This window comes from Mytilus galloprovincialis, chromosome 3, assembly GCF_965363235.1.
Source record: "Mytilus galloprovincialis chromosome 3, xbMytGall1.hap1.1, whole genome shotgun sequence".
NCBI classification, from domain to species: Eukaryota; Metazoa; Mollusca; class Bivalvia; order Mytilida; family Mytilidae; genus Mytilus; species Mytilus galloprovincialis.
Genome location: NC_134840.1, coordinates 31,968,602 through 32,032,228, shown reverse-complemented (window position 1 = coordinate 32,032,228; position 63,627 = coordinate 31,968,602). Strand labels below are relative to the sequence as shown.

At 32.8% G+C, this 63,627-nt stretch overlaps 4 protein-coding genes across 8 annotated transcripts in view; 1 reads left to right on the top strand and 3 right to left on the bottom strand.

Moving 5' to 3' along the window:
• Positions 1-4,247: 4,247 nt before the first annotated feature.
• On the bottom strand, positions 4,248-10,783 carry LOC143067720 (octanoyl-[acyl-carrier-protein]:protein N-octanoyltransferase LIPT2, mitochondrial-like). 4 transcript variants are annotated; one of them, XM_076241190.1, is made up of 4 exons: positions 10,675-10,754; positions 7,948-8,006; positions 5,099-5,570; positions 4,248-4,642 (listed from the first exon to the last, which is right to left on the bottom strand). In XM_076241190.1, exons 3-4 carry the CDS (start codon positions 5,559-5,561, stop codon positions 4,386-4,388), a joined length of 720 nt encoding a protein of 239 aa, XP_076097305.1. In that variant the 5' UTR covers positions 5,562-5,570; positions 7,948-8,006; positions 10,675-10,754; the 3' UTR covers positions 4,248-4,385. The 4 variants fall into 4 exon arrangements, with proteins under 4 accessions (XP_076097305.1, XP_076097306.1, XP_076097304.1 ...); XM_076241191.1 differs by having other exon boundaries at positions 7,903-8,006; positions 10,675-10,753; XM_076241189.1 differs by lacking the exon at positions 7,948-8,006 and having other exon boundaries at positions 10,675-10,783.
• A 6-nt stretch (positions 10,784-10,789) lies between these two features.
• LOC143067719 (protein ECT2-like) lies at positions 10,790-38,282 on the top strand. The gene is made up of 21 exons (XM_076241188.1): positions 10,790-10,896; positions 12,321-12,397; positions 13,772-13,951; positions 14,984-15,073; positions 15,398-15,505; positions 16,015-16,116; positions 17,191-17,290; positions 18,427-18,548; positions 19,541-19,829; positions 20,135-20,250; positions 20,851-21,039; positions 21,658-21,768; positions 22,222-22,318; positions 23,993-24,074; positions 28,204-28,282; positions 28,854-28,973; positions 29,720-29,858; positions 31,236-31,399; positions 32,215-32,306; positions 34,477-34,636; positions 35,088-38,282. The coding sequence occupies exons 1-21, from the start codon at positions 10,854-10,856 to the stop codon at positions 35,199-35,201; spliced, it is 2,574 nt and encodes an 857-aa protein (XP_076097303.1). The 5' UTR covers positions 10,790-10,853; the 3' UTR covers positions 35,202-38,282.
• Positions 38,283-49,955: 11,673 nt separating this feature from the next.
• Positions 49,956-56,281, bottom strand: LOC143067718 (kyphoscoliosis peptidase-like). The gene is made up of 5 exons (XM_076241186.1): positions 56,210-56,281; positions 55,646-55,875; positions 54,061-54,176; positions 53,261-53,377; positions 49,956-50,997 (listed from the first exon to the last, which is right to left on the bottom strand). The coding sequence occupies exons 2-5, from the start codon at positions 55,865-55,867 to the stop codon at positions 50,034-50,036; spliced, it is 1,419 nt and encodes a 472-aa protein (XP_076097301.1). The 5' UTR covers positions 55,868-55,875; positions 56,210-56,281; the 3' UTR covers positions 49,956-50,033.
• Positions 56,282-61,885: 5,604 nt separating this feature from the next.
• Positions 61,886-63,627, bottom strand: part of LOC143066379 (uncharacterized) — a 2,460-nt gene continuing 718 nt past the window's right edge. For both annotated transcript variants that reach the window (XM_076239326.1, XM_076239325.1), the window contains exons 3-4: positions 62,576-62,762; positions 61,886-61,973 (exon numbers count right to left, since the gene is read on the bottom strand). In XM_076239326.1, coding sequence (XP_076095441.1) covers positions 61,924-61,973; positions 62,576-62,762 — 237 coding nt within the window. In that variant the 3' untranslated portion in view covers positions 61,886-61,923. The remainder of the gene's footprint in view (positions 61,974-62,575; positions 62,763-63,627) is intronic.

Sequence of the window (63,627 nt, the reverse complement as noted above, 5' to 3'; positions counted from 1 at the left end):
GGCAGGTGTCATCTGACCTTGACCCCATTTTCATGGTTCAGTGGTTATAGTTAAGTTTTTGAGTTTTGGTCTTTTTCTAATACTATATGCAATAGGTCAACTATATTTGGTGTATGAAAATATTTTATGATCTATATATCAGTCGCGCAGGTTTTAGTTGACCTTGACCTCATTTCACGGTTCATTGATCAGTGTTTTTGTCGAGCCTGCAACTTTTGTTGCAGAAAGCTCGACATAGGGATAGTGATCCGGCTGCGGCAGCGTTAGCTCACTTCTTAAAAGCTTTATATTTTAGAAGGTGGAAGACCTGGATGCTTCATACTTTGTATATAGATGCTTCATGTTACGAAGTTTCCGTCAGTCACATGTCCAATGTCCTTGACCTCATTTTCATGGTTCAGTGACCACTTGGAAAAAAAGTTCAATTTTTTTGTAATGTTGAATTCTCTCTTATTATAAGTAATAGGATAACTATATTTGATATGTGCGTACCTTGCAAGGTCCTTATGTCTGTCAGACAATTTTCACTTGACCTCGACCTCATTTCATGGATCAGTGAACAAGGTTAAGTTTTGGTGGTCAAGTCCATATCTCAGATACTATAAGCAATAGGGCTAGTATATTTGGTGTATGGAAGGACTGTAAGGTGTACATGTCCAACTGGCAGGTGTCATCTGACCTTGACCCCATTTTCATGGTTCAGTGGTTATAGTTAAGTTTTTGAGTTTTGGTCTTTTTCTAATACTATATGCAATAGGTCAACTATATTTGGTGTATGAAAATATTTTATGATCTATATATCAGTCGCGCAGGTTTTAGTTGACCTTGACCTCATTTCACGGTTCATTGATCAGTGTTTTTGTCGAGCCTGCAACTTTTGTTGCAGAAAGCTCGACATAGGGATAGTGATCCGGCTGCGGCAGCGTTAGCTCACTTCTTAAAAGCTTCATATTTTAGAAGGTGGAAGACCTGGATGCTTCATACTTTGTATATAGATGCTTCATGTTACGAAGTTTCCGTCAGTCACATGTCCAATGTCCTTGACCTCATTTTCATGGTTCAGTGACCACTTGGAAAAAAAGTTCAATTTTTTTGTAATGTTGAATTCTCTCTTATTATAAGTAATAGGATAACTATATTTGATATGTGCGTACCTTGCAAGGTCCTTATGTCTGTCAGACAATTTTCACTTGACCTCGACCTCATTTCATGGATCAGTGAACAAGGTTAAGTTTTGGTGGTCAAGTCCATATCTCAGATACTATAAGCAATAGGGCTAGTATATTTGGTGTATGGAAGGACTGTAAGGTGTACATGTCCAACTGGCAGGTGTCATCTGACCTTGACCTCATTTTCATGGTTCAGTGGTTATAGTTAAATTTTTGTGTTTTGGTCTGTTTTTCTCATACTATATGCAATAGGTCTACTATATTTGTTGTATGGAATGATTGTAAGGTGTATATGTCTAGCGGGCAGATGTCATGTGACCTTGACCTCATTTTCATGGTTCAGTGGCCAAAGTTAAGTTTTTGAGTTTTGGTCTTTTTATCTAATACTATATGCCATAGGTCAACTATATTTGGTGTATGGAAATATTTTATGATCTTTATGTCAGTTGCCCAGGTTTTATTTGACCTTGACCTCATTTTCACTGTCATTGCACAGTGTTAAGTTTTTGTGTTTTGGGCTATTTTTCTTAAACTATGAGTAATGGGTCAACTATATATGTTGTATAGAAGCATTGTTAGCTGTACATGTCTGCCTGGCATGGTTCATCTGACCTTGACCTCATTTTCAAGGTTCATTGGTCTTTGTTTAGTTATCTTGGTTAATGTTAAGTTTACGTGACAGTTGTAATAAAGCTTAGCTTTATACTTAGGACTATCAACATAATATCAATGATTAGTATAGAAGGCGAGACATTTCAGCGTGTGCACTCTTGTTGCGTTTTGGTCTGTTTTTCTTATCCTGTATGCAATATGTCTACTATATTTGGTATATGGAATGATTTTAAGGTGTACATGTCTAGTTGGCAGGTGTCATCTGACCTCAACCTCATTTTCATGGTTCAGTGGTCAAAGTTAAGATTTTGAGTTTTGGTCTTTTTTTCTAATACTATATGCCATAGGTCAACTATGTTCGGTGTATGGAAATATTTTATGATCTTATGTCAGTCGCACAGGTTTTATTTGACCTTGACCTCATTTTCATGGTTCATTGAACAGTGTTAAGTTTTTGTGTTTTGGTCTGTTTTTCTTAAACTATAAGCAACAGCTCAACTATATTTGTTGTATGAAAGAATTGTTAGCTGTACATGTCTGCCTGGCATGGTTCATCTGCCCTTACCTCATTTTTATGGCTCATTGGTCAATGTTTAGTTTTCTTGATTAATGTTAAGTTTACGTGACAGTGTAATAAAGCTTTACATTTAGGACTATCAGTATAATATCAATGATTAGTGAAAAAGGCGAGACATTTCAGCATATGCACTCTTGTTTTATTAAATACTATAAACAAAAGATCAACTATATTAATGCAAAGATTGATTGTAAGGTGTACTCCTCTGTCTGGCAGCGTTCATTTGACCTTTACCTCATTTTCATGGTTCATTGGTCAATGATCATCAATGTTTAGTTTTCTTGGTTAATTCTGTGTCTTGGAAAGTATAACCAATAGGTCAACTATATTCAGTGTATTGAATGTTTGTAAGGTGTACATGTAACACTAGTTTGGTTTGTCTGACCGTGACCTCGTTCTCTTGGATCATATTAAGTTTATGTGATACTTGTAGTAAAGCTTTATATCTAGGACTACATGTATCAACATGAAATCAATGGCAAGTAAAGAAGATTCGACATTTCAGCTTGTGCACTCTTGTTTTGTTTTTATCTGTTTTTATAATACTAAAAGCAATAGGTCAACTTGTTCGACTGTTTTCGGGGTTTTTGTCTCTTTGACACATTCCCCATTTCCATTCTCAATTTTATAGTTGGTGTATGGGGCCATGCCTGTCTGGCAGGTCTTATCTGTTCTCAACCTCATTTTCATGGTGCATTTATCAATGGTTTTCTGGTTTAATCTGTTTCTATAAGCAATAGGGTTACTATAAGTTGTGCATGAAAAGATGTTGACAATTAATGTAAAATTTTAGGTTTGTTCACACCCGTGATATCGCGGGTCCGTGACTGAATTAAAGTATATAACTATGCGCAAGCCTTATCTTAGTATTAGTACTGTCATCTGATAAAGTCATGCCGATTATAAGATAAACAATTTTCTCTGCTTTCAAATTTTTCTGTTTGAACCCGTCGAACTGGAACTTATCAATTATTGGTAATATTAATTATTTGGAAAACAAAAGGTCCTGGAATGGAGTATTTTTTAATCAACAGCATTGTCCTACTATTAGACTAGTTATAAATAAAGTTGAATTCTTTGATTCGCTGTTTTACGTCATGCCCGCTAACAAATTGAAACTTATTTTTAGTCCAGATTTTTAGTATTCGTATTGTTATCTTAGAAAGTCTTACGGATTAAAATACTACAATAGGTAACAATTTGACAATTTAGTAGTGTCAACCCTGTGATTATGACCCGTGTATATAGCATATTAATCCTGAATACACCGTTTGGTGGTGCGTCGGTCACGTACAGATAAGGTAATAGGTAACAGGTGATTATACTATTGGTATCGGTATCGGACTCAACCCGGAACTTCCTAATTATTGGCAATATTAATTACGTGGAAAACAAAAGGGCCTGGAGTGGTGTAATTTAATCTACGCCTTTGTACTATATTAGTTGTGTATAAAGTTGAATTCTTTGATTCGTCGTTTTTACGTGATGACGGCTGACAAATTGGACCTCGTAATTTTAGTATTATAGATGACTACGACCTCAGTTTCATGAATCATTGATAATATTAAGTATAGGTAATACTTGTGGTTAAACATTATCTTTAGGACTACTTACTTCAAATCAATCATGGTAAGTAAAACAGTGCTCTTTTCACTGAATTTTTACCCAGACAAGTGAAGGAAGACACTTTTCTACAGCACCATAAACGATTCCCGAAGACACAATCCAAAGTGTCAATATCATTTGGTTTATTGTGTTGTTTCATCGACACATATCTCCTGTTGTTCATATGTTCACATACGATTATTTTCAAAACATGTATCTCTATAAATGAAATTCTTATTCCCAAATTTATAACATCTTTCAAATAATTCAATTTGACAAAAAAACATTTTATAAACAATTTATTTTATTAGTCATAAGGTTAGATCTATAAAAATGTGGAAATACATGTAAATGTATGGATCTATAAGAATGTGGAAATAAATAAAATATATGTTGTTTGTAAATTTAACCATGTGTCATCGTTATATACTAATTTTGTGTTTATATTCTTTTGTTTCTTTATCTATATACTTTAACTGACAATCAAATTGTCTTTGAAAAGTTTCTAAAAATGGTTTTACAGCGTCATTTATATTTATATCACAGTCCTTTTCTTTACTAAGGGATGTCACATCTTTTCCTTCTAATCCACAAGGTACTATATGTTTGAACCAGTTCAAATCAGTATTACAGTTCAATGAAACACCATGAGTTGTTACATATCTGCGACCATGAACACCTAGAATATAATAACAATTGATAAAATTGAAACAGAATTCTATTTACAATTTAATGCTACTTTTAAATGTATCAGAGATTTGCAAATTGATTCTGGCACTCATTAACACAAAATCTTAAAAAAATGATAGCATAAGACTTGCAAACTGAATGCTGAAGCTTAATTTAAATTTTATTCATGAAATTTTAAACATAAACAAAAACAGTTTTTTTATATTTTATTTTTTTAATTAAAAGTATACATATAAAGTGTTTTATCATTCATTCCTGCTTCAGTTTTTGAGTATTTTTCAATTGTGAAAAAAATCTAGATGAATGTCTTTCACAATTAATGGTTAAGAAACCAAAAGTGAAAACTATTATTTTTGCTAAACTTTATCCCTTGTGATGATTGTAATATCAACTAGTGTCTTGATAAATAACTAATATTGATGATAAAAAGACCTTTCAGACATACCAATAGCTCCAATTTTCCTATCTCCAATCCATACTCCTGTATCTTCTGTTGTATGGGCATTCAGACCATAATATTTACAAGTTCCAATCATTGCCTTTTCCATGGAACAAATATACCACTTCATATTTGGTGTAAAATATTTTAGATTTAAAATTGGATAAGCAACAAGTTGTCCAGGTCCATGAAAGGTAATTAAACCGCCTCTATCTGTTCTGTGAAATTCAGCACCTAGCTCCTTAAGTTTTTGTTCGTATTCTTCAGAATAGTCTTTAGATCTAATTCCTATGGTATAAACTGGGTTATGTTCTACAAGTAATACAACATTTTCTTCTTTTGCACCATGCACTCCTGCCATACTGTCTAAATGCTGTCGTGCAAATTTGTTCTGTACCTTATAAGCATCCAGGAATCCCATTCTTCCAAGATTTAATACACTCACAATCCTGTTGTAAGGGCTCATCATGGCTTTTGTCTGTAATGGAAAAAAGCTTGTAAAATGTAAAACTTTAAATGTCAACCAGGTGCTCCGCAGGGTGCAGCTTTATACCACCGCAGAGGTCGAACCCTGAACAGTTGGGGCAAGTATGGACAAAACATTCAAGGGTGATACAGCTCTGAATTTGGATTGTGATCAAATTTTTGACATTATATGGGTTTTTTACACAAAACAAATGTCAAGATTTTACAAATCAATTAAAGATTTCTTCTTCAAACTTATTTAAATCTAAAATTAAATAGTTGACACAGCATAGGTTTCTGACACAGAATGAATGTGGTCTAATGAACTTAAAATTTTTTTTTGCCTTTGAGCAATTCACTATGCTGTTGAATATTAATCCTCTCAAAAAAATGTTTGAAGAAATTTTCTTTTTATTTATGAAATCTGAAATGAGAAAAATTTAACCCCCCCCCCCCATTTTTTTTTTCACATTCCCCTTTCCATTTTTCCAAAACTGATCTCAATTCAAATTTCTAATGGAGTTTGCAACAATAACTACTCTTAAATACAACATAAAATATCAAAATGTAAAATAAAGTGCTTGTTATCTGACACTGAATGGTAAAGATTGGTTGGTAGTAAAAGTGAATATACATTGTATATTGTATAAAACAATGATTTTAGTTGATTCAACTACTATTCTGGACAAAGAAAGATAACTCCAATTGAAAATTTCTTGCTATTGCACAATATTGTGCAATTAGATATTTCTTGCAATTGCGCAATACTGTGCAATTGAAAATATTTGCTATTGCACAATTGAAGATTTCTTGCTATTGCACAATACTGTGCAATTGAAAATTTCTTGCTATTGCACAATACTGTGCAATTGAAGATTTCTTGCTATTGCTGAATACTGTGCAATTGAAAATTTCTTGCTATTGCACAATACTAAATATAATAATTTTGGATCCTTATTTGAACCAACTTGAAAACTGGGTCCATAATCAAAAATCTAAGTACATGTTAAGATTCAGCATATCAAAAAAGCCCAAGAATTCAATTTTTGTTAAAATCAAACTTAGTTTACTTTTGGACCCTTTGGACTTTAATGTAGACCAATTTGAAAACGGGACCAAAAATTAAGAATCTACATACACAGTTAGATTTGGCATATCAAAGAACCCCAATTATTCAATTTTTGATGAAATCAAACAAAGTTTAATTTTGGAACCTTTGAACCTTAATGTAGACCAATTTGAAAACGGGACCAAAACTTAAGAATCTACATACACAGTAAGATTCGGCATATCAAAGAACCCCAATTATTCAATTTTTGATGAAATAAAACAAAGTTCAATTTGGACCCTTTGGGCCCCTTATTCCTAAACTGTTGGAACCAAAACTCCCAAAATCAAACCCAACCTTCCTTTTATGGTCATAAACCTTGTGTTTAAATTTCATAGATTTCTATTTACTTATACTAAAGTTATGGTGCAAAAACCAAGAATAATGCTTATTTGGGCCCCTTTTTGGCCCCTAATTCCTAAACTGTTGGGACCTAAACTCCCAAAATCAATCCTAACCTTCCTTTTGTGGTTATAAATCTTGTGTTTACATTTCATTGATTTCTATTTACTTATACTAAAGTTATTGTGCGAAAACCAAGAATAATGCTTATTTTGGCCCTTTTTTGGCCCCTAATTCCTAAACTGTTGGAACCAAAACTCCTAAAATCAAACCCAACCTTCCTTTTATGGTCATAAACCTTGTGTTTTAATTTCATAGATTTCTATTTACTTAAACTGAAGTTATGGTTAAATCCAAGAATAATGCTTATTTGGGCCCCTTTTTAGCCCCTAATTCCTAAACTGTTAGGACCTCAACTCCCAAAATCAATCCCAATCTTTCTTTTGTGATCATAAACCTTGTGTTAAAATTTCATAGATTTCTATTTACTTAAACTAAAGTTATAGTGCGAAAACCAAGAAAATGCTTATTTGGGCCCTTTTTGGCCCCTAATTCCTAAAATATTGGGACCAAAACTCCCAAAATCAATCCCAACCTTCCTTTTGTGGTCATAAACCTTGTGTTAAAATTTCATAGATTTCTATTCACTTTTACTAAAGTTGGAGTGCGAAAACTAAAAGTATTTGGACGACGACAACGCCGACGACGACGCCAACATCATACCAATATACGACCAAAAAATTTTCAATTTTTGCGGTCGTGTAAAAATTATATATTTTATCTTTAATATTATAAAGACTGAAAAAAAATGCCTAAGGATTTGTATAGCGACACAAATCCTTGAATTGCCATATACATGTATTTATATAAGGGGAGATAACTCAGAAAATCTTACTTTGATAAAGGAATATGCAATGGAATAAACTATTTGTTTTCATACATGTGATTCTTCTGGCGACAATCAAAATCTCCCGCTTTTCAGACCTTCTTCCGTTCCTCCTGTTAAAATTTGAAATCTTCTGCTTTTTGAAAATGTCAACCTTAAAATTTTTTAATTCAGTAGACATTTTTCTTTTGATACAAAAACAGTTTTGTAGAAAGAAAACAAGTCTGTGGCACAATTTTTATTTTTTTTAATTTCTGAAAGGACATTTCAAGAATTATTTTCTCATATTTCATCTTAAATTCTACTGTTTATTTATTTTTCTTGGAAACATCATACAAAATTGTGTTTTTCCATAAATAATCTTTGTAATTGGGCACAACTATAGAATTGTGAAAGTGACACAACCAATTTTCAAATGTTTATCTGTGTTTTGAGATTATAAGCATTGTGTATAATGTTCATAACATTTGGTTGAGGCAAACTTAAGCTAGAGAACAGAAACTAAAAATACAGAAATTTATCCATGTGCATAACTGTAAAAAGATACAACTGATGCAAACCAAATTCAAACTTTATGAATGTTTTAATTTGTGGTTAGAAGTATTATGTATAAGTTTCAAAACATTTGATTGCGGCAACCTAAAGTTATAGAGTGGAAACCCATTTAGGGATGTACTGACTTGCGCACATGTTCAACTTATTGCTTTTTGATCACCATTAGGGAGCTACCATTTGATTTTTATGGGGGGCTAGAATGAAATTTGAAAAAAATAGGCAGGACAGGAGTTTTGAGTAAAAAAAAAGGCAGGATGAGACAATTGCCAAAAAAAAAGTCAGGACGACAATTTAGGTAAAAAAAAGTCAGGATAAACAAAAAAATAAGCAGGACCAAACAGAGTGAAAAATAAAAAGGCAGGACAGAGATTAGTTAAAAAAAAATGCAGGACAAAATTTTTCATCCTAGCCCCCCCATAAAAATCAAATGGTAGCTCCCTTACTAGACATCACATATTTAAGGTTTCCATAAATTTTTTACATCATAACAGAAAATATTTGACACCACAATGGAAAAGTGATTTATGTATGACGTCAATAGTTCAAAAGCCACAGATTCTCAGGTCAAGCCGTGCAGTTTCTGAAAGGCAGTGTCTGGGGGGATGCATAGCCAAATTTGACTTTGTAGGCTACATGTATTTACATAGTTTTATAAATTAATGTCATTGGATCAGGAATAAAATGTGAAATGAACCTGGAAATTATCACAATTAGTGAAAACAATTGATTACACAGAGATTTTAAGATTTGAAAGGTCAAAATTTCAAATAGAAAATAACTTTCACTCTCAAGTTTTATTAACCTATATTTATTCAAATTCATTACAATTTTATTCTTTTAAAGTGCATTTACTTTTAATTTCTATTTTTCTAACAAATACATTTAATAAAAATTGTAATTTATTAATTGCCATTCTCTTCACTGAATTCACAAAAATCAGGAAATAACCGATATTTTTTGTGTATCTTTCACGTTGAATTCCTGATCATATGCCAGTTTATTATAAAATGGGCTGCAGGTACGCTTAGCCTACGAAGGCCAACCTGGCTTCATGTACCCGAATGCTGGTACTTGCAGACACTGCCTTTCTGAAATGGGATAAGTTCTATTGATGAGTGGACAGTTGTACAGATGCTCAAGGGTAAAATTTAATGCCCCTGTTGCTCGCTCAGTGTCATAAAAAACACGGTTAAATCTACATTTGGGTCGTAAAAAAAATGGTTAAAAATACAGTTGGCATAGAATTTGTGATTATTCTATGTGTGTGAATGTGTACTGTTGATCAGTCGTAATGCATTGTGGCTATTGACGTATTGGGTCTATGATGGACGGTATCGGGATCGTTCGCCCTGATTACATGTTCGCCCTAGGTTCGTTCGCACTGAGTTTTTTCGCCCTGATAGTCCGTTCGCCCTGGGTTCGTTCGCCCTTTTTTCATATATAATATGTATATGATACATTAATGAACGAGTTATATATATATATATATATATATATATATATATATATATATATATATATATATATATATATATATATATATATATATATATATATATATATATATATATATATATATATATATATATATATATTAAAATTTATGTATATCCATTAAAATTAAATACAGAATATTTGCAAAATTTATATTAATTACTAGTAAATAAAATTCTTGGCTGCATTGTTACACTTTAATTTATAATTACTTTTAATTACTGTTGATTGAATTTTGATTGCTGATTAGGTATAATTTGAAATCTTTTACATTTAAAAATACAATGTAGTGCTGAAATTCTGAGAAACTTATTTCCTAGTAATGTAATTACATACAGATACCGTGAAACTTAGTCCTCAATACCTTAATAAAGTCACAATATCTTGTAGTCCTGAAATATACAGAAATGTATAACCTAGTAGCAGCTAGCTATAGACAACATAATACAATATTCGGCGAAATTGTAGACTGACTTCAACATATTCAATTATGTTATACACACAATGCAACACTATATTAGAAATTAAAATCAGAGCGAACGGACTTAGGGCGAACCGGTATTATGGCGAACCTGAACTAGGGCGAACCGGAATCAGGGCGGACGGACCCGGATTCATGATGGACAGTGCCCAGTGGCAAATATTTCACTGTGAATTTAGGACCAGAGCAAAATTAACATCTTGGCTTGGGTGAAATGGAATTAGATAGAAATGACTAAATCTTCGAAATACCATTTAGCATGTAATTTAGACGTCAAAATTATTTGACCGGATTTGTATTTGTTGACATTTTTCTTGACAGCATGCTACTTCCTGTTTTTGTTTTGAACTATGGGAAATTTTCTTCAAATTCATAAGCCAATCAAAATTGCGGTTTGTTTGAACAGCGCCATTTTCAAGTTGTGGAAACAATGTCGGAGTGTGAAACCAAGCCCGACGTACCCTTAGATGATGGCACGTTGTTATAAAACTTAAGTTAAAAAGCCTCATATGAAATTCAATGTATCAATATTTTGATGATGTTATTGACAGATACAAATCAGGGTTGCACTCTTTTCTGACAGGTCAATGCCAACGTCAACGATCCACAAGTTGTGGCACAACCCACTTTTCTCTTCTACTTTAAAATTGATTCCAATCTCGAACACTATGAGGAATTTAGTAATACTGGCCACTATACTCTATAAAAAAAATAGATAAAGAATGAATGCCAGATTGACCACTCTTTACAAGAGAAAAACATGTCGCCGTACAGCCTTCAAAAGTGAGCAACGCCAAATTTACTAAAGAAAACCTCCCTTGCAGATCATAAAATGTAAAACGAGAAAAACTAATGACCTATAATTAATGATGATGTCTTATGAAAGTACACAACTTTCCTCAAATCTTCAAGACTTTGAAAAGGAAGAATAAAAATCATTAGAGAAACAAATTCCACCACTATAACTTGTGTATTACAATATTTCTCCACTCTCAACAGTTAAATTTTAATTATTTAAAAAGCTTGGCAAGCCCCGTGCTTTAAATTTTATAATTTAACTGTCTCGCTGGGAGAAATATCACTTGCAGTCAGTGCAGTGGTGAAATCTATATTTCTTTGACAATTTAGTATGCATCCCGTTATTTCAGTACGTTCCATAATTATGCTCAATCATGAAAAACCAGTGACAGGATAGTCAACGTAATGACGGTGGTCACTTCGTGGTAGAAAATAAATTTAGAAAAAATCACTATCAATCGGAACTCGTGCATCCATATGACATGTCAAGTTAATTAACAGATACTTAACAATTTTGTGTCACACTTTAAACAAAGATTTGAAGTCCACTTGTTGGAGTTCCTGTCAATATATAATAATTCCATGGTAGAACATAAGAACCAACTTTAAAAACAGAAATACCTTCAACCAAAACAGAGGGTGGATGGGGCTGGGTAGTTTTTTTTTTTTTTTTGGCAGAAATATATGTAAATAGACCGGAATGCATTTTAAAACTGTATATTTATATAATATGGATGGCTTTGCGCACAATTATGAACAAATTGCTCAATGGTACATGTAATATTTAAATGTTAATAAAAAATTAAGATTTAGTATAATGTCTAAGTGACACAACTCTCAACCAGAGACAGAGATCAAGTTGGTACCTATACAGTCCTACAGTCAGACAGATAGAATAGATAAGTTATATGTCCGACTAGTTTACTCTTTAATAAGGGTACTACCGTACGCATAGTATACATGTATCTTACCTAATAATGATTTCCTATGAAGTAACCAAAGATTTTGTTTGAACCTAGGCTACACACTAATTATGTCAATTGGCTGTAACAGCTCATAATCACTTTACTTGAGATTATTGTATATTAAATTATTTCAGACACAAAAGACAGTTGTAAGGTTGTTCTTGTTGGCAAAGATACTCAGAACAATGAAAAATTGAAGACAACACTTCAGGTATGAATTAAGTCGTTATATATAAGTTGAACATGTTAAAATATTATATGGCTTTATATTGTACAATATTAACCCTTTCACCGATTGCTGCCCAGACAGAAGCTACTCTGAGACGATGGCTTCCCTGGCTACTATTGCTCAAGTGGGAGATCTTCATAATAAATGTCAATAAAAACTTGTTTGTAGTTATTTGTGTATTTATTTCATTCACTAACACCATGTTCACAGTTTTATTCATGTTTTGATAATTTTTTCCTCATAAAATATTCAAATTTTCAAATTTTCGGCATTATTTAGGTGAAATTCTCAAAATTCTGCTCTTTGACCCCAAATCGTAATTTTTTAACCCAAAACGGCAAACTTTTGAAAAATTTTATGAGGCTGTACAAATTCCTCACACTGAACGATGTCCATTCCAAGTGTTTTGTTCATAAAACGACATTTTATGTCAAAAAAGTATACCAGTTTGGCTTCAATTCTTCCATATTCTTTCAAAAAAAATGTTCCCTCATTTCAAATTCTCGTAAATTCCGTAAATTTCGTCTGATTTTGACACGGTTTTCAACAAACGGAGTCCCATGTTTACACGTTCATCGGGGTATTCATCAAAGAAAGATAACTCATGTTTGCACTGTTTTGAGCGGGAAACATAAAAGATGTATTCCGATCCCGGTAAAACGGGACTCATCGTCAGTTGTCTGAAGCGTGAATCCCGGTAAACCGGGACTCATCGGCGAAAGGGTTAAAGCAGATATTTTGTGCAACCTGACAATTTAAGTCTTTGATATATTTTTTGCATTTTATTATATTTTATTTAATGCTGACAGAATACTTTCAGATTTGCCAATTTAAGTTTACTTTTTAAATTTTGATTGTTGATCACAACCAGTTTGTGAGTTTACTTATTCATTCTTAATGATTCATTCATATCTTTATTTCCTCTATTAAGAGATTCAATGAACAAGTTACAATCATATATGTAAACAGATCAAATTACAAAAGTTTTCAAAACATGATAACACAATATAATATTACAATATGTACAATACAAAATAAAGTTCTGTGATTATATATATATATATATATCTATAACTGAAGAAACTGTTGACAAAAATTGCTCTCACTAACGACGGTTCATTGTGCACCAGTATAGAAAAGTAACATAAAAATGAACCTTCAATGAATTGGAATAACATAGCAACGCTGCAACAGAGTACAGTCCTCAAATACTTTCATATGAGCCTGTTATAAAACATTTATTGGAACATATAGTCATAGGAATATTAATAACTACCTTTGTTATTGGAAAATTGTAAGTTATTTACATTTAATTTGTGTAATAATAATTTTTTTATTTTATTTTTCATATTCCAGGAATTGAAAATTACCTTTGTAAACTCTGAAGATGGACTGGATTGTGTTCAGGATGCCTCAGAATGGGATACAGCATTTGTCCTGGAAAACTTTGAAGGCCATGTATTCCATAAATTGCATAAAGCAGAGACCTGGATAGTAGGCCCACCTATCATATTTCAGTGTGCTATTGATAAAAAAGTAATATTTTTCACTTATTAGCATTTAGTTTGTACCTAAAAATTCCACTTCTGAAAGTTTGAAATCTTTTCTTGTGTCAAACAGCTATGTTCATGATGTTAACAATTTTCATTCAACAGTGACATTTTACATGTACACAAATGTATATAACTTTTGCTGAAATTGCATTGAACTGTTCAGAAATATGCACAGATTTCTCTATGAGTGCATTCCCCTGAATAATGTTTTAATATGTAAATTTTTTATTACAAATAATTGTTTAGATTCCACATCTATTGAAAAATCCACAAGAAATTCAATGCACTTTAAGTTTGAGTTAAAGGTCAATTTAGGATACACCCTAACATAAGTGGAAAAAACCTGTTGTCGTGAATATAGGCCAAGAGACTTCAGAACGTTATGTTACGTAATTGTTTCTCGTACTTTTACTATTGTAATGTAACGTAACGCTATTATTAGGTATCTATTTATCTTACGATCACAAAGCATCTCAACTAGCAAGACGTAATTTTCATCCAGAAGTATTACAAAGTTAATAACCCTCAAGATACCTGTGTTACACGAAAGAAAATACCAATTTTGGAATGATTGAAGGGCTACTTTTGTCTCAGCTTATAGTGAATAGATTTCCTTAACCACATTTTCATTGTTAACATTTTAATTGATGATAAGGTTAAGTTTTCCAGCAAAATTAAAGAGACAGTACCCAAACCAAATATAAAACAAATGATTGTAAACCAGCTTATCTTCTCATATATATTCTTTTTTCTCTTTTGAACCTCCTCTACTTATGTCACTGCAGTTGATTTATATGATTTCTTCTATCACCATAAGAATTTGATTAAGGAAAGATCCAACTTTCACATATTCTTCACAACTTATAGTCACATAATTTTCTAGTAGCCAAAATAACTCACTTGCAAAATATTATAATTGGTAAACAGTACTTCAAAAGGTTGACATACAATACAGTCTTCAATTTTGACTGTAACTGCCATTAACAATGTGTAACATAACATTATTTTTTTCCAGCCAATACCACAGCACACAAGACCATTATTTTGTACAGCTATGCAGGGTGTTATTGTTTGCTTTACTGGTTTTAGTAAACGAGAAGAAGTGGTTAGTGTAATCTAATTGAAATAAGAACTTTCACTTAGCACCATTAGATTTGCTTGTTGCTTGTAATCAAACTTAGGTCGTGTTCACCCAATCCACGTCATCAACTGTTTTAATTGTATCATATTAAACCACTATTGAATGTGTCAAACTCTAGAGAGATCACATATGTTTCAATTATTAATTGATCTCGTTCATAGAAGAAAACAAAGTCAAGTTTGTTATCTGATTTTAATGTATCATTGAAGCAGTTTAAAATGAATTGATTAAAACATAGTTTTTTGACCACTTTTATTGATAATGTTGTAATATGCTTTATTTTTATAGAGTCCTTTGGCTGACCTTATACATCACATGGGTGGAAGTGTAAGAAAAGATATATCACCAAAAGTAACACATCTGGTAGCGAATTGTATAGATGGTTTCAAATATAGGGTATGTAAATAGTTTTGTAAAAAAGCTGGAGTTTTTTTATGAGATTTGTATCTCATATATTATAGGACAGGTTGATAATATTTTGATATTAATTCTTAAAAGCATGTAAACTGATTTCATTAATTTTACCAACAATTCACATTTTATCCAAATTTTATGGACTCATACATAGTGCTAAGAACAAAAACTGGAAGACAGATTGAATTTTGGATGTGAGTTGCTTACTGTTCTAGAGTTATGCCCCATTATATCTGAAAATTATAATATTTTTGTTTCCACTCTTAGGTTTGCCTCATGCAAATTTAATGAGACTCTTAAATGCTAAGAACCATAAAATGCAGACAAAGTGAGGATTTGTGTAGTGAGTCACTCACCATTCTAAAGAAATTATGCCCATTTTGAACTTTGAAAATTGCAAAGCCTGAAGGAGGGGTTAGAGTTCATGTTCACGCACACATTTTTCTTTTATTTTTTATTTGTTTGTAAAAATTATTATTTAATTCTTTCAGTTTGCTGTTGGTTATGGTACTCCAATAATGGATGCTAAGTGGATTTATAGAGTGTGGGAAGAAAGAAATACATTGGGTGTAAAAGCTACAGATGAGAAAATGGTATCTTATACGAAAAATAGCAATAGTCATTATCATCTATTGTCCTGTTTGCTCTTGCATCTCACTATATCTGGTGTTATAGTAGAAAAATTATTAAAAAAACCCAAATTCAACAAAATATCATATATATACAAAAATCTAGATTCAGTTAGGGCTTGCTCGATTTGAACATTCTTGGTACTAAGGGACTGCACTTTAAAACCATTTAAAGAGGCAAATTTAGAGTTTTTTTCATTACCAGTGTACTTGACACCCACCCATAGAAGAGATTTGAAAGTGTCTTCCCTGTATCGAAATAATGTTATTTATAAATCAGAATAAAAAATGTGGACTATTTTGGGCTAATTTACTGAAAAGAAATATGAAAACTGAAATTTGCTACAGGAACTTTTGAATGGAATTAAGTTATCTGTGATCCTTGTGACAGAAATAAACAAAAACCGGAAATCAAAAGTATGGTAGCAAGATAACAATCAAATATTTAGTCTATTACTTAAGTCATCATGATTAGAGTTCAGTTTTTTTATAATTTTTTAAAAGTAAACCTGTGTTCAACAGTATTTTTGATATTCTTCAGGGATACTCCATTTAAATGTATGTGGGAGGGTAGGAAGGGAAAATTAATTATTTAATATTGGTCATGGGTCTTTTTCATTATGCCTCTATTACCATAATGCTAAATTATATAAAACTTGGTTCTTGGTTGTAGGGATATTTTGAAATTCCCTTCCTACCCTCCCACATACATTTTAATTGAATAGCCCTCAATGACGATGATATATTTTAAGAGCTAGAAAATAGCAGTTCAACTATTTACAATAAAAAAAGGATACCAATGAGCCATTAATAAAAGCTCTAGTGAATTGAATGAAAGAGAGAAAAGAGGAAATGACAAACAACAGTAGACAAAAACATGAACATGAAATGAGAGATATAGGAATTACTATATAGATATAGGAAGATGTGGTATGAGGACCAATGAGACAACTCTCCATCCAAGTAACAATTTATAAAAGTAAACCAGTATGTTTTGAGTTAAAAAGTAATCTAAGTGGTTTTTTTTTTTTTTTACAGATGCAGCATAGAATGCCACCTTTTTATAAGTGTTGTTTGTGTTTTTATGGCTTTTCTGATGAAGAAAAAAAGCATATGGAAGAATTAACTATTGAAAATGGTAACAATTTCTTATATCATATATAAAATATTCAGTTTTATAGAAAGTTCTGTTGGGAGACATTTTTGATCAACTATGATACAGGGACTAAACTTAACGGTCGCCCAGTGCGACCAGATTTTCGGCTGGGCGAATATATTTTTCATCCTTATCGCCCAGCTGGCGACAAATAATATTTTGCATTGAATCCCATGTCTATCCTAACCCTATATTCCCCCATGACAGAGAGGCCGATAGAAATGAAAAACGTATCAAAACTGTTCCCAAACAGAAACCTGATTCTCTTATTAAGGTGGGAAGATAGAACAGAGGAGTTTCAGTAACCAGTTAGGTCATTTTAATAACCAAAACCCAGTACGTATATATCTTTATATATAGTATGATAACCAATCTTCGATGAAAAATAGTTGAATAATATTTTTGATCAACACCTATAAGAGGATGGCTTGGATTTAAAATAACATTTAAAGATTTATGGAAACGGCCCTGTTGGGAAGTTCTAATTGAAGGGAGACAATTTTGGTGGGAAATCTAAAATAAATACTGTCAAATCTTATGATATATTTTTGATGGCAATAATTCAAATATGAAGTTATCACACATAATCTTTCCCAGACTCAAACAATTCACATAGGTTTACATAAAAAGGCTTTATTAATATATGAAAAGTAAATTTAAGTTTTATTGTATTAATATAGAAATTAGTTGGACCCTTAAAATTTCAACTGGGCCCCTGAAAAGAAAATATTTTAGGGGCCCAGCTAGCCCCTGGAGAAAAAGAGTTAAGTTTAGTCCCTGTGATATGATAATATGATACAATTAACATTGCATTTGATTTGTAAACAAGAAGAATGTACCTACTTTGATTAAAAAGAGGAAAAAATGACAGGTGTGAACAGAAGCTTACCTCAAAGCTTGCAATAAACAAATCGCCAAAAAGACAGGTCAGAAATAGCACATTACAAGCACCATTGAGTTTGAATAGAATTTTAAACAAATAACCAAATTGATGTTCTTCTTACAAGACTTAATGGAAGCTGTAGTATTGTCAAAAGATTTTTTTACAATACATATGTCAAAATGGATAATATACAACCTAACGATTTCAAAGTTATATCATGCATTTTAACTTTTAGGTGGGACATTTGCAGCAGTTGGTGATGATGAATGTTCACATTTGGTTTATGATGATCAACAGGTCAAAGATATTCCTGTCAACTTGTTAGATAACACCAATTTTTATATTGTCCGAGGGGAGGTAAGAATCAATAATGACGTATTTAAACCTATCACTAGTGTCAGCTGATGCTCCAGTACAGTTCCATACAAGTCAATATCATGATATCAGTTTCTGTTACCTTTAAGATTGTTTGAATTTATTGAGTTTGTCGGTAAGGACTTAATGTAGATCTTCAGATTGTAGTTCCTCAGATAGAATTGTTATAAACTTTTTTTTTGTTATAAAGTTTTTTTCTAAAATATAATAATAAGTATGGGTCACCATGCTATTTTTCAAGCTATGTGTCATTCAAAATTGTCCAAATTTGCTAAGAATGTTTATGAAAAAAACACAATTTTGTGTTTAAAAAGAAATCTACGAGATAGAATTTTGAAATAAAATATTAGAAAATAGGTTTTATAATATGTTTTTAAAAATAAAGAAAGCATGATGTCATCAAACCTGATTTCTTGCTTCAAGTAAAATAAAATTTCAATAGGGCTGTTCTATGTCCCCCAGGGAAGGCATTTTTTTCAATTTAATGTTGGTGATCATAGTTTAGATACCAAAATGCAAAGGGAGTGTTTTTCTAATTTATATTTATTTCTTTGGGTGGTGGGGGTTTAAAAAAAGTGCTATCCCTGGGGGGAAGGGGGGGAGACAGTATTTTCTGGAACAGCCCCGATCAGTCTTGTATAAAATCATGTACTAAAGATTTATCTCCCCTTAAATGGCTAAGTGGGGAATTTCATTCCAAAAAAAAAACACAAATATTTGATATTTGTTTAAACATTGTGGATAATGCAATTAATAACTAAGTATTGATAAGTCTAACCTATAGAATGCAAATCTGTCTGCAAATTTGGAGATCGATTATGTACTGTGATTATACAATCCAAGATGGCAATATACATGTACCATGAATCTACCTTAACAATTATAACTTTTTTAATCAGTTACCAGGATTTAATAAGTTCTTACATGCTTCAACATCTTTTATTTTATTAGCACATTAAATATTTATATTTCAGTGGTTTTGGGGAAGTATTCAGATGGAAGCATGTGCTGATGAGACATTGTATGAATATCATCAGAAAATAGATTTCAATGGTGTGAATGGCAATATATTCTTGCCTGGCAGAAATATGTCTGGATCCAAATCTCGAAAGAGAAAGAGATTGAAAGAGAATATTGCCCAATTGGCAGCTGATGGAGAGTATGACTCACCATTTAAGAGAAGATCAACTGATAGAGTTTCCATGAGTCCGAATTCATTCTTAGATGCTTCAAATACACCAGACAAATCGGATGTATTTTCAGGTGGGTCATTTCAAACTTTATTCATTCACTGAACAATTCAGTTATCAAATATATATTTAAGACCCTTATCTGAATTTTATTTAGATTTGATGTTGTTACATGAAAATCAACAATCAATGGAAAGGAAGTGGGGGTGGGGGGGATTTTCCTATGACCCTATTAATCATACATATTTGTACATGCTTTGTGTTAATTTTAAGTGACAATGAATCTACTAGCTTCATATTTTGTGGAAAAAGGCTAAAGACTGTTGTCAAATGTCAATTCAGAAGACTATATTTTAGTTGGTATTTTTTTTTATATAGAATCCATAGAAAGTTACAAGGAAAAAATTCCCAAGATGTCCCCAAGACTTCACGTTGTTACAGAATTGTTACAGACAGAGAAAAATTATGTAGGAATTCTACACACTGTTATAAACGTAAGTCTTACCCTAATGTATTTTTTTGTTAATAAAATTAAGATGACGGGGATGACAAAAAATGATGGGATAACAATGAAGGTCATATATGTACTTGAATAAATTTAACAACCTTTTCATAAGTTGAGTTCTAACAGAAGTTGACCCATCCAATATACATATACAAAAATATATATGTATGTGTACAAAATTTTAAGACCACCAACATTTATGTGAATTCAGACTTTAAAACAGGAGATACTGCATTAACAAACATGTGTATCATCAGTTGTACAATATGCTCTGACAATGATTGTGTACCTGTTTCAGAAAAACATAAAATAAAAGTTTTAAGACAATTAAAGAGCTAAAATTTCAAATATGTTAGAATATCACCATGCTACCTTGGATTCTGATACCATTTTGTAACCTGGAAGTTTCAACTGGATTATAAATTACTAAGTAATTTAGATTTATAGTATGAGGTTTCCTGGAACTATTAAGTAGCAGTATTAAAATCAATTAAATCTTCAATTTCATACAAAAAATGCCTAAAAATTAATTTTATTTTATACCATTCTAAGAACTGCTTATTGATTGTATTCTATTTATAATTTGTAGACATTTAAAACAGAAATTGAAAAATCCAATCAATATAATGGTGCAATATTAGGAGCACAAGAGGTCAAGTTGATTTTTGGCAATATTCCTCCTATATATGAAGTCCATTGTAAGATTCGAGACAGGTTATCACAAATAGTTGACAATTGGAATGAAGAAGTTTCTGTTGGTGATATTTTTATTGAGCATGTAAGTATGTTATGGTTAAGATATATATATTTTGTGTCATCTTTTACATTTTTAGCTGACTTGATTCTGGCGTCATCATCTGTAAAAAAAAATATTTAAATCTTCTTTCCTATAACTACAGAACTAAATTGAAATCAAAGTAGGCCACAATTATCATTGAGGTATCATCTTTGTTTAAAAAAGATGTGTCTGTGGTTATGGCTTGCCAACCAACATGACTGACATGAATCACAGAAGAACATTAGGCAAAATGCAAGTTTTGTGCATTATCTAGAAGACTGTAATAGATAGAGAGAAACTTAAGTTAGCAAAAATTATTATCAGGATAAAATCTATAAAGGTCAAGGTGTAATGTTTAATGAAGATTTAACTTCTTTCTTAAAGTTTCCATTTTTGTCTCTTTTAAAGTTGAGATAATTGAAAATTAAAAAAACAATAATTTCTAATGCCTGAAATCACAATGAGTGAATTTCTGACATCAAAGAAATTAACCTTCTACACATTTTTCTGAAAAATGTATAAATTTTGTCTATGTGAACAAATATGAATATTACACCACGACAGCTGTGCCCATGATTCATTTTACAATGTAATTACATGTATTCACTATTATTACAGGCAGAAGCTTTGATGAAAGCTTATCCTCCATTTGTGAACTTTTTTGAACAAACCAAAGAAACAATAGCAAAATCAGATAAAACCAATCCTAGATTCCATGCTTTTCTTAAAGTAAGTATTGCATTTTATGATAGTAGAAATTATTTTACATGTCACTTTTTTTTGTAGATGGGTTGGTAACATGGTACATTTATCCTAAGAATAACTACATTAAATATTCATTTTGAGTGAACCTTTACAATAAGTTTAGTGTAGACATGACCATGTACAAAAAAATCCATTTGTTAAGTAAGATATAAAAACAATATATGGTATGATTGAAAATGAGACTATTCCAAAGTGAATATACATGTAAGTATAGGTCACTGTTTATCAAAACATTGTGCAAAACCCATTATTATTCTGACAGCAATAAAAGACCCTGAAATGACAAAGCATGAAAAAATTAATGAATACACAGTAAGTTTGGCATTTTTCATCACATTTTGTATGACAGGGCATCCATACCTTGCAAACACATCATCTAGTTGTATAAAGCTGATATAAAATTTATAATTGTTTCAGGTGTGTTTATCTAAGCCTGAATGTGGTAGACAGAGTTTGACAGAATTATTAATAAGACCAGTACAAAGGTTACCAAGTGTATCTTTGTTATTAAATGGTAAGTTCTATACTGTGTTTAGATCAAATAAAATTTACATTTAGGTTTCCAGAGGTTATTTCTCACTTCCCTAAGACCTGAGAGTAATTTGATTTAAGAATTAATTCATGGCAGCATTAGATTTGTTTTATGTTAAACATGAGTTTTAACCCTCACCATAGAATTGTTTTCATTTTACCATAGGTTGGTTGTTTATATTTGACTATTTTATCCAGAGTGACATATTTAGCAGTACAGACCTTGTTTTATGCCCCATCTATGGGCATTATGTTTTTCAGTCTGCGTCCATCTGTCCCATAGTCTGTCAGTAGTTTTTGATGAAGTTCAATCAACTTGCAACTTAGAACACATGTTCCTTATGCTATGATCTTTCTAATCTTAATGCCAGATTAGAGTTTTGACCCGAATATCACTGTCTTCTGTACATAGGAAATGATAGTGCAAGTGGGGTATCCGTGTACTGTGGACACATTCTTGTTTTTTATCATGTCAATTAAACAGAAATGACTTTTAATATACAAGAAGTCATTTATATTTGATTTGCAGTTGAAAAAGCCTCATCTGCATTTCCTTGCAATGTATATGTCTATATCAGTCAATGCAATTTACCTTTCCACTTTGGCTTTAATAGTTGAAATGTGATGCATGTTTTTGCTTAACCTTGACATAATTCGTGATACTACAAAGCAATCGGATGATTCCATGCCTTTTTAGAATGTTAAACTTGTAAGATTTTTATGCCCCACCTACGATAGTAGAGGGGCATTATGTTTTCTGGTCTGTGGGTCCGTCTGTTCGTCCGTCAGTCCTTCTATCCCGCTTGAGGTTAAAGTTTTTGGTCAAGGTAGTTTTTGATAAAGCTGAAGTCCAACTTGAAACTCAGTACACATGTTCCTTATGATATGATCTTTCTAATTTTAAGGCCAAATTAGACTTTTTGACCCCACTTTCCCGGTCCACTGAACATAGAAAATGAAAGTGCGAGTTTCGGGTTAAAGTTTTTGGTCAAGGTAGTTTTTGATGAAGTTGAAGTCCAATCAACTTGAAACTTAGTACACATGTTCTCTATGGTATGATCTTTCAAATTTTAATGCCAAATTAGATTTTTATGCCCCACCTACGATAGTAGAGGGGCATTATGTTTTCTGGTCTGTGCCTCTGTTCGTCCGTCCGTCCGTCTGTGCCTCCGTTCGTCCGTCCGGTTAAAGTTTTTGGTCGAGGTAGTTTTTGATGAAGCTGAAGTCCAATCAACTTGAAACTTAATACACATGTTCCCCATGATATGATCTTTCTAATTTTAATGCCAAATTATAGTTTTGACCCCAATTTCATGGTCCACTGAACATAGAAAATGATAGTGCAAAGTTCAGGTTAAAGTTTTTGGTCAAGGTAGTTTTTGATGAAGTTAAAGTTACATCAACTTGAAACTTAGTACACATGTTCCCTATGATATGATCTTTCTAATTTTAATTCCAAATTAAAGTTTTGACCCCAATTTCACGGTCCACTGAACATAGAAAATGATAGTGGGAGTGGGGCATCCGTGTACTATGGACACATTCTTGTCTACCCTATTTCACGGTCCATTGAACATGGAAAATGTGCCAGTGGGGCATCTGTGTACTTTGGACACATTCTTGTTTGTGAAATGAGTTGCTGACTGTTCTATTACAGATATTTTAAAGCATACAACAAAGGATAATCCAGATTATACAAAAGTAGAAAAGGCACTTCAAGTGGCAAAAGAAGTAATGACGTAAGTAGTCTTAATACACATTTATACAAAAGTAGAAAGGGCACTTCAAGTGGCAAAAGAAGTAATGACGTAAGTAGTCTTAATACACATTTATACAAAAGTAGAAAAGGCACTTCAAGTGGCAAAAGAAGTAATGACATAAGTAGTCTTAATACACATTTATACAAAAGTAGAAAGGGCACATAAAGTGGCAAAAGAAGTAATGACGTAAGTAGTCTTAATACACATTTATACAATAGTAGAAAAGGCACTTCAAGTGGCAAAAGAAGTAATGACGTAAGTAGTCTTAATACACATTTATACAAAAGTAGAAAGGGCACTTCAAGTGTCAAAAGAAGTAATGACGTAAGTAGTCTTAATACACATTTATACAAAAGAAGGAAAGGCACTTCAAGTGGCAAAAGAAGTAATGACGTAAGTAGTCTTAATACACATTTATACAATAGTAGAAAAGACACTTCAAGTGGCAAAAGAAGTAATGACGTAAGTAGTCTTAATACACATTTATACAAAAGAAGGAAAGGCACTACAAGTGGCAAAAGAAGTAATGACGTAAGTAGTCTTAATACTCATTTATACAAAAGAAGGAAAGGCACTTCAAGTGGCAAAAGAAGTAATGACGTAAGTAGTCTTAATACACATTTATACAAAAGAAGGAAAGGCACTACAAGTGGCAAAAGAAGTAATGACGTAAGTAGTCTTAATACACATTTATACAAAAGAAGGAAAGGCACTTCAAGTGGCAAAAGAAGTAATGACGTAAGTAGTCTTAATACACATTTATACAATAGTAGAAAAGGCACTTCAAGTGGCAAAAGAAGTAATGACGTAAGTAGTCTTAATACTCATTTATACAAAAGAAGGAAAGGCACTTCAAGTGGCAAAAGAAGTAATGACGTAAGTAGTCTTAATACACATTTATACAAAAGAAGGAAAGGCACTACAAGTGGCAAAAGAAGTAATGACGTAAGTAGTCTTAATACACATTTATACAAAAGTAGAAAGGGCACTTCAAGTGGCAAAAGAAGTAATGACGTAAGTAGTCTTAATACACATTTATACAAAAGAAGGAAAGGCACATCAAGTGGCAAAAGAAGTAATGACGTAAGTAGTCTTAATACACATTTATACAAAAGAAGGAAAGGCACTACAAATGGCAAAAGAAGTAATGACGTAAGTAGTCTTAATACACATTTATACAAAAGTAGAAAAGACACTTCAAGTGGCAAAAGAAGTAATGATGTAAGTAGTCTTAATACACATTTATACAATAGTAGAAAGGGCACTTCAAGTGGCAAAAGAAGTAATGACGTAAGTAGTCTTAATACACATTTATACAAAAGTAGAAAGGGCACTTCAAGTGGCAAAAGAAGTAATGACGTAAGTAGTCTTAATACACATTTATACAAAAGAAGGAAAGGCACTACAAGTGGCAAAAGAAGTAATGACGTAAGTAGTCTTAATACACATTTATACAAAAGTAGAAAGGGCACATAAAGTGGCAAAAGAAGTAATGACGTAAGTAGTCTTAATACACATTTATACAAAAGTAGAAAGGGCACATCAAGTGGCAAAAGAAGTAATGACGTAAGTAGTCTTAATACACATTTATACAAAAGTAGAAAGGGCACTTCAAGTGGCAAAAGAAGTAATGACGTAAGTAGTCTTAAAACACATTTATACAAAAGTAGAAAGGGCACTTCAAGTGGCAAAAGAAGTAATGACGTAAGTAGTCTTAATACACATTTATACAAAATAAGGAAAGGCACTTCAAGTGGCAAAAGAAGTAATGAAGTAAGTAGTCTTAATACACATTTATACAATAGTAGGAAAGGCACTACAAGTGGCAAAAGAAGTAATGACGTAAGTAGTCTTAATACACATTTATACAAAAGTAGAAAGGGCACTTCAAGTGGCAAAAGAAGTAATGACGTAAGTAGTCTTAATACACATTTATACAAAAGTAGAAAGGGCACTTCAAGTGGCAAAAGAAGTAATGACGTAAGTAGTCTTAATACACATTTATACAAAATAAGGAAAGGAACTTCAAGTGGCAAAAGAAGTAATGAAGTAAGTAGTCTTAATACACATTTATACAAAATAAGGAAAGGCACTACAAGTGGCAAAAGAAGTAATGACGTAAGTAGTCTTAATACACATTTATACAAAATAAGGAAGTGTATTTGGTATGAAATATAAAAGTAGAGGTATTACAAGAGAGAAAATATAGTATGGTGCTATCCTTATAGATGTTCAATCATTATGACTGTGAAATGAGATATAAAAATGTGAAAAAAATTTCATTTGTTAAATTTTCATCCTTGAATTCACCATTTTAAGTATGCAGATCATAAACTGCCAATAAAAATTCACAATTAATGGGTATCTTCAACAGCCTATTATAATTTCATTTATAGAATGGTATTATCAAAACTCATGAATAATGAATACAAGATTTATTCATAGGAATCCCAACCACCAATAATTGGATGTGATTTTTTATACGCCCGGGACGGGACGTATTATGGTATACCGTTGTCCGTCTGTCCGTCCGTCCGTCTGTGCGTCCGTCGTCCACACTTCGGACAATAACTCAAAAACACCTACACCAATTTGCATGAAACTTAAGTGAATTGTTTATATCTATTGACGTAAGCTCCCTTTCGTTTTTTTTTAATTTCAGATTTTAAGTTTTGGATTTATGGGGCTTTATTCATAAAAAAGGGGGGATTTTCAACACTTCGGACAATAACTCAAAAAGGCTTTCACCAATGTCCATGAAACTTTGGTGAATTGTTTATATCTATTGATGTAAGCTCCCTTTCGTTTTTTTTTAATTTCAGATTTTAAGTTTTGGATTTATGGGGCTTTATTCATAAAAAAGGGGGGATTTTCAACACTTCGGACAATAACTCAAAAAGGCTTTCACCAATGTCCATGAAACTTTGGTGAATTGTTTATATCTATTGATGTAAGCTCCCTTTCGTTTTTTTTTAATTTCAGATTTTAAGTTTTGGATTTATGGGGCTTTATTCATAAAAAAAGGGTGATTTTTAACACTTCGGACAATATCTCAAAAAGGCTTATACCAATGTCCATGAAACTTTGGTGAATTGTTTATATCTATTGATGTAAGCTCCTTTTCAATTTTTATAAATTTCAGATTTTAAGTTTTGGATTTATGGGGCTTTATTCATAAAAAAAAGGGTGATTTTTAACACTTCGGACAATAATTCAAAAAGGCTTTCACCAATGTCCATGAAACTTTGGTGAATTGTTTATATCTATTGATGTAAGCTCCCTTTCAATTTTTATAAATTTCAGATTTTAAGTTTTGGATTTATGGGGCTTTATTCATAAAAAAAGGGTGATTTTTAACACTTCGGACAATAACTCAAAAAGGCTTTCACCAATGTCCATGAAACTTTGGTGAATTGTTTATATCTATTGATGTAAGCTCCCTTTCAATTTTTATAAATTTCAGATTTTACATTTCCGTGTTATGAATTTTTATGCTTAAAAAAGGGGTTTTTTTTCCAATTTTGGGACAATAACTAACACTTTCACAAAATTTTATGTATGGATGAAAAATTAAAGACAACAAACTTAGTTAAATTTGAGGTAGCCTTAATAGTGCCAATTTTTTTGTGCATTTTTATTTATTATTTGGGAGGGGGGGGTATTTGACAGGGCTCACACTATTTCTAGTTGATCATATAAATTTATTTAAAGCATAAAAGACAAGTTAAAAGAGCAACGGGCGTATCATGCGCTAAAGCGCAGCCCTTTATTTGTTTTACAGTCAAACAGTAGTAATTAGATATAAGAAGATGTAGCATGAATGCCAATGGAACAACTCTACATCCAAGTTACTATTTGTAAAAGTAAACCATTATTGTTCAAAGTACGGTCTTCACAGAGTCTTGGCTCACACCAAACAGCAAGCTATTAAGGGCCCAAAAAATTACTTGTGTAAAGCCATTCAAATGAGAGAACGGTCTAATCTATATAAAAAATCAAAGAAAATGCATGTTTTAATTATGGTAAAATTGATCTTGACATATTGTTATCGAATGTATCTGTGATTAAATGGTAACAGATTTTATTCTAATCTGTCATTTTTTTCTAGTCATATAAATGAGGACAAGAGGAAAACAGAGAACCAGGTTGTGATGTTTGATATCATGAATGATATAGATAATTGTCCTGTAAGTATAATTGGTTATAATAATAGAAAACATTTGATTTATAAAGCAATAATGCCATCACCTTCTCTGTCTCTCCAACCATATGTCTTTTTTTTTAAACAAGTATTTATGTCACACTTTTCTTTGGTGCTGTTTTACTCAATTATGTCATATCTTGTAAGCAGCTTCACAGTGATGAATTGTAATGCATGAACCCTTTTCAAATGTAGCTGACACATATTTCCTGTTTTCTCATATTTTGAATTTCAGGTGCAATATTGTTTTATATCAATGCTATTTTATGTCTCCCCCCCCCCCCCCCCCCCCCCCCCCCAAATGTCTGGTGATATATTGATATTGTCTAATCAGAACTGTCACTCCATCACTAAATTGTCAATTAAAAATGAAATGAATGGTAGCAAACCTTTTGTTTTATAGAACAATAAACAATAACATGCTGTAAACAACCAAAAAAAATTTCCTATGCTGAATATGGACTGCTTTTATATTATTTGAAAGCTACAAATGACACTCACCTTCTTTGAAAGACTCACATGTAAGATAATTTTGATTGACTGTTTCTGTTATATAGGCTACACTACTGTCATCACACAGAAAATTTGTATCCAAGATAGACGTGATAGAATTATCAGACGAGTTATGTGGAAAAGGGATTCCTATGTCTTTATTCCTGTTTACAGACAGTGTAGAGGTTTGTCTATTACTTGTGTTTCTAAGAAGTTCACTGTATGGTTCACATAATTTTGCGTTTTAAGAAATTGTTGGTTTGACTAAAAATGATTTTTTAAGTACTTTATATTGTTAGCTTCAGCATGTTAATGAAAATCAATCTACAGAAGTAAAGGTTTAATTGCCTTTTATTACTCACCCATTACCATCTGATATAATTACCTATGTGGGTAAATAGTGTAACATTTATATAGAATCTAAACAGTATGTGATATATTGTTGTGATATACGATTTCAAAAACTAACTTTTCAATGAGATTATAAACTATTTCAAAAACTAACTTCTCAATGATATTATAAACTATTTCAAAAACTAACTTTTCAATGATATTATAAACTATTTCAAAAACTAACTTTTCAATGATATTATAAACTATTTCAAAAACTAACTTTTCAATGAGATTATAAACTTTCAAAAACTAACTTTTCAATGAGATTATAAACTTTCAAAAACTAACTTTTCAATGAGATTATAAACTTTCAAAAACTTACCTTTCAATGAGATTATTTAAGAGAGGTCCCATACATTGTAATGCAACTCAGGCTTTCTTTATGTCATTTGAACTCTGTCTTATTGGCAATTATACCACATCTTATTTATATTTCTCTGGCCACTGGACATTGACATTACAGTTTTGTGTGTGAAAAAAGTTTTGGATTAGTTTGAAATGAAGTTATAACATATTTTCACATTGATAAACTTTTTAGATGTGCAAACGGCGGTCGAAATATTCCACTAGCATGAAAAGTCCAGCCACTCACAAAACACCTCAGAAGCCCTTCAAACATTTAGTGATGATACCATTACCGACAATAAAACGGGTGTTAGATTGTAATGAAACTGAAGGTAAGTCTTCAAACATTTAGTGTTGATAACGTTACCCACAATAAAATGGGTGTTAGATTGTAATGAAACCGAAGTTAAGTCTTCAAACATTTAGTGAATATTCCATTACCCTCATAGTGTTTCCTACAGAAGGTCTGGGGAGGTTGTATAGCTCTTTTTTATAAAATATTTGGGCGCCATGATCAATTCTGTGATTCATCTTTTAATTAGACCATTTAGAGTTATTTCCCTGTCATGGAAATCATTTTAATGCCAGGCTGACATTTTATTGAATTTCATAATTTTGTTATGCCCCATCCACGATAGTGGGGCATTGACTTTTCTGGTCTGTGGGTCTGTTGGTTCGTTCGTATATCTGTCTGTTGGTCCCGCTTCAGGTTAAAGTTTTTGGTCAAGGTATTTTTTGATGAAACTGAAGTCACATCAACTTGAAACTTACACATGTTCCCTAAGATATAATCTTTCTAATTTTAATTCCATATTAAAGTTTTGACCCCAATTTCACGGTCCACTGAACATAGAAAATGATAGTGCGAAGTTCAGGTTAAAGTTTTGGTTAAAGTTTTTGGTCAAGGTAGTTTTTGATGAAGTTGAAGTCACATTAACTTGAAACTTAGTACACATGTTCCCTATGATATGATCTTTCCAATTTTATTTCCAAATTAAAGTTTTAACCCCAATTTCACGGTCCACTGAACATGGAAAATGATAATGCGAGTGGGGTATCCATGTACTATGGACACATTCTTGTTTGAACATTTTTTAACCTACTTAGTACAAATCAGGTCATTATTAAATCGAATATGGACAACAGTGATTTGTACTTCTACTTATTTTGAAAATTATACCATTTTAACCTGGCATTAAGCAAGATGTTATATTAGGTTTTAATTTTTGACAATCTTCATTCTACTGTTATCTAAATCAAATTAAAATTAGAATAACTGATATAGTTTTGACACAGGATTTTAATATTTTTTTCATTGTTTGCACTGAATATTTAATTTCTAGCTGATTATCAAATATTTAACATTACTAAGCTTGTCTTCCCTTGTTCTGGATAAATTCATCCACTTTGATAAAATCTCTTATTTTAGTATCCATACTTTAAAACGATGTTGTTTTTAAGTATGGATATATTGCTGTATAGATGAAATAGATTTATTGCAGAGTGTTACCCTGTTGAAAAGAAAAAAAAAAATAATTTGTGAAGATTATCTATCATGTAAATAATTCATTTATTATAATTATTACATTTGACATTTGCTTATTTCCTTTTCATGCAAAGAAATAAACACATACTGACCAACTTTTGAAACATGAAACAAATATTTTCTTGTGTAATCCTTCAGATTATAGTTATCATTGTTTTTACAGATTGTCGGAATGCTTTTGGACTGATCTGTAAAAGTACTTTAGATACGAAGGGAACAAGCAGTAAATTATATAGTTTTATGGTCGACAGTGAAGAAACAACAAAGAAAGAATTTGTTACCAGTGTTGGGAAGAGTATTGTCAATTTGAACTGTGTAGCAGACTATGTATGTTTAATTAAAATCTTTATAATTGTCCACTAATAAACAATGACAATGAACATATGACATTAGGAGATCTTAGACACTTTAGAACTCCTGTTTTGTATCATATTTTCATCTAACATCCTTTTATGCTAGAGAGAATTTAGAGATAGTTTAAATTTCATGGTCATATTTAAAGAGAAATGTGAAGGTTTTGTGATTTAACTGACATTTAAATTATGTTAAATCTTTCCTGTGTAGCAACTTTGATTGAATTGTTCTTTAAATATATATGGTTAGACAAATCACTTCCATTTTAATACAGATTCAATTGATACAGTGTTGAAACATTATTTTTTATTTGCCTGTTCACATTTATTTAACCATAAGCTGCATATTTCTACTGAGAAATGGTATGAAGGATTTGTCATAAGGATAAGTGATAATATTAGGGCTAAATGAAAAAGTGACAAATAATGTAATGAAATGCAGACACACACAAGGTTGATATTCCCCTACACCACCATTTCAGACAAGATTTTTTTTCTAGGTGTATTTAGACAACAACACAGTTTCTGATTAGTTTTGCTATTATTCTATGCCAGGTTTTATTGACACAACTGCTTTTTAATGAATAGTATCAAAAAAAAATATTTAGTAACAACAAAGGAATCCCATGTTAAAACATTCCCCGTTCTATTTTTCCTTTTCAGTTTTAAATTATTCCTCAGATTTGAAGGTTTGTTTAGAAGAGATGAGACATTGAACAGACAGATTAATGCTTATTTGGAAGTTTGTGTATAATTTGTAATAAGAATCTGATTTGCATTTGTTTTCAGGATAGTCTTGTTATTTCTGTAGAGGGTAAAGACTTGCAGATAAGTACCAGTGAAGTAGAAAGAAAAACACATACACTGAGCAGAGCAGCTAGGTATTGTTATGAAACTGTATTGTCACATGTACCAATATACTTGAAAAATGTTTTGTCTTGCCTGCTATGAAAGTAGACCTACTATAAGTCTGTCAGATGTTGACTCCAACTATGTAGGCCTGTTATACAATAAGCTATTTATAACTTATGTCTCTGTGACATCTGAAGGAAGCAACTGATTAAGTCATTTACACAATTAAACAATTTCTCTAAAAAAAAATGAGTGTATTATAAATGAATTTCATCATGCTTTATTGTGGATTTCTCTGCCAATTAAATCTGGCTGTTATGATGTATCCAAGAGTACTGAAAGTGATGTTAGCCAATTAAATCTGGCTGTTATGATGTATCAAAGAGTACTGAACGTGATGTTAGCCAATTAAATCGGGCTGTTATGATGTATCAAAGAGTACTGAACGTGATGTTAGCCAATTAATCTGGCTGTTATGATGTATCCAAGAGTACTGAACGTGATGTTAGCCAATTAAATCTGGCTGTTATGATGTATCCAAGAGTACTGAACGTGATGTTAGCCAATTAAATCTGGCTGTTATGATGTATCCAAGAGTACTGAACGTGATGTTAGCCAATTAAATCTGGCTGTTATGATGTATCCAAGAGAGTACTGAACGTGATGTTAGCCAATTAAATCTGGCTGTTATGATGTATCCAAGAGAGTACTGAACGTGATGTTAGCCAATTAAATCTGGCTGTTATGATGTATCCAAGAGTACTGAACGTGATGTTAGCCAATTAAATCTGGCTGTTATGATGTATCCAAGAGAGTACTGAACGTGATGTTAGCCAATTAAATCTGGCTGTTATGATGTATCCAAGAGTACTGAACGTGATGTTAGCCAATTAATCTGGCTGTTATGATGTATCCAAGAGTACTGAACGTGATGTTAGCCAATTAAATCGGGCTGTTATGATGTATCCAAGAGTACTGAACGTGATGTTAGCCAATTAAATCGGGCTGTTATGATGTATCAAAGAGTACTGAACGTGATGTTAGCCAATTAAATCTGGCTGTTATGATGTATCCAAGAGTACTGAACGTGATGTTAGCCAATTAAATCTGGCTGTTATGATGTATCCAAGAGTACTGAACGTGATGTTAGCCAATTAAATCTGGCTGTTATGATGTATCCAAGAGTACTGAACGTGATGTTAGCCAATTAAATCTGGCTGTTATGATGTATCCAAGAGTACTGAACGTGATGTTAGCCAATTAATCTGGCTGTTATGATGTATCCAAGAGTACTGAACGTGATGTTAGCCAATTAAATCTGGCTGTTATGATGTATCCAAGAGAGTACTGAACGTGATGTTAGCCAATTAAATCTGGCTGTTATGATGTATCCAAGAGTACTGAACGTGATGTTAGCCAATTAAATCTGGCTGTTATGATGTATCCAAGAGTACTGAACGTGATGTTAGCCAATTAAATCTGGCTGTTATGATGTATCCAAGAGTACTGAACGTGATGTTAGCCAATTAAATCTGGCTGTTATGATGTATCCAAGAGTACTGAACGTGATGTTAGCCAATTAAATCTGGCTGTTATGATGTATCCAAGAGTACTGAACGTGATGTTAGCCAATTAATCTGGCTGTTATGATGTATCCAAGAGTACTGAACGTGATGTTAGCCAATTAAATCTGGCTGTTATGATGTATCCAAGAGAGTACTGAACGTGATTTTAGCCAATTAAATCTGGCTGTTATGATGTATCCAAGAGTACTGAACGTGATGTTAGCCAATTAAATCTGGCTGTTATGATGTATCCAAGAGTACTGAACGTGATGTTAGCCAATTAAATCTGGCTGTTATGATGTATCCAAGAGTACTGAACGTGATGTTAGCCAATTAAATCTGGCTGTTATGATGTATCCAAGAGTACTGAACGTGATGTTAGCCAATTAAATCTGGCTGTTATGATGTATCCAAGAGTACTGAACGTGATGTTAGCCAATTAAATCTGGCTGTTATGATGTATCAAAGAGTACTGAATGTGATGTTAAACACCAACTATCAATTAAATCTGGCTGTTATGATGTATCCAAGAGTACTGAATGTGATGTTAAACACTACCAATTATCTTACTTAAAAGAATTATATTATAATTTATAGTATACAATATATATTCAGATTTTGATTTCTATTTTAGGTTAGGGAAGAGGGTGAGCAGAGCATTCTCATTCAACAAGACGCCCAAGCTGAAGAGAGCTGTATCTAGTATTTCTCATGTATTTAGTCCAGGAGGTGTGCCCCCTTCACCTGGTGGAGACCTAAGGGGGAAGAGATTAGCCAGTTGTATAGATCTTACAGTAAGTGTATAGTTCATGAAGAAGGTCAAAAGATTTTTTTTTATTAAATTCATATACATCCTTTTTAAGAATCTCTCTCAGATGAATGTTAAACGATATAATTCCCTGTGTTATATTTGATACATCAGCTTTTATGAGGTTCCATAAATTAGTGGGCCCTAATGTTAAGCATTACATCAAACAATAATAATTTTGGTACACAATTAATGGAAAGCATTTATATCCTAAGGTCCTTCACTTTTATATAATCTCAGTTTTGTGTTCGAAAAATTATATAAGGTTCAAAAAAGTGATGAGGGTATGAGTTTGCTTTAATTTTCACTGTCATCTCGGTTCAAGTTCTAAACAAAATGACCAAAACCTCCTGTAAATAAAAATTCTATTTTTGAGTACAATATTCCTAACTTTTCAATTATAAATACATATTTGATGTTCTTTGTTTATTTTTCAGGAAGTGTCACCAACATTATCAACATTATCAAGTTATCCCAGCACAATGACTCTTTATGAAGATCCAGACTCTGTTAGCCTAGATTGTTACTCTTTGAAGGATTCTAATGACTAACATATATATCAAAAATTCCATACCATGTGATATTTTTATACTAATATTTATGCTTCTTGTACCTTCTGGATATAGGGCAGGTAGTCATTATATCTTTTATCTACTCTATCAGACATATATTCTTAATTTACTTGAAATGCAACAGACATATTTAAATTGAAAGAGTCCAAAAATAAGGCTAAAAATTATTTGTGATTGCTTTCAATTGGACTAACATAATATGCTTTTGTCATGTATGTCACAAATATGTCAACACCAAATCTATCGTTTACTTGGCGAACTGGGCAGAATGACTTTATATTAAGTATAGTTAAGCAAATCCATTTATTAATGGGGTTTCTAATATATGTTGAAGTTTGTCAATGTAAAATATATAGTTTACATTGAAATTGAACACACATTGTTGTATATCTCCCATTATATTTCTTGATCAGAGAAGTTTCCATAGCAGGATGTTCTTTCAACCTATGGCAAAACTTGTCAATGTAAAATCTTCTACAGTTTGAATTGATTCCTTTGGAATGGAGATAAACCTGATACATTTGCTTTTTCACACTTAAAGAATTTTAGATATACTACTTTTTATAGCAGCTGTTTTTCAAATTTAGAGCTAAGTGTTTTGTGTTAAGAAACATGCACATTTTGAAGCATAATACATTACCAAACAACCTACAGCTGTGCTAAAGAAGTAATGTTATGTTGCTTATTATTCCTCCATAAAGTTAACAAAGTAAAAAGAAAATGAGTCATAATACATGTATGACTGAAATGAACAAAACAATATATATATTAAGTGCTGGATTCACTGAAACATTCCAACAATTTATGAAACTAAGCATTATTGAAGATTATAACACATATTCTATCTATTTCCATCTCTTGTCTTTTGTATCTAAAGCTTTAGATTCTACTCTTTTCTTTTATTATGTTTAATTTCAATGGTGCTATGTCAAGAAATGTTTTACTTGAGTGTATTATTAGTTGGATACTAATTTTTGTGGATTTTAGAGGCCACATGAGAACCTTCAATTTAGATGATGAATTAAGTTCAAATTTTCTATAGTCTTGTATGTAGAGTTTTGTAAAACGGTTAAACCATGCATTAAGATATCTCAAAAATACAAGTTGTCCTTAATCCACAAACCATGCATTAAGATATCTCAAAAATACAAGTTGTCCTTAATCCACAAACCATGCATTAATATATCTCAAAAATACAAGTTGTCCTTAACCCACAAACCATGCATTAAGATATCTCAAAAATACAAGTTGTCCTTAATCCACAAACCATGCATTAATATATCTCAAAAATACAAGTTGTCCTTAATCCACAAACCATGCATTAAGAAATCTCAAAAATACAAGTTGTCCTTAATCCACAAACCATGCATTAAGATATCTCAAAAATACAAGTTGTCCTTAATCCACAAACCATGCATTAAGATATCTCAAAAATACAAGTTGTCCTTAATCCACAAACCATGCATTAAGATATCCTAAAAATACAAGTTGTCCTTAATCCACAAACCATGCATTAAGATATCTCAAAAATACAAGTTGTTCTTAATCCACAAAAATTGGTACATACGATAATAAGTGAATCCACACTAACTCTTTATGACAAACTTACTAACAAACAACTTACAAACAAATGTGCCATACATTGACAGACAATGGTTTTTTTTTAGAAATGTAAAATTAATCTTATATTATTCAAAGCCACCTTATGGATGATAATAATAAAAACGTAAATACAAACTTACCCTTCAGTTATCTTAAACTATTATTTGTAAACATCTGTAGTTCCCCTTTATCCAGTCAGTAACCATGAATATAAGCATAATTGACTGTAAAATAATCTTCAAGAACACATAAATGTCAATTGTGTCTACTGACCACCAATTCACAATTTTAAGAATGACAATCTATTTGTTTTTAAATTATAAAAAAAAATGTGTTCTGTTATTTAAAACCTTTCAGTATTAAATTTTTCACATGTTAAAAGTTGGAGCATTACTTTTTTTGATTAAACAGCCAGTTTCAGAATTCAACTATTTCGCTAGATTAATACCATCAAAATTTTCCAAATCCTTGTAAGAGTTTTTGTCCCCTTGTGTTAGTTTGAGTGTTTTAAGTAAGCATTTCCAAATAAAGACACGAATTATGTTTCTCCACATACATGTATGGGAAACAATTGCTTTTTCACATGTGAAGTTTTGCTCAGATAGACAAAACAGTCATATAGAACAACTCATTATTACTGAATGATTACTGTCCCTTTTTACTTGCATATGAGAAAAAGAGCAAGAAATACAAATTTGTGTCAAAAATAATTTTTAACCCCTACAATTCATTGTTTTCTATCTGAGATATATTATACAGCAAAGACAAGTTACTTCTTATGTTATAACCAGACCTTAGTTACTGTGATATGAATTTGAAGATATAAGTTGTTCTTTGAAATGTTTTATTCATATGTGAATCTGTTCCTCAATTGATATTATTTATACATATCCATTTTGTTTTTATTTAATGTGTAAGATATTGTAAATAAGCATTTTAGTTAAAACACTCTGTAATTGATAATAAGGTTGTTAAATGTAATTTTTATTCAAAGTAAACCATTTCACCGTCTTAATTTTCATTTTTTAATATGGTAGGTATTTGAAAAAAGTAAATGTTTGCTTTGTAATTTCAATTAAATGTAATTTAAAATAAATCAGTTTTAATAATGAAAATACGCAATTCACTTTTTACATGATCAATAAAGTCAAATTTCAAATGAATTTCCATTTAAATATCATTATTATAAGATATGATTTGTACAAGGAAAGGAATACACTGTCCTGTTTTTAATTCAATGGTTATATTATTCATGTAAAACAAGTAATTTGAAAGAAAAAAATGGATTGCAAAAGCTGATAATTCATTTTATATGGTAAACTTTTGCTTGCATGAAAATACAAAACAAAAAAAATCAGTGTGTAAATTTTATATCATTTTATAATCGTGTATGTATTAAATATTCGGTTGTGAACCAGAGAAATTAGTGCTTAGAAAGTAAACAAATTTAAAAATAGACATCAAGTGTTGTTTTCAATGTTATTATGTAGCTAGCATATGATCATTTGACACCTGTCAATAGTGGATGTAATAGAGTTTACAGTCTGCACAATCATCAAATCACATTTCAACATTAGAAAACATAACTCATTTTCATTTTACCAAAGAAATATAAAAAGTTATAACCTCAGTCAATAAGTATTTTCAAATATTACTTTCTCTCATAAAAATAAGGAGATTTAGTATGATTGCCAATGAGACAACTATCCACCAAAATTCAACTAAATTGGATGAACAGCTTTCAACCATGAGAAAACCCCATTCTGTACAGTCGCCTGTAAAATCCCCAACATGAAAAAAATGAATTCAATTGAGAAATTATTGGACTAATTTTTAAGGAAGCTGGCTTGTCATGTTTTTGATTTTTTTATCAGATTTTCGGAATCCTCTGGTTTTATCCATTTGAATGCCTTGAATGCCTTGAAATTCTTTAACATGTATAATGATAAGCCATCTGTAAAAGTCTTATAAAATTTTAATTACTTTTTAACAGTTTTTGTAAAGCTATGTAAAGTCAAGAGAGAATATTTTCCCGCCAAAATTTCAATGGCTCATATCTCAAAACAAGCACGGTGACCTATATATTTTTTTTGCTCTTTGGATTCCTTTATTAATTTCTTATCAATATAAACTAGTGTTTTGAAAAGTTAATTACTTTGAAACTGAGAAGTGAACTCCCTTTACCAAACAATTTACTATAAAACAGATATGACAGACATTAACCTACCATTACTTCTGAACTACAGGCTTGGTTATAATGAAAAATGAATTCAAACTAAGAAGGTTTTTGATAATTTGGTGTAAGGATGCAGTGTGGAACTATAGGAGACATGTAAGACACAAATGCCTTTGCTTGTAAATATGCATGATCGGTCTAGTTAAAACCTGGTATTTTGTTTTCTTGGAAACTAAATCCCATTTATTTCTGTTTTATTGTCATTAGAGATTGCTTGGAGGACTGAGTTCTCTCATCATGCGATAACATTTAATGACAATTGAGGCAAAGTAAAATCAGATTGTGGAAACGGCCAAATCACCACTTCTGTCATTTTTAAGGGGACAAAAGGAGAACATGACACCTCCTAAAATCGAACTTAATCTGTGTGGTGGTAATTGGTATTGTGTTTAAATTTCATACTATTTGACTGAGGCAGACTAGCTACAAAATGGAAACCAATTAGGGGCATACTACAATTGATTTCTATTGGTGAATTTATTTGATGCCCTTTGCTTCCTTACTGATAATTCATATCTTGTTGAGTGTAACATTTCTTGTCCTGTCTTCATTTTCATGATTAATGACAGCTTGATTGATATTTTATAAGCCTTTGATAACTGTCTATGCTGCATGGGTTTTGCTCAATGTTGAAGGCTACGGTGGCCTATAGTTGTTAATTTTGTGTTATTTGGGCTGTTGTAGAGAGTTGTCTCACATGGTATCATACCACATTTTGCTGTTTTTATATACATATAGAATAAATGTCCAGCAGAGGGTTCATCTGACCTTGACACCATTAAATGATTCAGTGATCAAAGTGAAGTCATCATAGTTAGGTCTGTTTCTCTAATACATAACTGAAAGGGGAATTCAACAGGGCCGTAAATTGTCTTCCCTATAAGGGGAGGCAGTTTAGGTTCGCAGAGCGGAGCGAGGCGAAAAATTGTGTGGATCTTTTTATGCAGAAAATGCAATGTACTTCCCCAGAATTCACCTCTTGTTAAATTTATGCAATATTTCAATAAATAAGCGCCTGGAATATTTATTATCCAAAGATAACGTGTGCGGGTAAAGTAAGATTTTTTTTATCCTTTGTCCTGCTTTATGACTCTTCACAAGCTATTATTACTTAGTTTTAGGTAAACAATTTGCGTACTTAAAATGAAATGCCCCTGAATTTTTATTTTAATGGTTAAAAGGATTTTTGCTGTCCAAATGGAGCTATTTTACTTCATTTCAGAGACACAATTTTCAAACCTTAAAATGAAAATGCAAACTTAACAAAACTTTAATTATCAATTCAAATTATTATAGCGTAACACAGTTTGTTTACATTGAAAGTTTTACTGGGTTAGGCTTTGTCAAATGCTAAAGGGATTTTTCTGTGCCTGGTCGAATCCCATCTCCTTAATAGCACTTATATACATTCAATATTGCAACATTGTGACTTCTATGTAGATGTATGTGTAGCATAGAGAGACTACACTATCTGCTTTTCGTCATTGTTCACCTGTTCAATGTTTTAAGGCACGTAGGGCAGAAAAAGATCTCTCACAACTGCAAGTCCGAACTGGCAAGGCTAACAGAAGCAATAGTATTTGTGTTGTATTTGGGCAGAATTGCATGACATTGCGTTTGCATGCTTGCTCTTTCGAATATGTTTACCCAACCTCCTTTATAGGCGGAAGAGTAACAACCAGTACTATTAAAATAAAGCATGATTTAAACCATTTGTTGTTTTTTTTTCAGTGTTTTTTTCTTTATTTTTTCTCTTTTTTTCTCGGTTTGTAATAGGAGGCAACTGCCTACATGCCTCTATGTAATTTACGGCCCTGTTCAATTTGGTGCTTAGAATGATTTCGAGGTGTGTACATAACTGTCTGACTTTGGCCTCATTTTCATTGTTCATTTGTCATAAAATTGCCGCGAGTTGGTACGTTTCCTTAACTAAATTTGGTGTGTAGACTGATTGTAAGGTGTTCATCTTTGTCTTGCAGTGTTTATCTGACGTTTATCTCATTTCACTAGCTCAGCCAATTTTTACTTTTCATGAAAACGTATGTTTCTCAGATATAACTAGAAATAAGAATGAATGTGAGGTGTCCATGTCCATCTTACAAGGTTCCTCTGACCTTGAACTTTGACTTCTTATCTGAAGCATTCATGATATTAAGTTTATGATACTTTTAATGAGGCATTGAAATATAAATATGTAGTATTGAATACCTTTTTGGATTTATGAATATATAGACTCTGCAGTATTAAATTTCGAGTCATTTCAACAACTATCCGATTTTGACTCTGTGAGTGAAAAAAAAAAGAGGAAGGAAATTGGCCTCTAAACATCTCTACTGAAAGACATCTTCATGGGGATAAACAAACCTATTAACATAAAGGCATGACCTAAAGGTTCACAACAGAACAGACAATTTGTTTTATACGTAGTTAAAGAGTTATAGTTCCAATGAATTATATATTGTATGCATTTTTGTTTCTGCTGTTTAAATTGCTTATGTAGAGTAACTAAATGAGTCTAACCGTTCAGTATTTATTCTAAAGCGTATTGGATCCTTTATATTACATCTTTTAAGTAGTTCATAAACACACCTGATATAGAAATAGTAATAATAAGCTCAGTCTTAACTAGAGTATACCAGTAGTTGTAGACTTATTGTTTATTGTTCGTTTTTATGCTATCAACTCTTCCATCTTCGATGGTTGTCTCAGTCTGATGAAATTAGAAACACATATTTCTAAGAAATATATTTAACAAGATATTTTTTTTCATGCATGCAACAAATACACGGGTGTCATTCGGTTTAACGAGAGAAATGGTCCGCAATAACTTTTTAAAAACGCGGAACAAATCCGAACAAAAAAATATGTCTGTCAAAATGGTTTAACTTCCAACATTACTGTGAAATAAGATAGAGAAAATATTCAGTACTTTATGAAAAAACACAAAAGGCGCAATGCATGTCTATGAAATTAATTACAAACAACACGCTTTTTGTACCTATAATGGTCATATTTCAGTTTATCGTGATATATTTGAAATTTAATCTTTGGTGTATCTGATAGTACAGTAAAATGAAGGTATGTTCTTCTCTTAAAAGCATTAATTTGTATATGAAAACCTTGAATTTGTTGAATATCCATCAAACATGATCGTGAAAGAGCAGACAACGCAGTATTTTGATCGTGAAAGATAATGCGTGACCAGACTTATTACTAGTAATCAGAAATCAGTATTTCTTTTACCATTTGATAAACCTGCAACTAGTTGAAGCCTGTAACTATTTTGATAAGGATGAACATTAAATCTATTTTTTTTTTATTCAACACTTTACCTCGAAAGTTAAAAAAAAAATACAACTAAAAACGTCTCTAAATAAGTTTGAAAGATTCAGCTCTAAGAATCGGTCAAGTACAATTCGGGCAGACCGACACTATTTAGCCAATAATATGGATATGCAACGTTTAAACCAAAATGATATCCATCAAACAAAAAATTACAGCAAAAGAGCATTTTTTATGAGTAATTTGAGATTGAACAAGAACCAATATTTTGTGCAACAGTACTTTCTTAAGTTCTGCATATACAACGCAGATGTGGATTGATTTAACTATATACTACAGACTATAGAATACCAGAGCGCAAATGCTGTAATGTCTCGTCTGCTTTACTTATGATAGTTCATTTTTGGAACGTCTATAATATCAAGGGTTTAACTAGAAGTGTCAAATGCGCTTAATGCGCTTAATGTATTTTTTTGTCCATTTGCTGAGTTAAGCCTTTTCAATTGATTTTTATAGTTCGTTCTCATGTTGTACTGTTATACCACTGTCTCAGGTTAGGGGGAGGGTTGGGAACCCCCTTACATGTCTAACCCTGCCACATTACTTATGTATGTGCCTGTCCAAAGTCAGGAGCCTGTAATTCAGTGGTTGTCGTTTGTTTATGTGTTACATATTTGTTTTTCGTTCATTTTTTTATACAAATAAGGCCGTTATTTTTTTCGTTTGAATTGTTTTACATTGTCATATCGGGGCCTTTTAAAGCTGATTATGCGGTATGGGCTTTGCTCATTGTTGAAGGCCGTACGGTGACCTTTAGTTGTTAATGTCTGTGTCATTTTGGTCTCTTGTGGATAGTTGTCTCTTTGGAATCATACCACATCTTCTTTTTTTAAAATTATGATTGTCAATGGTTCATAAAAAGAGTGCAAGGTCAAATGAACCATGACATAAAGATCTCTACAAATATCCCATAGACCAAATAAATATGTTCCGATCCTTACAGTGCCTTAGAAACTGACAAATGTAAAAGTTATGCTTGGCCAATTAATTCGAAACATACGGTCAATAGTATATGAACCTTGACCGACAGCCAGACATAGACATCTTACCATCATTCAATATATCAAATACAATTGACGTCATCATGGTCATATATGAAACATGCAGACAGACATGTACACCATACACGAAATACCATGGCGCTATAGCATACAGGTATATATCCAAAAGGCCAGACAACATAAAACGAGCATTGCCGAATGATGCATGATAATGCGTTCGATGTTATTTGAAACCTTGCAGAAGTCGAAAAAGTACATCTCACAATCATAACAACAGACAGTTATCCTAAAGCTTAACAAATCTGCGATACGGACTTGACCACAAAAATGAATCTTCATCCATGAAATAAGGCAAATTCGGGGTCAGGTAAATCCTGTCTGACGGCCATGTAGTTTATAGGATCCAATATAGAAAATGTGGGTATCCTATAACTTGTGATAAGTGAGTACTTCACATGACAATAAAAAGCTTCATCCTACAATCATCCAACTAAAAATATTAATACTTTGAAAAGCTTAAAGCTATTGAGGATGTTGACCTAAATAGCTTTTCTTGATACCAATAAAAAATATTAATTATGATATAATTGAAGAATAATTTGAACGTCTTCGTAGCATCAGATCTTTCACGATCCGAAAAATCAATTTTTGTGTAAATATTTCTTTATTTACCAAGTTTCAGATTATGTTTATACAAAATAACTATGAGAACCATTTGATTAAATCAAATAGAATGCCTTTATTCGTATTAAAGTAGTTTTTCTAGTCGAATTTGTGAAAAAATCATGTTTGTTTACATTTTTTATGTCATTGAAACGCCGACAAGCAATCTGCCTTTTGTTGTTTTGTAATAACTATGTACTTTTAAAACTGAATATTCTCACATACTGATCATAATGTTGAACCATTTTGACAGACAGCTTTGTTTTGTCGTAAATTTGTCTGTGTAATTAATTAAATTAGAATATGTATTGACCTTTCATATGTCTTCTCGATTAAATGTCTTTCACGATCCGTTACCAGAACTTTCACGATCGTCTCTCAATATCACATTTTTAGAATTAAAATTTAGTTTTGTAAATTAAATACTCACCTTCATAAATTTAGATATCAGTCCACTCGCTGCATTATTCAACCGGAAACCAGCCAGAAAAAGAACCATGACCCCGTGACAACCTCTCCCACCTGACACCTGTGCTTCCTAAACCTTCATCATTTATTCCTTAAAATGCTAGGCACTAAGGGGATGAAGGGGAGGGGGGAGGGACCTCTGATTTATGAAGGTGAGTATTTAATTTACAAAACTAAATTTTAATTCTAAAAATTTGATTTTTATTACATTAAATACCTCACCTTCATAAATTTAGATAACAGAATTTAACGAAGCGCTGAATCCCCATCACTAGGAGGAGGAAAAACAACATGTTGAGCAGCAACTAAAGGCCCTAAAGAATAGAGGTGGCATGGAACGTAAATAATGGTTATAAAAGGCACTATCAGACCTCCAAAAACCAGCTGACATGATTTCCGACATAGAGGAGGAATTAAAAATGTTCCAAGAAGAGGCTAAAGCTCTAACTTCATGTGCTTTAACTTGATGTTTAACTAAAACTTCAGAAGAAGCAGACTTATAAGCCAAAATGACAGTATTGCAAATCCAGGTAGAAATGGTTTTAGCAGAAATGTCAGAAATTCCTTTTTTAATAGGAATGAACAACCTAGAAGAACCAGCAGATCTTAATTTAGCTGAAGAAGCTAGGTAAACAAGCAAGGCTCTCACTGGACACAAAACCTGATTATCCGCCGTGGGAGGTAACGCAGGAATAGTAATTAAACCAGAACCTTTATCAGGTAACTGGTTCTTTGCTAAAAAAGATGGATCAGTGAGAAGAGTAACTGAAGACTTATCAGCCGCAAAGCGGAGACAAGACTCAGAAATTGACAAGGCATGAATCTCACTCCTTCTGCGACCCGTAGCCAAAGCTATCAGAAAACAACATTTATAAGATAAAAATTTCAAGGAGGCTGAATGTAAAGGTTCAAAAGGTGGGAACTGAAGAACCTTCAAAACTAAACCTAAGTCCCAAGAAGGAACCAAACGCCTTTGACGAGGTCTATTAAGGCAAAAGTTTTTTATCAACAAAGACAAAAACTCATTGTCACCAAAATCAGAGCCTCCTGAAAGTGATATTGTTCTGGCTATGGCAGATCTATATTCCTTTATAGTAGAAGGAGAATAACCCTTTTCTTCAAAAAGATGAAGGAAAAAATCCGCTAACTGTTGGACAGTAACTGTGATAGGATCAATCTGTTTCGACAGACACCAAGTACAGAAAATTGACCATTTGGAGTCATACACTGCTCCTGTAGATTGTCTGACTGATCCTGAGATACGCTTGGTTGCTCCCTCAGAAAAGCCTCCCTTTCTGAGGGAATTCCTGACAGTAACCAGGCGTGCAGATGGAGATTCTCTAGACCCTGATGCAGTTTTCTTCCTTTGAATTGAGACAGAAGATCCTCTCTTAGAGGAAGACAAAGAGGCTTCGCACAACACAGAAGTAGTAGTTCTGGGAACCAAGACTGTCGTGGCCCAGCCGGAGCAATAAGAATGGTCTTGCAAAGATCCCTCTGAATCTTGTGCAAGATCTTTGGAAGAAGACGAAAAGGAGGGAACATGTAACTGAACATTCCCTTCCAAGATAGGATCATAGCATCTACTGCACAGGCTTTCTCGTCTGGAATGGGAGAAACGTAAGTCTCCAACTTGTGATTCAGACTGGTGGCAAAAAGATCTATATGAGGACGACCCCAACAAAGAATGATCTCCTGAAACACTGATGGATGAATTTCCCATTCTGTGTTCACTGGAACACGGGAACGGGAGAGAGCATCCGCCAGAAGATTTTGACTGCCTGGAACATGTCTCACTGACAGAATTATATCGAGACTGTGACACAGAAGAAGAATTTCCTTGCTCAGATGATACAGAGAAAAGGAATGGGTCCCTCCTTGATTCTGAAGATAAGCCACTACTATGGAGTTGTCCGTGGCAACCAGTAGTGACTGACCCTGAACCACAGCCTGAAACTGACGGAGAGAAAGGAACACAGCTCTCATCTCTAGCAGATTGATGTGTTCCTCCAACTGAGCACCTGACCAAAGGCCTGATGCTGTCCTGCCCTCCAGATAAGCTCCCCAACCCATCAAACTCGCATCTGTGAACAGAGTTAGGCTGGGGTCTGGAGGATCCAACAAAACTCCCTTCCGAAGATGTTTTTCCTGAAGCCACCATTGAAGATGAGGTAACAACCGAGGAAGAATTGGAACAGGTGCCTCCCACAACTGAGAAATTGGGTGCCAAAACTCCGACAGATACCACTGGATTGGACGAATATGTAGACGTCCTAGCGGAATGACGTCCATGATCGAAATCAAGAAACCCACCAGCTGAAGCAATTGACGAGCTGGGACAGATGAAAACTGAGTCAGAGCATTGACTAACTGACATACCTTGACTACCTTCTCTTCTGGAGGAAGCACTAGACCCAAATCTGTCCGAAAATGTTCTCCCAGGAAATTGAAACTCTGACTGGGAATTATCTCTGATTTTTCCCATGAAATCAACAAACCCAGTCTCAGGAGTAAAAGGATAGACAAATTGGTGTGTTCCTCCAAAAGAGATCGGCAATGATTCTTGATAAGAGAATCGTCTAGGTAGGAGTGAATGAGTACTGCCTGAGTATGAAGATAAGACACCACCGTCTGAAAAATCCTGGTAAAAACTAGGGGTGCAATAGCCAGGCCAAAAGGCATAGCCTTGAAACTGTAAACCTTGTCTGCCCAAACCAGTCTCAGGAAATGACGAAACTTGTGAGAAATTGGGATGTGAAAATAGGCATCCATCAAATCTAGAGAGGTTGTCCAAGTTCCTAGATGAATAGTCGACCTGATAGACCTGTTGGTCTCCATTTTGAAATGTGGGACCACTAGATACTGATTGAGAACAGAAAGATCTAGAACTGGTCTCATTTTCCCGTTCTTCTTGGGAACCAAGAACAGCCGGGAATAAAACCCTAGATGAAAAGGAGGATTGACCTCCTCCAACACACCCTTCTGTATAAGAATGTTCACTTCGTCTTGTAACAACTGATTCTTTTGAGAATCCTTTGTCACTGACAGATTGATTGGAACAGGAGAAAGAGGAGGCTGTTCCAGGAACTGAAGTTCCAATCCCCTCCGTAAAATCGAAAGTACCCACTTGTCTGAAGTTATCAGAGCCCATTGATCTAGAAAGTGGGACAGCCTGCCCCCCACTGGAAGAAGAGGAAGAGGAGAAGTATAGTTTTCCTCTTCCAGTGGGGAACGATTCAACGGATGGGACAACACATCACTTACCCTGCTTCTTTCCCTTAACAACTTTAGCTTTCTTCCCACTGGAATAGTTGGGACGAGAAAAAGCTGGTCTCTTCGTAGGCTGTGAATTCGAAGAAGAAGAGGTAGAAGCCTTGGGTTGATGAGAAGAAGAAGGATTGTTAACCTGAGTGGTCTTGACAAATCTTTTCCCATCAGTGACCTTCACATCCACCTTGACCACAGGAGGGGCCTTATTCAACTCCTCCTGTAACTGCTCTAAGGAAACAGAGAACAACTTGTCCTTAGACAAAGGAGAACTGACAAGTCTCTGCTGAAGCGCTTCAGAGACAGTTGATTTATCAAGAATCTCCTGTCTCTTAGCAAGAGTAAAGTTGGCCACAGTACCAAGAAGAAGGAATTGAGACATTCCAAGACTCTTGTCTACCTGAAGCAGCATAGACCTCAAGTCTGAAAATTCCTCCCTTTTGTCCTTTAAAAGAGACCCAGCTGCTGACAAAAAGTGCTCAGCTGTCTCAAGAACAAAAGTCAAACACCTCAGATTATTCTCTGACTTGACATAAGAAGCTTGAGAAAGTCTGAGGCCATCCAAAGGTTTCGAACCAAGTAAACTAGAAAAAGCCCTGTCACAATTAGGAGCCGACATACCCAAGGAAGATCCATGGATCTCAAAGTCCTTAGATCTACATCTCCCTGGGTAAGAGGCAGGTCCGAAACCAGAGAACTTACTACCACCAGTTTTGCTAGTGTTAGCAAGATTCTCAGCCAGAGAAGAGTTTACAAAAGACAAAGCAGTTGTAAAGTGCCCCGACTCTGGAAAAGAATAATACCCCTTAGACTCTGGCTTGACTTTACCTGAGCAAGCCATGAAATCCGAAGGAGTAGAAGAAACCCTAGGTGGAGACGACATGGGCATATCTGACATATCCCTGCGAATCGAGTAGACCAGACTCCTAAGGCAATCAGAATTGCCTGAAGAAGGCTCCTTAGGAATGAAAGCATCTCCCTCTGTGCTTACTACACTGTCAACATCTGAAATACCACCTTGGTCATCCAAAAAGTTACCCTCCTGACTTCTAGGAGCCAAAGACACCGAGTCGTCTTCCAACAACTGTCTAGGAGGTCTGGGAGGATCCTGTACAGGATCCTGAGACAGACCCCTAGACTCCATCAGATCAAGCCTGTTACCAAACTCCATAAACTTAGCATTCACAGTAGCTTGAATCTTGTGTATGGACGTGGTAAGAATCCTCATCTCATCCTTCAAAGAGGATGACTCTGAAGAGGGTCTACCACCAAACCCCTGACCAGACCAAACTGATTGAGCCGAATACGGGTCAAAGGGTTGGGGATAAGGCGGCAAGTTGGGCATACCCATAGGCATGGGAGGGTAGTCAAAATTCATGGGCCACCTAGTCCTGGAAAAGGGGTCACTCCTGATGCCAGCTGGTAGAGTCTCCTGCCTGCTTGTCGTGCAAGACACAGGAGACGTTGGTATCTGTGCAGGCCTAGTAACGGTATGTGATACCCTGCTAGGCCTAGATAGCCTCAACTGACTGGCACCGGGAGTGAACGGCAAAGTCCTGACAGGAACAGGTTCTGAGTCCTGTTCCATACCAACACCTGAAACACCTGGAAATTCCAAACTTCTATCCCAAAAGTCATCAGAATGGGTGGCCGAACGCCAAGGGGACAACAAATTACTGTTGGAAGTGTGTATTTGACTGTCACTTACCTCTTGGGTAGCCGAAGCTGGAATTTTATCCATAATATTCAGATAAAATGATGATAAATTATCTAAATATACTTATAATAAACAAAAATATCAATTTAAATTTCTATATATATAATAAACCACTTGTTTGCAAAAAATAAACTTTTTCCTCCTCCACAAAAGCGTGCAGCATGCGTTGTTGAACCGGAAAAAATGATGAAGGTTTAGGAAGCACAGGTGTCAGGTGGGAGAGGTTGTCACGGGGTCATGGTTCTTTTTCTGGCTGGTTTCCGGTTGAATAATGCAGCGAGTGGACTGATATCTAAATTTATGAAGGTGAGGTATTTAATGTAATAAAAACTTGACCGCCGTTAGATATTCTTTCACGACCATTTCTCTCGTTAAACCGAATGACACCCGTGAAATAAATATCAGATAAAAAAAATAGATAGATAACTAAGACCAAATGAAACAGATCATTTCATTTATAATTTTCACAATTGATAACATTTATTTTTTTACGAATGTCTATAATAGAATTGAAACTATTTTGGTTTTTTATCTACAATGTAAAATTTGTAAAGTGAATGAAATTTTCCATTTGCATCATCAGAAGTACTGCCATATATAACGATGGCATCTCCAGACTGGGGTGTTGTTATTTTCCCTTCCCATGTTCCGTTTTCATCGCATTCAAGAGGGATGTTTTCTACCATGATTTGTCGAAGATACTGTGAAGACAGACGGATTTTAACTTTGGACTTTGCAGGAAGCTCTCGAGCATGTGGTTCATGGAGGGTAACATGATAAGTTTGCGCATGTGTAAATACATATGGCAGAGACTTTACGTAGTTGTTGACATCTGTACATTTTAGAAGATATTTAACCATTAACTGTGCCGGCTGTGAAATCTCGCCATCTTTCTTCCCGTAAATTCTAAGTACATAGGTTCCTGGGGACGGAGGTCTGGCTTGGACACTGTATGTTAGAGTGTCAAATTGATAAACTAACGTGTAATCATCCATTTTCACATGATCTATGGTCTCCATGGCGCACGTTATGTTTCTAACAAGAATGCTGGCAGTAATTGTGATGTGAACTTCTTTTCTAAAAATGAGAATAGGCTCTTTATGCGAAAAATCTAATCCCCAATCCTTTGCAGTTTCCTCGAGCTTGACAAGTTTGTTGTATTCAGCTAAAGTTATTGGTTGTTTGAGAAGCTGCCAATTATTATTGATCTTTCTATCAGAGCTTGTCCATGGATAATGATCGTTGATGAATTTATCTGGATCTGTAAGAAACCAGAATTCTTCGTATTTCCTTACCCAATAACAAGTCTCATCTTCGTAACCAGCTCCCCAACAGCAGTCGACAAAGCGCCAATCGTCGTCAACAAAGACAGCATTCCATGCGTGATCAGGAGAATCATGTGGTGTGTAAGGTATTTCTGGATCGTGGTCCGTGCGCTTAGCAAAACCTGATAGATTCACAACAGGAACACCAGAACTCCTGATACAAACAAAATAAAAATAATATTACTGCTATCGCAATTCATTTTTGATGTCTTGCCAGGTTTGAATTTCAATAAAAAGATACTAGTAAATATGATAAAATGTAACCATATTACACATAGAATAACTAGCTTATATTATTTACAGCATTTCTCAACACCCTTATTCACAGAAGTAAAAGAACAACACCTCTGAAGATTATTTACAGAAATAACAGAACAACATCTTTAAGCATCATCTCATGGTTCTGTTGTGAGTTCGTTTTTGCCTGGTCTTTTTGCGCTAGGCCTTCAAACTTATGCAAAACTACATACATTGTACTAGTATATATATCCTATTTGGATCTTGTCATTAAAATTTTTATATGAGCAACAAATTTACCCAAAAATGTATTTAGCTGCAAGATGTCTTACAAATACGAAGTTGTTAACGAGAATGTTTTTTTTTTAAATTTGGTAAAATGGTACTTTTTGAATATATGTCAATTAATATCATTGATCATTGTAGCTGATAATTCTGTGCTTTAACAAATTAAATGCTTCCATCATGTAAAAACTACATTTTTTTTTTAAATTTAGAAACCTCTATACATCACAAATAGAAAAGCACAATACATATATAGGATTGAGAATGGAAATGGGCGTTTTTCAATAAAAGCGTAACTTTTAGACCTAAAAAAAAAATGGAAAATCAACTTGTCTAAAATTTAATTTCAAGAGTTATTTTGAATACCTCTATTATAGACCTGTTTGTAAACAAAAAGTGCAATCTTAAATATTCTTTAAAATGATATTATTTTCATAATTTGTGTACTGTTTCGTAAAAAGTCCCCTACGAATTTTCTTCTAAACACATATATTTTTTGCAATTTTAAATGTTTCCTATAGACATTCCAGTTTGTTTACTTTAAATACTAGAAAAATCTCATTTTTTTCTAAATTGGAAAACCATTTTCATCGTTAAAGATTAGACAGTACTTCACATATGAAGGTACAACTCATGTTACGTAGTGGACATTTTGATGCGTTACGTAGTGGACAAAACCGTTTCGTAATGGACAAAAAGTTTCGTAGTTGACATCAACCCTATTATATGTTAATAAAACATAATAAAATTTACATGAAACTAACCCTTGTTATTTGTTTTGCACGAATATAATTGAAAAAAGATTAAAAAAAGACTGAATGGTAGTGGTAGTATCCACTACGAAACGTTTTTCTCCCATACTTGTTTCGTAGGGGACCGTTTCGTAGGGGACATATTCGCATGTTTTATTTTTTTCCCCACAATCCCTATATTGCAATAGTAACAAGACTGGTTCTATTCATCAAAGCATTTATTAAGCTGTACACTGATATTTTTTTCATAATTTTAAAACCAGATACTGAAGGAGATTTGACCCGTTTCGTAGTGGACATTTACAAAAATACGGTATCACTCTGGTCCATTTGATGTGCTCAATTTTTCTTACCAACAATTTAATTGCCGTTATGAAAGCATCACTTCTTTTGTAAGACCCTAATGTTTATATCTCTTGCAAACAAAAATTACATTGATTTTATAAAACTGTTTATTGGCAAATTTTAATGACTTCGTTTCGTAGTGGACATTTTGTGAGGGACACACCTTCTGAAATTAAAAATCCTATATTGAAAGCTGTTTATTAAAATATGTTGGCTCTGAACATACTTTTGAATTATCAAAGAACTTATGTAAAGTAAAAATAACATTTATTTCTTCATTTTTTCACGATATTTTAGAGTATGAATGTTGAACAGGCGGTCTAGGGACATGCCATTTTGGTTGTTTTGGACCATTCAGGAGTCAGTATCTTATCAATCCCTCTAAAAATAAACTGTTTCTTTGCTTAAAAATATTAAATCCAATTCAATGTACTGACTGCACAAAAAATTACTTGCAAAGATCAAACATATTGGAAAAACGCCCATATAGGAAACCAAAAAACAAGAAATTGTTAAGGTCATCGATGGTTCTTCAACACAGTGGGAAATTCTGCCTGGATTCGTGCTTCAGTTAGCCTAGTTTAGCGAAATGGCACCAAAACATATAAGTGAACCACAAAACTAACAAAGCCTAGATTTTATCTGCACAGGATAGACAATTAAATTATTTGAATAAGAAATACAACCCAGAATAAAAACAAAGGCAAGCAAAGGCATTATTTTTTTAAAACACACCAACAAAACAATCCAACAACTATAGAAAAAATAATAATTTTAGGTTTTACATTGAATACTTACTTGCACATTGTTGCGAACAGGTTGCAATAGCCGACCGCATCTCCTGCTCGTCTGCGGAACACAGTATTTGGGTCTGTCAGGGACTCGCCACCACCTTTATTGTTCGATGTTTCATACCTTAAAACATTTATAATAGTTGAAAATCGTTGCATTCATCTTGACTCACTTCAACACTTGATCTTCTAAAAAAACACCCCCCAAAAAAATAATCATAGTTTCATAGTTTATAAAAGAAATCTCAGCCGCAGAAGACTGCGTACCAGGAGCATATTATACACAATATTAATTACAATAAACTCATCATAGATACCAGGACTAAATTTTGAATATACGCCAGACGCGCGTTTCGTCTAAAAAAGACTCATCAGTGACGCTCGAATCTAAAAAAGTTAAAAAGGCCAAATAAAGTACGAAGTTGAAGAGCATTGAGGACCAAAATTCCTAAAAGTTTTGCCAAATACACCATAGTTCATAATGCAAACAGTATACATTTTTAAATTATACATCTTCAGAAATAAGTATGTGTTTATAACAGTTTTAAATATTAGACAAGCATCTTATCTACATTTTGAACAAATAAAAACAACTATCTGCCCCCCCCCCCCCCCCCCCCACACACCCCCAGCAAAAAACAAACAACACAACACAACATTGATCATATTGATCAATTATTATTGTCATTGTCCCATATGACCATAACATAATGTAACAAAAATATGCTGATTTTACACTTGAAACTTTAAAAATTAAATGCACAAAAAATACGTATGTACATTAATGTTATTATTTATGTTACTCACGAAATATTTGCTGTTATCCATACAAAGAATGATCGAACTTTCTCCTTGTCAGTATCACATATTGCTACCAGATATTTCGTTAAGCTTTTGATGGACTTCAATGCTGACCCTGGAACCTGGAATATAATATCAATACTGAGAACGCAGGTCAAAGGAACGGACATTGCAGGGAAGTACAATAAACACAAACATTATAACTAGATATATATACGATTCCTTTTCAGACATCTGCATACTGTCATCTTACAACGTCATTATATACGGTGATTAGATTGGAATTTCCGTCAAAAATCATAATATATGTAGGACTCAAATCTATGGTGGGTTCCAAATCTATGGCAGATTCCTAATCTATGGTAAATGTGACGTCATGCCATCCCAAATCTATGGCAGATTTTTTAGAATCTTAATCTATGGCAAGTTTTGCAGTTTCCTTATCTATGGCAATTTTTTTGCAAATGGAAAACAATGCAGTACATTTTCGACCAATGACTTGTCTTACGAATAAGGACATATACGACAACGTTCGGGAACATGTCTATAAACATTTGTGAAATAAATATTCAATAATGGTCAACCAAAAAACGTCATAAATTAAAAAAAAAAAAAAAACCCATTTTTTTTTAACCTGTGCATGGTATCTTAATCCATTCATTAAACCAAATAATAAGCCTTTAACAAACAAGAAGATCGATTTTTATATATAAAAAAAAAATGATAAAAAGGTAACAAATAAAAATAAAGTACAGTTTGAATTTTGAAATAATATTTATTTCAGCGATATCGTTAATTCATCTTTTTTATTTGATGTGGATTTAAATCAAATTTGTATCCGGTAATTTGATCTTTCACATAATAAACTTTGCCAGTCGTAGACCGTAGAATACTTCCAGAACTCCTTTTAAAAATATGCGATACTAAAAATAGCGGTGCTCTTATTCATATAAAAAAGAAGATGTGGTATGATTGCCAATGAGACAACTGTCCATAACGCGGGCATTTACCGGTACAGCACACCTTGTCCCTCTTCGGAAAAGTAGGTCATATTTTCCTTTAAATCACCGACAAATTTTTGTCAGGAAAATAATTTCATCTTGAATGGTGTTCAAATCTATGGGTTCCGCCATCGTTAGCGGCGGCGAAGATGTAATATGGCGTTATTCAATTTTGACGTTATATGTTACTCTCTCCCCCAGATCTGCCATAGATTTGGAGAAAACAAAAATCTGCCATAGATTTGAGTTGTTTGGCGTTTGTAACGTCACATTTACCATAGATTAGGAATCTGCCATAGATTTGGAACCCGCCATAGATTTGAGTCCAACATATATTTCATTATTGAATTTTTCCTAAATGATTTAAAAATATATATATATATATCTGTATTACGAAGCACAACGTCTTGGTTTTGATGTACTGAATGATTACAGAAACGCACTACCTACTAGATGCGCTAAATCGAAAATACAGCATGAATTTATAAAGTAGCAGTATAATAGGTAATCTTTCCAATGAACATAAAAAACACACACCTAAATACACAAGCAAACACAAACACACACATGTAATAAGTTTGTGAACTTACATTCAAAGCATGATCATCAATTTCTTTGAACTTTTCTATATCTGAATACTTGATGATTTCTTTTTTCTTTCCAGTCGGCGCTCGTAGAATATATGGAACAGGTGCGTTTTTTAGTCGGCCCATACACCCTTGAGAGATTCCCCCGCAGAAGCACCCAACAACATCACCATCTTGAATGTCGTCAGCTTCAACATGCACTTCAATGGATGGGTTACACCCCATTTTGTAGACTGCATTAAATAATATAGAGAAACATTACTAATAACTACTAATATTTTTATATTTGTGTCATATTTCCATTTCCTTTAATGCCAGTATAGTTCAAACTTAATAAAAGATAATTAAAGCTTGCATATTTGTTACAGAAAAAAAGACTAATGTTTTTTCTTCTTCGTTGACCCTTGGTAGTAGATTGTCTCAATTGGCATTTATATAAATACACCTCTCTTTATCATTAGAGTAAACTCTAATATAGTAATTGGAAAATGACAAGTACCGAGTACTGTATGTTCAATTAATTTGCATACTCTGTCTCCGTAGATTATAGAATTAGAAAATACTTACTGTAATTAGAAATTTCTTTTTAAATTAATCGATGTCTACCTAACAACCACACACATGTGTGTAATCACGCTTTAAATAAACAACAAACTATATAAAAAGATCGTTTTACAATTATTTAATTGAAAGTCAAAAGAATCTAAAAGCGTGAACTGCATTGTCTTTTTTAAAAACACAAACAACTGCTTATATGTCCCACAGTTCAACTGATATTTCCCATTCTGAAGTACGGTCCAAACATATTTGATATAAACGAAACGGGAATCTTTATCTTTATTTCATAAATCGCATTTTTTTCTTGAGATATTCCCAAATCGTAGAATGAAGGAAATAATTCTAAATATACTAAATTAAAATATCTAAAAAGTTATTCTTATTTGCAGTAAAAGCAACATACACACAGTTGTAATTTTACGATTTAAATGTAACAAGATTTGATAATTGACATTGTTAATTAAGAAAAATAAAATGATAGTGACTAAATATATATCAGTCTATGAAAGAAGCGTATCGATTACAAATTTTCTTATACATGTATAACATAGCGATATTGTCTAATATCAATTGTCAATATGCAGACATTCCATGCGGAAAATGTTGTTTCGGCAACGAAAAATTAAGAAAATACTAACTTTAAAACTTATTGTTCAAATATAAACAACAATTGAGTCTAAATAAACATTCAGAAGTTAGTTAGAAGCTCAAGTTTATGTCCGTGTAAAATGTGAAGTACTGTGTTTTTCTTATATACATAAATGAACAAATGCTATTAGTTCTTATATCAATGCGATACTTTTAAAATATCATAGCGGTGTTTTTGTCATATCAATATTAAGTACTTATTAGTATCATTATTAGACTGCTGTACCCATATTTTGACAATTTTACCTATTATGTCTGTTTTGTTCACGCATCGTTGTAAATATGACAGAATTTGATGAGACTGTCATACATGTGAGAGGTTAAGCGCTATAGAACCAGGTTCAATCCACCATTTTCAAAATTTGAAAATGCCAGTACCGAGTCAGAAATATGACAGTTGTTATCCATTCGTTTGGTGTGTTTTATCATTTGATTTTACCATTTGATTAGGGACTTTCTGTTTTGAATTTTCCTCGGAGTTCAGTATTTTTGTGATTTTACTTCTTAGTAGTATTGTATGTAAATAAGCAGTTTTAAGACCATTGCTTAAATTCAAATTGTTTTTTGATAACATCTCTCACATTTCTCAATTGGTTTTGGAAGCAAAACTAATCAAATAAGGGTTTAAAAAACAATGTCGTATAATCAAATAGCTAAGTATCAAAATGATTGTTCACATATATAACATTTAGCAAATTTTACAGTGAACGCACCGAAATAATATATATATCCGATATTCTCGCAACGCACGCATGGAAGACTTTCTTTATTGATAACAATGAAACTAATTTGTGACAAAGATGAATCATACTGTCCTCGTTCAGATTGATTCGACACAATCTCACCTGTACTTTTGAACCTCTGTTTTTATACAAATAAGACCGTTGGTTTTCCTGTTTGAATGGTTTAACACTAGTAATGTTTGTGTTCCTATATAGCGTGGTGTTTGCTGTGAGCCAAGGTTTAAGGCCCTACTTTGATCTATAAAGGTTTACTTTAGACAATTATTACTTTGATGGAAGGTTGTCTCATTCGTACTCATTCACCATCTTCTTATATCTATAAATCTTAAAATTTCCCCTTATAAACAACTACTTCCCAGTCCTCAAACTGAACGATCTAAATTTATAAATATAGAAAAGATATATACACATTTCTAACGTCAAAAGACATTTACGTCTTATTTATTTGTGTTCTTAACATTTTTTTTAGTAATCATTGAAGAAATGAATTTATAACAAGCGATACGGATTGTTATTTTGCACTAAGAAATGTTCGCGTATCTATACGATCGGTTACTAGTCAAAAACGAAAGTCAAATCTCTGTGGCAACAATACATCGGAAAGCCCTCACGGTCATCGCGATGTAAAATAGCGTCCACGCGGCGAGCAGATTATGTTCATAGAAATTTCGATTTACCAACTGGAAAATTCTTTGATATAGAAAAAGAATTGTTTTCCTTCTCAATATTTTTTTTCTATGTTAATAATAAATACATTTTCTGTTTTGATTTTCATTGTATCTGAAGTTGTCCAATTTATAGTCTGAGGCTACTCAGTTGGTATCTTCAATGTTCGGGACATCAGCATAGTGTGCATTTCAATTTGTTTGGATTATTTATTTTACCATTTGAATATTCATTGTAATTTGGAGCTGTATTGGATTGGATTGTTTGAATGAATGTTTCTTTTAAGTAATGATATTTTTTTGTCTATTTCGATATTACCAAGGTGGATAGGCTATAGCAGTGTGACCAGTATATTAGAATCTAATAGCTCGGTAGACTATTTGCAACCACATTTAAATTCCGCCATTGTATCATCACTTGAAATAGAATTAGTCGGTTAAACCATGTGATTGAAAACAATAGACTGAATGAACAGGTTGTTAACACTTTCAACTATCAATAGGGTCAAGCAAAATTTTCGAAATGATAAGTTTATATAAGCGTTAATTTTGTTACACTTACGAAATTTTAGTGATATTGATCCTAAAACATTAAACCGGTCATGATCTAAGTTTGTGAATTATGTTTGCAGTTTTTTTGACATGCATTGTGACGTGTCATCGTATTCATTTTGTATTAGAAAACTATAGCAGTTATATTAGAAAAGTATCGCATTCATAAATGTTTTATATTAAAAAAATCATCGCTATGATATAAGACAAATATCGCATTGATATAATAAAATATAGCAGTATCTTTGACTTATAGGTGATTTTGGCTTAGCAAACGTCAATTGAATTCATCCCAATTGCATTCCACTGAATTTGCGACATGATATTTATAGAATGTGTACACCTACACATGATAAATCGTGCATTTATGTTTTATTTATTCAACAATTCAATTTTCTCGTTTAAATACACCTTGCTTGTTATTACATAAAATAATTCATTGAAATTATACACCAGACGTATGTCGTGTTAAATGTCACCCTGTTTTAAGAAAAGAGTCATTACTTTATGCCGAGAAATCTGCCTTTCTTCGTACAAATACTAACATACGTCTGAAATTTCCCACAATGCAACTCGTTGATATAAGAAAAGTTTTTATCGAATCGCTTCTTCCATAGACTGTATATAGCCAATTTATAATGATAAATTTTCTCACACACATATGTGTTCATATATATGTTCATATATATATAAATTTATTCTGATAAACCTTCGTCAATACAGTTGATTCTGTTAATTGGCTTTATATATTTAGTCACTGTCTGTATATCTGTATACAATGGTATACAGATATAACAAGTAATAAATGGCACTGTTATAGTTTAACAGAAAACATAATTAATGTGTACACTATTTACAATAAATTCTAAATCATAGCTCTGAACAGAACTGGAATCAGCATAATTATCCTGTTTTGGCTGCGCCATAAGGGTGTATAAATCCATGACTGCACTATGCAGGTTATTTTTCCTTTTGTCTCGACATATCACGGGTCTATAAAATAGAGCGGGATTTGGTCCTCCCACACGCAGGAAGGACATTCTAATCCAATTACTTGTTCTTAGTTGTATATTTTGCCTGTCAATTTCATGTTCACTGATTTGACTCAAATTCCGATATTTGAGTTCTAATATACTAAAACGTATATCCAATTTATAAAAAGTCTAAAATAAACAATTAATAAGACAGAGGCTCGATACTATGTATCATCTATTCGTGTGTATTTTAGTCTAAATGCAATTTAATTAACTATTGAGTTGAACTCCGAAGACTGGCGACGGTCATATGAGCGATATAACTGAACACAAATATAGATATAAATAGATAGCAAACTCGTGCAATTTATGCGTAATACATCTCTAACTAAAGGGTTAAGCCGAAGGTCACATGAATTGAACCATACTGGCTGCTAAAAGCTAATTATTATTTTCACTATTTCACTTTCATTATTGATTGAACAAGCGAAAAAAAACAACATATTTTAAATTGTTCAAACGACAAGGTTTGACATTCACCTTACAATACGTCGGGCTCTGCATTGCCTATTGTCTAGAAAAATTGTGAATAATTTAACAGCGATTATCAAAGATCTATCACCGACACCTTATCCGCCAAATTAGCCCAAAATGGTAAACAAAAAGTACCAAAGAAAACAACTGTCAAGGTTCGAGACTTTCAAGCACATAAACATGTAGAGATTACTTTCATTTGTCTTTGTTCTATCATTAATATTACTTTTACTGTTTGGTCTGTTTTCTGTGATATCCATTTGACGTGGCTCGGTACTTATACATCCTGTCAATGTGTTTGTATCATTCATTTTTGCTGGTGTGTTTTGTATGTGTGACTTTTTGTGTTTCCTTGGTTCATATGACGTGACTCTGTACTTTTAAAGATTCTGCCAGTGTGTTTTGTTCTATTATATGTTATTATGTTATTGTTCTATTATATGTCATTATGTTATTGTTCTATTATATGTCATTATGTTATTGTTTTATTATATGTCATTATGATATTGTTTAATTATAAAGTTGAAAATACTTTGAACGACTAAATTATTTTACTCGCGTAGGGGTATTAACCATAAGTGGATTCTTAAAACTGCTAAAGAGCTTCTGGGTAATTTTAAATCTCGGTCTGTTTCTGAAATAAGTTCTAACATACTTTTAATTTTTTACCCTGTATACCACCATTCACCATGTGAAATTATAGTTTTTGGAAAAAAACATTGAACAGCAAAATTATTTTATAGTCCTTTCTATGTGACGTTTACATTTTATGACGTCAAACACGCGAAGTAATGCATTTGGTTTTTAAATTTGATAGATGCTTTTTGTGTTTTTTTTGTTAGATATTTGTTTGTTTTGAGATTGTGACACAGTGTTGACTGCTGTACCCATATTTTGACTATTTTACCTATTGGGTCTGTTTTGTTCACGCATCGTTGTAAATATAATGGAATTTAATGCGACTGTCATAAATGTGAGAGGTTTAGCGCTATAGAACCAGGTTAAATCAACCATTTTCTACATAAGAAAATGCCTGTACCAAGTCAGGAATATGACAGTTGTTGTCCATTCGTTTGATGTGTTTTATCATTTGAATTTTCCCATGTGATTATGAACTTTCCGCTTTGAATCCCCCCAAACCAATTTCAGGCTCAAACAGACGGAAACCAATAATTACATAGAGGAAATTAAATTCTAATACCTACCAATACTTACACTTTTACACAACGACCGATATTCTACTGTGTTTTCCAATGTATTTGGTTATTCTTGTAATGTTTAACAAAACAGCTAATGATCTACAATGTTTTCGGTAAAGTCTATTTCAAAATCTGTAATTCAAATTGTTTGTTTTATATTTTAGTTCAATTGTCCAACAAAGAGATTATGGGCTACTTAAACACCGTGATAGCAGAATTAAATTCTAATAATGAAAGTTTTACCCACTCTAACCCTTTGATTAATTGAAATCCTTCACTCACACTGTTATAACGCTATAGTTTCCAGTTTACTGCATCAAACTCATGTAAATGATTTTTACATTTGTTCGACAAAAAATACAAGAAGACATTAAATGATTCATTTTATTTTCGTGAGGTAGACCACAATTAAGCTGTTACATTCTTTGTCTTTTCTGGGTTTGGTCTACCAAACAATTCTGAAAAGGAATGAAATCGCTGATATTCTATAAATTGAAGGAAGAATATAACTCAATACTGCCCCTATTCTTCATCGAAAATGTAAAATCAAGACGGTTCCCGCTAAACTGTAAACAAATATTCATTTTTTTCTCTGAATTATTTATCAGGTGCGACTTGACATTTTAACCTAATCTGTCTATGTACTTAGCTCACACACTGTTGTCAAAATAAAAAAATTTAACGCGATTCTCATACAGAAAAATAATGTAGCTTTAAGACCAGATTTTATCAACCTTTGTTTACATAATGAAATGCCTGTACCAAGTCAGGACTATAACAGTTGTTATCCATTCGTTTGATGTGTTTGAGCGTTTGATTCTGCCATTTGTTAAGAGACTTTCATTTTTGAATTTTCCTTAGAGTTCTTGTTTTTTGTTAATTCTTCTTTTCAATAAAAAGTAAAAATGCACAGACAAAAAGTTCCTACGTTGATTTTCGATTTATTTGACATTTTTGCAAATGCGTTTTTATTTGTTAACAAAGATTAAATGCATAATAGTTAAATTTAAAAAAAAAAACGAATTTTTATATCAAATTCTAATCAATATTTAAAAAATACCTTCACCGTCAATCACACCATTTTTATCTAGATCTCCATCTTCAATAGTTGCAGTTGCTAACCGTTCTGCTTCCTTTTGTTCAAACCCGTACACCCAAAATAGACACATTTGTTCCGTCCACGTACTATAATTGTCATTAAATTCAGGAGTTCTCATCATATTCCTGCAATCTTGTTTAGTAAGACTCTGTAATCAGAATTGGGAATTGAAACGGGGAGTATGTAAAAGAGACAACAAACCGACCAAAGAGCAGAAAAAGCCGAAGACCATCTATTCAGTGGGTCTTTAACGCAGCAAGAAAATATTGCACTTGGATATCTACAAGTAAAGCCTTACAATGCAGTGGTTTATCGAATGATTAGACTCAATACCTCGATACTTACATGATGATATGGATATTGTTTGACTGGCTGCTATGCAAACTTCGGAAATAAATTGAGATTGATGAATATATCTTCTCATGCATATCGCTGATTCGCCTGATTACAGCTATACTTTTGTTTCTATATCAATTTGGTTCTATTTCAGTGATATTGGTACGTCAACATGTGTGTTTGGCTTTAGGGTCTCAAATATTTGGCATTAAGCATCGCTCTAATGAAAATTGTCGAAATGTGCATGTGATACAGTAAAACTGTATCGGTTAAATTTACAACTGTAGTTTGGAATTGTATTAATTATCGCGGCGATTTGGTAAAGATTAGTTTCAACCGAAAATAACATAAAAAGACGATTAATATAATAAAATCTAAATATAAAAAAAGCAAACTTTGAAAATATCATGACGCGATATAGCATGCAGTTGTTTGCGAGGCGGTCAAGTTTAAATAATTCGGATTCATGGTTTTTTTTTAGTTTAATTGAGAGTTAAGTATTTCGCGTGCATTTGCTGTTTCATTTTTCGTTAACGAATGTATCTCAAGTGACTTAATTTATTTACTGAAAATGACCGATTTTTACAGATGGTTGTCTTAAAAGAAAAAACCGCCACTATTCTGATATTTTTACTGATCCAAAGTTCATTATCTTTTACTCAAACAATATATTTGTA

Coding starts and splice junctions, on each gene's coding strand:
- LOC143067718 (XM_076241186.1), bottom strand. CDS start 55,867: ATGGGGTGTAACCCATCCATTGAAGTGCATGTTGAAGCTGACGACATT. Junction 54,177..55,645: donor TTGATGATCATGCTTTGAAT/GTAAGTTCACAA, acceptor ATTATATTCCAG/GTTCCAGGGTCAGCATTGAA. Junction 53,378..54,060: donor TGGATAACAGCAAATATTTC/GTGAGTAACATA, acceptor AAATGTTTTAAG/GTATGAAACATCGAACAATA.
- LOC143067720 (XM_076241189.1), bottom strand. Junction 4,643..5,098: donor TAGGAAAATTGGAGCTATTG/GTATGTCTGAAA, acceptor ATTATATTCTAG/GTGTTCATGGTCGCAGATAT.
- LOC143067719 (XM_076241188.1), top strand. CDS start 10,854: ATGTCGGAGTGTGAAACCAAGCCCGACGTACCCTTAGATGATG. Junction 13,952..14,983: donor AGTGTGCTATTGATAAAAAA/GTAATATTTTTC, acceptor ATTTTTTTCCAG/CCAATACCACAGCACACAAG. Junction 24,075..28,203: donor GTGGCAAAAGAAGTAATGAC/GTAAGTAGTCTT, acceptor ATTTTTTTCTAG/TCATATAAATGAGGACAAGA.